The sequence below is a fragment of the Vombatus ursinus genome, unplaced genomic scaffold (assembly GCF_900497805.2).
Source record: "Vombatus ursinus unplaced genomic scaffold, bare-nosed wombat genome assembly UNPS02000749.1, whole genome shotgun sequence".
Lineage (NCBI taxonomy): Eukaryota > Metazoa > Chordata > Mammalia > Diprotodontia > Vombatidae > Vombatus > Vombatus ursinus.
In genome coordinates, this window is record NW_020940527.1 from 14,233,003 (window position 1) to 14,302,095 (window position 69,093).

The 69,093-nt window shown below is 35.6% G+C and overlaps 1 protein-coding gene across 1 annotated transcript; it reads right to left on the reverse strand.

Moving 5' to 3' along the window:
• Nucleotides 1-24,587: 24,587 nt before the first annotated feature.
• Nucleotides 24,588-25,169, reverse strand: LOC114039858 (ubiquitin-conjugating enzyme E2 L3-like). Its single transcript, XM_027857754.1, has 2 exons — nt 25,125-25,169; nt 24,588-24,911 (listed from the first exon to the last, which is right to left on the reverse strand). Exons 1-2 carry the CDS (start codon nt 25,167-25,169, stop codon nt 24,588-24,590), a joined length of 369 nt encoding a protein of 122 aa, XP_027713555.1.
• Between the last annotated feature and the right edge of the window lie 43,924 nt (nt 25,170-69,093).

Below are 69,093 nucleotides of genomic sequence, written 5' to 3' on the forward strand. Positions count from 1 at the left end.
TTGTAGAAGGTTATAGAACCCCCTGAAGAGTTGAGGTATCTTTCACTAATGCTATCAGCTTAAGTCCATCTTCTGGTGTGTTCTCCCCATTTTTAACCATCACTGATTGGGCATTCCAGTTTCATTTAACCAATTAATATTAATTAGGCTTTATTGAGGGATATTTACTTTTAAGATATAGCAAGAACAAAAGTTACAAAATTTTCATCCTCAGTATATTGGGGCATACACTCTCCTGTACAAACTTTGTCCTTAGGTTTAAATGGAAAACAGCTTCTACAGAGCATTAGTCTTACCAAGTTCATTTCCAAATGCAGCATTGCTGATGGATGGATGGATAAGTCTGCACTTCTGCTAGCCTCAGTTGCCACCTTACCCATGCTTGAACAATGGCAAATATGGGGAATGATCCCAGCTCCCAGAAGTCTGAAGTTTACAAGGTGTACGCATCTCCTATACTCCTTTACTTAAAAATGGGGATAATAGACATGACAAAGACAGAAATAGCAGCAGGGCCATAACATCAAATATCTTGAGTACCTTGCTCAAATATCAAAGAACAGTTCCTCAAATTTCTATGTGTATCTGACCTAAATATTGCTATTTTGCTCAGGAAGGGGACCCTCTCTGGGAAGTGTCATTATTCTTTTTAGACAGCAGTACTGAATTCAATAGAAGAATATTAGTTTTTAAGTGGTAGCCTTGCAGAGTAGATGGTGAGTTAGAGCTGGAGCCAGGAGACCTCGGTGTGAATCTTGCCCCAGATACCTACTATGTAACTATGAGCAACTCACTTACCCTCTCAGATCCTCAGTTTTCTTATCTAGAAAAGAGATAACAGCACATGAATAATTTCACTGGACTGTTGCAAGAAATGGGCTTTAAGGGACAGCTACGTGGTGCAGTGGAGAGAGTGCTGGTCCTGGAGTCAGGAAGACTCATCTTCATGAGTCTAAATCTGGCCTTGTTGTGTGAACCTGAGCAAGTCCCTTAATTCTGTTCACCTCAGTTTCCTTCTCTGTGAAATGAGCTTGAGAAGGAAATAGCAAACCACTTTAGTATCTCTATCAAGAAAACCCCAAATGGAGTCACTAAGAGTCAGACACGACTGAAAATGACTGAACAACAAATGCTACATAAATGGCATTTATTATTTTTGTGTAATCAGATGTTGCTCCTGATGCTCTGTCAGTAGGACATTTGTTGTGAATTTTTTTATCCTCTGGTAGTGGAAATGTGTGATTCTGAGCTATCTACTAGATACTTACTCAGCCAGTATCCACAGTGAAGTTTAATGTAAAGACTGATCAGTTTTATGTGTGTGGCCTGGAGATAGGGAACAGAGTGAAATTGATGGGGAGTAAGCTCACTCACCCGGTGTCAAGAATGTGGTCTAATCAAATGACTAATCAGGCGTAGGTGTATAGTCCACAGCCAGGAGACAGAGTGAAACTAACTATTCCAAATGGAGAATTAACTCATGACCTTAGTCTCATTAGCAGTGTACTCAAATCAAGTGACCTAGCAAGGTTCATGCAGTACAAAGAAACCCTTAGTAAATGTACCTTAGCCACTTGGGAGGAATAAAGCTAACCTGCGAAATGAACCACTTTTATTCTTTTTATACAGGTTTTCCAGTTACTATATACTACAGGGAGTGGGGATTGCTTTTTCTACCATCGACAATTATAAAGGCAATTTTACATGGTTCTTAAATAAAACGGCATTTGCACAGAATTTTCCCATGCATTATTTATTTCATTTAATTTTCAGAAAAAAATATTATGAGATGGGAAGGAAAAATGTCATTACCTCTATCTGATAAATGAGGAAACTGAGTTTTCAAGAGATTAAGTTCCCGTCTCAAGGTCACATAGTAAGTGGTAGAGCCTAGATTAGGGACCAGGTCTTCTGCATCTGCCTAATATTCTTTCCAATACACAATGCTGCTTCCTTTTAGTGATCTCTCCTGTTAAGTGAAAGGGTTGGACCAAATAATGTTTGAATGTTTTTCTGGCTATAAAATTCTAAGGTGATGTTATCAATGCTTTATGTGGGGTTTAACTTGCTTACCTCTCATCTAGGCTGGAAATACAGCAGACATTCATAGGCCTGACCCCATTGATGATTAGCATAGAAGTTTTGACCTATTCTGTTTTGGACCTGGGTTGATTCTCTCTTCCTTAACCAATCTGGTTGTTCTGACCCCATCCCCATAATTCTCCTGTCCACTCCCCACCTAAGGGAGAGAGAGAGGAAAAAAAGAGAGAGGGAAAGATAAAGACAGAGACAGAAACAAGAGATTCAGAGACAGAATGATAAAGACAGGAGAGGAGAGAAGAGGAGAAGAGAGGAGAGGCAGAAGGAAAGTAAGCAAGGATAGATAGAGTGTTCCATTTGGAGTTAGGAAGACCCTGATTAAAATCTTATCTCTGATTTCTTCTAGCCATGTGAGCATAATGCCACCTAACTCTGTGTACCTCAGGTACCTCCCTAAGACTCATATATTGTAAGTAGAGGGAGTTTCAACACTAACAATATAATTATTACTAAAAGGAGATAGTGTAAAATAGTCTTGTTATTATAATTATGGAATATTACAACTGGAGAGACTTTAGAGATCTTGGGAAAGTAATGTGGTAAAATGAGTAAGTAATAAATATAGCATCAGGATTTGAGTTCAAATTTTGCTTCTGCTATTTAGGAAAGAAGGAAAGAAACAAGCATTTATTAAATACTTATGTGTCAGGCATTGTGCTATGACTATGTGTTTTATAAATATTTTCTCATTTAATCTCTACAATGACCTCAGAAAGTCGATGTTATTATCTTCCTTACTTTATAGTTAAGGAAACTGGGGAAGCCATAGGTTAAGTTATTTATTCAGTGTCATACCACTAGTAAGTGTCTGAGGCTGGATTTGAACTCAGATCTCCGTGACTCCAGGTCTAGTACTTTAGCCACTGCATCACCTAGCTATTTAATTATTACCTTTGTAACCTCAGAAAAATAAGTCTCTCTGTACTTAAGTTTCCTTATCTGCAAACTAAAGGAGTTGGCCCTGATCATCCTCAAAGGGTTAGGTTCTAAATCTCATCAGCCAGTTCAACATCTTTATTTTGCAGATAATTGAATCCTGGAGAGATGGTATCATTTGATGAAAGTATGACTGTGAGACAATAGCAACATTGAGATTAGAACTCAAGATTCCTGACTCTCAGTCCCAACTGTTTTATGTATATCCTTGAATTACAATGATGATGTTATTGAAAGGGTTGGCAAGGCTTTCAGGAAAAATTTTTGAGGAAAATTCAAAACATTAAAGAAATCATTCAGGAGGGAGGATAATGGAAATGCAATTTTGTGGATTTTCTGAGACTAGAGGTTTCTGAAGTGTCACTAGAAACATAGGAACAGTAATGTTATATTCATCTGAATTTATGGAATAAATTCAAGAAAGAAAAGTATAGTATGGTGAATACTGGAAAATAAACTTAGTTTCAAAACTAAGTTGTATCCCGTACTATTTCTTGTTCATCAACCCTAAACCTTGGGAGTTTGCTAGTTATTGTCAAGCCCATGAAGATATGAGCATAAAAATCATAGATTTAGAAAATGAAGGACCCTAAAAGTTGTCTACTCTAATGCCCTCATTTTAGGTGAGAAAATGTAGGCCAACAAGGTAAAGAGACAATAAATAAGCAGGCATATATATGGATTTTTCTAGGAATACCCCAATATGCCATCAGCCTTCTTGTCATGGTAGGGCTGACTGGAATCCAGAGCCCCTCCCCCCCAGGAATGGGGGCAGCTTTCCCAGTCTGAAGGATCTTCTCCTTGCTATAATGACTGTTGCTGCTATGCTGGTTTCTTTCACTCTTCTCTCACATCCCTGCTGCTGCTTCAACAGGGTTATGGCATAGGAAGAAGAAGTAGGTGTGATTAGTCACATCTGTAGTCAGCCTGTAGTCTGGGGTCATTCCCAGTGCTATTTTAGGCTATCTTCACAGGCCTGTTTCATTGACACTTGGAAGTATCTTGAGATCAGATGGGTTTTCTGTTCCCTTCCTTCCTGCTCCAAAGAGGTTCCTAATCTTCCCCAGGGAATCCAGTCACTTGCTGCAAGGGGAAAATTCTCTGGCCACTTTGTTTTCCATGCTCTCTAGCCATGAATCTCTGGCTGGTAAGAGTTATATTTTAAAAGGCCCCTCAGGTAATCAATTCTTTTTAATTTTTTCTTATTTAATATTTTATTTTTCCCAACTACATGTAAAATAATTCTAACATTCTTTTTTTTTTAATTTTGAATTCCAAATTCTCTACCCCCCTCTCTTCACCCCCCTCATTGCGAAGACAAGCAATTTAACATAGTTTATATGCATGTTGTCATGCAAAACACATTTCCATGTGAGTCATTCTGTGAAAGAAAACATAGACAAAAATACCTCCAAGAAAACTAAAGTAAAGAAAAAGTATCTTTGATCTGCATTCAGGTTCTACCAGTTAATTCTCTGCAGATGGACAGGACCTTTCATCATAAGTCCTAGAGAATTGTGTTAGATCATTGTGTTGCTGAAAATAGCTAAGTTATTCATAGTAGATTATCATACAGTGTTACTGTGTACAATGTTCTCTTGGTTCTGCTCACTTCACTTTGCATCAATTCATGCAAGTCTTTCTATGTTTTTTTCTGAGAGCATCCTGCTCCTCATTTCTTAAAGTACAATAGTATACCATCACAATCATAACACAACTTTTTCAACCATTCCCTGATTGATGGACATCCCCTCAATTTCCAATTCTTTGCCACCAGTAAAAGAGCTACTATAAATATTTTTAAACATATGTCCTTTTCCTTTTTTTTAATCTCTTTGAGCCATAGACCAAGTAGTGATATTGCTTGGTCAAAGGGTATGCATGGTTTTATAATCCTTTGGGCAAAGTTTCAAATTGTTCTCCAGAATGGTTGAATCAGTATATAACTTCACCAATAGTACATTAGTGTTTTAATTTTCCCACATCTCCTCCAACATTTGTCATTTTCTTTTTCTGTCATATTAGCCAATCTGACAGTTGTGAGGTAGTAGCTCAGAGTTGTTTTAATTTTCCTTGCTCTCATCAATAGTGATTTAGAGTATTGTTATATGACTATAGATAGCTTTGATTACTTTGTCAAAAACTGTCCGTTGATATCCTTTGACTATTTATCAATTGAGGAATGGCTTATATTTCTGTAAATTTGGCTCAGTTTTTTATATTGAGAAATGAAGTTTTCATCAGAGAAACTCACTATAAATTTTTTTTTCACAGTAATGATTGACAACTATGTATTTCCCTCCATCCTATTTCCCCTGCTTATCTTACTCTCTTCTTTTACCTTGTCCATTCTCAAAAGTTTTACCTCCCCTGAACTGCCCTCCCTTCTATCAGCTCCCCCCTTTTCTTATCCTTTTCCCTTCCTACTTTCCTGTATAGTAAGATAGATTTCTACACCCAACTGAATGTGTATATTATTCCTTCTTTGAGCCAATTCTGATGAGAATAAGGTTCATGTGTTCCCCTCCCCACTTTCTGCATTTTTCTCTCCACTGTAAAATATCTGTAGGCTTCTTTTATGCCAGACAATCTATCCTTTCTATGTCTCCCTTTCCCCTTCTCCCAGTGCATTTTTCTTTCTCATACCTTAATTTTATTTTTTTAGATAATCATACCATCACATTCAACTCACACCTCTGCTTTCTGTCTATGTATACTCCTTCTAACTACCCTACTAATGGGAAAGTTTTTAGGAGTTATAAATGTAATTTTCCCATGTAGGAATACAAACAGTTTAACCTTATTGAATTACTTATTATATATCTTTCCTGTTTATCAGGTAATCAGTTCTTAAACTCCACCACTGACCATCATGTCAGTGAGGCCAGGAAAGGGTAATCTATTCAGAAAGATGCTTTTATTTTAACTGAAGAAGGTAAAGCTAAAAAGATTGCTTTGTATTTTAGTTTTTATTTTAGCATTTAACATTTTTTTAGTAAATTTAGTATATATTTGATTAAAATGAATCACTTATGAAGTCTGTATTTTTTAGAGTAAGGTTTAGATGTCCATTTTGAAAAATTAGATGTTTTAGTTTACTTAGTTTGATGAATTAGTGTATTCGATAAACATTGCTAAAAAAAGAAATAAAAATCCCCAGTGCACACCCTAATGTAATGGATTCCGTATTCCAGTGGAAGTAACTTGTCAAAGTCAAACAGCAAGTCATTAGAAGAGCTGGGATCAAATTCCCTGATTCCATATCAAATCTCCTTTCTACAGTTGGGTTACACTGGGATATGATGATGAATAGTAACAACAACTGGTGATTAAGGGGTTAACTTTTCCAAGCCTGGCCTACCCTGTCTGCATCTTCATTTATAGAAATCACCTAAGGTGATGGGCTCCATTTGGGTAGAAATTGCTGTAGAAGAATCACAAAGTTGAAAGGAGGTAAGACTTGTGGGACCTAGGACTGGAGCTAGTCCTTTATAACTTCCACTAATTGAACTTCCTGATCTCAGAAAATGACTTAGAACATTAAAGTTTTAGAAGGTCACACTAGTTTCCCAACCTTAAATCACTCAGGGCTTCATTGCAAGAGCAGCTGAAGCTGATTTTCAAATCTATGCAGGTAGCAGAGAGGTGAGAGGCCAAAGAACCACAATTCTACCAGTGGCCATTTCCTCCCCTGGACTGCCTATCAAGTACTTTCTCTGGGAATGGTCTGTTGGTAAACAGCAAACAAAGAATTATAGTTTTCTGATCTGGCTATAACAAAGCAATTTCCAAATTATTCAGAGTCAAGCAAGATTTAATCCGCACTATTTTCTTCAATTGATGAAAACCTTTCTGAAAGGTCAGCCCTAAAAGCAGTACAAGAAAGTTGTTTTTTTTTAATTTTTAACTTTATTTCAACATTATTAAAAAAGTTACCACATGGAATAGAAATGTGAGCACTGATAAGCTCTGGTTACTTCAGACATTTAATATGCAAAGTACATTTTCTTGACACTGTATTTTTACTTTCGTGCATCACAGAGTGTGTATGATTTTCCCCAGTGAGAATGCACTAATTGCTACCATCCTGGCAAACTAAATGACAATTTGTTTTTGCTTTTGTGGGTCATGGCTTGACGTCTATAGGGCAAAGAAAGGGAGGAAGAGTTCATGTGTAAGTGAGTCATTGTACTGGACAGGAATAAGTCTTAGATTAATATTGAATCAGATCTACATTTGAGAGAATAATAACAGCCGAAATTTACATAGTTCTTTGTGGTTTACAAAGACTTTTTCATACATTATTCATTTGTTTCCCATAATATCCCCGGGGAGGAAATATTGCAAGTATTTTTATCTCTCTTTCACAAATGAAGAAACTGAGGCATGGAATAGGAAAGTGACTTGCCCAAGGTCATGAAGCAAGTAAATAGAAGAGTCAAGAATATAACCCAGGTATCTTGATCCAAATTCAGTGTTCCTTCCACTTCACTTCTTCCTCTGTGACTACCCATTTTCTTTTCTTTTTTTTCCTTATTTTTTATGGTAATTTTAATTTATTTTTTTGTTTTCAACATTTACTTCCAGTAAGTAATTCCAAGATTTTGAGTTCCAAATTTTCACCCCATCTCCCCACTCCCCCCACCCCAAGATGGCATGCATTCTAAGTACCCCTTCCCCTAGTCTGCCTTCCCTTCTATCTCTCCCCCCGCTTCTCTTATCCCCTTCCCCTTCTATTTTCCTGTAGGACAGGATGGATTTCTGTACCCCATTTCCTGTATTTCTTATTTCCCAGTTGCATGTGAAAACATTATTTTAAAATGTGTTTTTAAAACTTTGGGTTCCAAATTTTCTCCCTTCCTCCCTCCCCACCCACCCTCACTGATAAAGCAAGCAACTAAATATAGGTTATATATGTGCAGTTATGCAAAACGCTTCCATAGTAGACATGCTGTGAAAAACTAACTCTATTTCCTTTAATCCTATCCCACCCCCCATTTATTCTATTCTTTCTTTTGACCCTGTCCCTCCTCAGAAGTATTTGCTTCTGATTACTCCCTTTCCCAATCTGCCCTCCTCTCTATCATTCCCCTACTCTCTTGTCCCCTTCCCCTCCCCCTATTTTCCTGTAGGGTAAGACAGATTTCCATACCCAATTGAGTGTGTATGTTATTCCCTCCTTAAGTCAAATCCTATGAGAATAAGATTCACTCATTCCCTCTCACCTTCCCAGGTTTTCCCTCCACTGTAAGAGCCTTTTCTTTTCTTTTTGTGAGATAATTTATCCCATTCTACCTCTCCCTTTCTCCTTCTCCTAGTATAATCCTCTCTCACCCCTTAATTTTATTCTCCAGATATGACCCCTTCATTTTCAACTCACCTTGTGCCCTCTATCTATCTATCTATCTATCTATCTATATCTATATATATATGTACATATAATTTTTTCCCCTCCAAATACCCTAATACTGACAAAGGTCTCATGAGTTATAAATACCATCTTTCCATGCAGGAATGTAAACAGTTCAACCTTAATAAGTCTCTTATGATTTTCTCTTTCCTCTTTACCTCTTCATGTTCCACTCGAGTCTTGTATTTGAAAATCAAATTTTCTATTCAACTCTGGTCTTTTCATCAAGAATGCTTGAAACTCCTCTATTTCACTGAATGACCATTGTTTCCTCTGCAGGATTATACTCAGTTTTGCTGAGTAGGTGATTCTTGGTTGTAATCCTATCTCCTTTGCTCTCCGAAATATTATATTCAATGCCCTGTGGTACCTTAATGTGGAAGCAGCTAAATCTTGTGTTATCTTGATTGTGTTTTCACAGTACTTGAATTGTTTCTTTCTGGTTGCTTGTAATATTTTCTCCTTGACCTGTGAACTCTGGAATTTGGCTACAATATTCCTAGGAGTTTTCCTTTGGGGATCTCTTTCAGGAGGAGATTGGCAGATTCTTTCAATTTATATTTTGCCCTCTGGTTCTAAAACATCAGGGTAGTTTTCCTGGATAATTTCTTGAAAGATGATGTCTAGGCTCTTTTTTTTGATCATGGCTTTCAGATAGTCCAATAATTTTAAAATTCTCTCTCCTGGATCTATTTTCCAGGTCAGTTGTTTTTCCAATGAGATATTTCATATTGTTTTCTAATTTTTCATTCTTTTGGATTTGTTTTACAGTGTCTTGATTTCTCATAAAGTCACTAGCTTCCAATTGCTCTATTCTAATTTTTAAGGAAGTATTTTCTTCAGTAAGCTTTTGGACTTCCTTTTCCATTTGGCCAATTTTGCTTTTTAGGTCATTCTTCTCCTCATTGGCTTTTTGGACCTCTTTTGCCATTTGGATTAGGCTATTTTTTAAGGTGTTATTTTCTTCAGTATTTTTTGGGGTCTCCTTTAGCAAGCTGTTGACTTGTTTTTCATGATTTTCTTGCATCACTCTCAGTTTTTCCTCTGCTTCTCTTACTTGCTTCTCAAAATCCCTTTTGAGCTCTTCCAAGGCCTGGGACTGATTCATATTCTTCTTGGAGGCTTTGGATGTAGGAGCTTTGGCTTTGTTGTCTTCTTCTGGTTGTATGTTTTGATCTTCTTTGTCACCACAGTAAGATAATACAGTCTGACTCTTTTTGCTCTGCTTACTCATGATTCTGGCCAATTCCTTGAGTTTTAAATTCTTTGTTAAGGTAAAAGTCTGCTTCCAATGTGAAGAGTGTACTGTCCCAAGCTTTGGGGGTTTGTATAGCTGTTTTCAGAGGTACTTCCAGGGACCTGTAAATTTTCAGTTCTTCCAAGGTGGTATGACAAGGGGCGAAGTGTTTCCTCTCCACAGCCACAACAAGCTTTACCACACCAGTGTTCCTCCTAGCCCCAGGACTGCCCCTCAGAACTGTGACCCATATCCAAGCGGGGCAAAGCAAGAGATTCCTGCCTCAGCACTGGCAAAGAGATCCTTGCATCCCCCTCTGATTAGCCACTGGATTCCCCCTCAGTCTGTGGGCCAGAAGCTCAGGAAACAGTCGCTGCCCCAGGCTGCGCTCCAGACTTGTGGCTGAGACCTAGCTCCTCTCTCACCACAGTCACAGACTTTTCCCACTGACCTTCCACATTGTCTTTGGCATTCCTGGGTTGAGAAGTCTGGAAACCACCACAGCTGCCCCTGATTCAGTCCTCTGAGGCCTGCTCCAGGGTCACTGCTGAACTGCGCTCCTCTCCCTGCCCAGTGCGATATACCTTTCCGACCAACCATCCGGTCTGTCTTTGGCTGTAAATTTGTTTCACTCTGTCTTTTTGTGGGTTCTGTTGCTTTAGAATTTGTTTAGAGTCATTTTTTTTAGGTGTTTGGAGCGCTTTGGGAGAGAGCTCAAAACAGTCACTGCTTTCCCTCTGCCATCTTGGCTCCGCCCCTCTCTGTGACTACCCATTTTCATTGTCTATAGAATAGTTTCATTTTAGCTTTTTTTCCCCTTGGTTGTTATTAAAAAAAAAAACAAAACTTAAAAAGTACAAAACTACCTCTATAGTGAAATAAAGAGGGAAAGGAAAGTATCCATGCTGAGAAATGCTGCAGAAAACAAAAACAAAACAAAACTCCCACATACAAGCAAAACAAAACAAAACAAAAAACCCTCTTTTAGTTACTCTAAGCCTCACATATACCAACTTCCAGGTGTGTTTTAGTTAGTTCCTAAAAAATGCATATCAATAATAATACCACTAAATAACCACTTTCAAATCATTTTGAAAATCAAGTTGCCTTTGTTATATAAATAACCACGGAGTCACTTCCTTGTCTATAGAAGTGCTACACACACACATACACACATGCATATACATATATATATATATATATATATAATTAGGATATATATATACACACATACACATATACATACATACATATATATATATGTATATGGGAGGAGGGTATTCTCATTATTCAATATTCTTTATCCAAGTTCTTAGAGTTATAATGTTTGTTTTGTTTTGGTGTGAGCCTGTGATTTCCTTTTTAAATAGAGATCAACATCTGTTGTGCAACTTATAATCTTAGAGCATTATCTGGACCACTAAGATTAAATGTTTTTTTTAAAGTCACACAAGCCATTAAGAGTCAGGGAGGAGATCTGAATTAATTTTTCCTGCTTCTCAGACTGACTCTCTAACTTATGTGCCATGCTGTCTCCCTGTGAGGTTGCACAGGAAAACAAAAGTTGTCAGAACATGAAATTTTTCACTGATGGTATAACTGCTTGTAAAAATAGTCCCTACTGAAATACTCCTCCCCGTTTAACCATAGCATCTATTCTGTTTATCTCTACCCTTTGGGTCAATGTCTTTGTAGGTCAGACTTTTGCTGATTGTTGTGGGTACTTCAAAGGAGAATAGTCTGAATATCAAATGATTAAATTCTACATCCTTGGGAAAATTAAAGAAACCGTTGAACATTTTCACAATAGCCCTCTTTATGGTTGTGCTGTAGAAGTCAATGTGAGGTGAAGGAAGTCTTATCATACTGTCTTACAATTTTGTTAGGAAAAGATATGCCAAAAATACCATTCACACTTGATTTATTCTTTTTTTCTAAGAATAACTGGCTAGTTATAATTACAGCCTAAGCTTTATTAAGAATGAGATGAAATAAGCTAATTTTTGTATTTTTTAGTTTCATTTTTCAAGATGGAGTTCTAACCAAACCTTTCTTTTTCCACTATTCATTGAAAAAAAAATAGGTCCCTTAAAAAATTGGATTGTCAGTGGCCTTTTTCTGCACCAATTATTCTTAAGAAATGAGGACTATATGAATTAAGATAATAAATTTAGGGTTTGAAGGAAATCTCCTCATTTTATAGATGAGGAAGACCTAGGGAGGCAAAATGAGAGCCAGGAGCAGAATTTGAACCCAATTCTTTCTAACTCCAAATCTGGTGTTCTTTCCACTACTTCCTACATGGACATGATTGTAGTTGTGTAGACAAAGAGAGAGAGGGACAGAGAGAAGAAGGAATGAGAAGAAAAGAGAAGAAAGGAGAGGAGAAGAGAGGAAGAAAGGGAGATAGATGGATAGAATCATGTCAGGTATAACCTAAATTATATCTTCTGAGGTATAGCCTGTACCTTTAAATAATATATATGAAAGAATATACATAGGTGGTATAATATGTATTCATACATATGAAATACATAGCAGAATCAGAGCCTTAACGTTAGAAGACACTTTAAACTCTCTAGATTCTCCTTGAACAAGAACTCTATCTACATTATCCACCAACAAGGAGTCATCCACCCTCTATTTGAAGACTTAGAGTGATGAGAAGCCACTAAGGTTTGTACATCCCACCTTTAAAGAGCTCCAATTGTTAAGCATTTTCCCCTTTGAGGGAAAATTTGGTTTTCTGCAACTTTCACCCATTTCTCTGAGTTTTACCCTCCATTACCAAACAAGTGGAGTTTAATCCATTAAAAATTCTCTATTAGTTTGTACTTATATATAGGTAAAAGGACTGTGCATAACACTCATGTTTATTTCACTGGATTTGATTCAAAATTCTTTTGTTGTTAATGATTATGACAACATGGAATAGTGGGTAGAGAGCTATCCTTGAAGCCAGGAAGACCTGGGTTGAAGTCCTGCATTTGACACATCCCAGCTGTGACTCTGGGCAAATTGCTTAACCTCCACCAATAGCCCCAGGGAATTCTCTAAGACTATAAATTGAAAAGAAGGTCCTGATCTGCTTTGGAAAAGGAATTTCCTCACTTAGGAGTTCTCTTTACTAATGAAATCCAGTTCCTATCTCAATCCTTTCAATGATTAAAAAGGTTGGTAGTTACTTCTTTGCTTGCTCATCATATCAGTGGATATATTTGCAATTTTAGGCAAGTCCTTGGTTAGTAATGCATCTCCCATTTGTACTTTCCTAATAAGGTCCTGTATTAATACTTCATCTGCTCAAGCTTCCCTTCCTAATTTAAATCTTATTTCATCTTCCTCAACTGTCCTTCCTTTCAAACTACCTTGTAATTAGTTACTTTGTGTTTACTCTTTTTATATTTATTCTCTATATATTCCTGTACTTATTTTGTTCCTTACTTGGATGTAATCACTTTGAGGGCAGGAAAATATTCAATTTATGTCAATGAGCTTTTTAATATAATATCTTTGTGGCAATTATCAGGAACTAATTGTACTGGGAAACATTGGGCAAAAGAACTGACATTCATAATCATCATATATCTATAGAATTAATATAGGACAAAAATGAATCCAGTGATTGTATTTCTTGAATTCCAAATCCTGAACCATAGTTTGATTAGAGATATTCCTTTCATAATTTACTTATATTTATTCGGGGGTCATTCTTTTTTAATTTTATTTTTAAATTATGGAATAAAACAAGCATTTCCATAACATAGTACAATTAAAAAAAAGAGGATTGTACATGACACTGCAAATCTACTATGCACATCTTGCTATTTCTTTCAAATATACAACAAAATTATCATTTAAATTTATTTTTGTTCCCTCCCCCTTGCCCAGAAGATGGCTACCATTAGACACAAATAGGTATATGTATGTAAAATTATTCTATACATCTATTTATCAGCCCATTCTCTGGATGCAAATAGTGTCTTTCTTTGTATGTTTTAATAGTTAATTTGGGTATTTATAATACAAAAATATTGACTCAAAATCATTCTTAAAACATTATTGCTGTTACTATATTCAGTCTTCTCCTGCTTCTACTTATTTTGCTCTTCATTGCTTCGTGCAAGTCTTTCCATGGTTTTCTAAAATCATTGAGCTCATTATTTCTTATAAAACGGTAGTATCCATCATAATCATAAGCTACAACTTGTTTAACCATTGCCTAATTGATGGGCATCACTGTAATTTCCATTTCTTTGCCACCATAAATATTGCTGCTATAAATATTTTAGAACATTCTTTTCTTTTTCCCCTAATCATTGTTGTAAATAGACCAAGTAGTGATACTGCTGGGTCTAAGGGTATAAATAGTTTGTTATCTCTTTGGGCATAATTCCATATTGCTCTCCAAAATAGTTGCATCATTTTACAATTCCACCAACAATGAATTAGTGTCCCAATTTTTCCACATCCTTTCCAACATTTGTCACTTTCCTCTTCTATCATTTTAGCCAATCTAGTAGGTGTAAAATGATATCTCAAAGTTGTTTCAATCTGCATTTCTCTAATCAATAATGATTTAGAACATTTTTATATGACTATAAATTGTTTTGATTTCTTCTTTGGAAAGTTGCTTTGACCATTTATCAATTGGGGTATGACTCATATTCTTAGAAGTTTGACAAAATTCCTTATATATTTTAGACTTGAGACTTTTATCTGATAAACTGTCTATAAAATTTTCCCCAAACTTTTTGCTTTCCTTATCTTATCTATATTTGTTTTATTTATACAAAACCTTTTTAATTTAATATAATAAAAATTATCAATTTTATACCTAATTTTGCTCTCTATCTCTTGTTTATTCATAAATTGTTTACCTATCCATATCTGATAAGTAATATGTTACATGTTTTAATTTTCTTGTAAAATATATCTTTATATCTAGGTCATATATCCATTTTGACCTTGTCTTAGTAAATGGTGCGAGCATTTGGTCCATGCCCAGCTTCTGCCATACTGCTTTTTAATTTTTCCAACAATTTTTACCAAATAATTAATTCTTATACCAAAATGTTGTCTTTACACTTGTCAAATACTAGGTTGTTATGATTATTTCCTGCTGTAAATTGTATGTCTACTCTGTTCCATTGATCAACCTTTCTATTTCTTAGACAGTACCAGATAGTTTTGATAATTACTACCTTATAATACAATTTAAGATCTGGTACTAGTAAATCTCTTTAATTTACTTTTTTTTTCATTATTTCCTTTGATATTCTTGAATTTTTGTTTTTCCAAATGAATTTTATTATTATTTTTTCCTTTAAATGGGATGGCATTGAATGGGGTTACTCTTGGTTATTGAGTAGAAACTTACAATGTAGTTGGAGGAGATGGACTACTAAATGAACTTAAATTTCAAGACAGTATAAGAGAACTACTGAGTGTGATAAGAGTTCATACAGTAGGATTTAATGAATGCTTGTTGAGTTACTTGTTGAATGGAATGAAATATATAGGGCTTAAGCCTGAAAAGAAAATAGGATTTGCAGAAGAGAAAAAGGAGCAATAATATAGTTGAATTACATTTTATTAGCTATCTGAATATTTTGTAGTACTTTGGATCTCTTGGTATAAACAATGTATACGGTGCACTTATACCTATTTCATAGGACTTATATACTAAAACTAGGTAAAGTTTCAGGAAAATGTCAAAAGATCTTTGATAATTTTGCAATGCTCAATAAGCTGGGACTTTTGATTTTAATATTTTATTAAATTAAACAAGGACCTATGATTTTGTCAATGTGGATGCCTTGCTTCCCCCAATGCAGATTGTGATTTTTCTAAGATTTGGTGGGTAGTTTTTGAAGGTTCCTATTACCAAAAAAATCATTGTACTATAGCCAGCTGGACAATGAGCGCCCCATCTACCCCCAAAATTAGCTAGACTAGTTCTCGGATTACAGATATACCATTGTTCACTTGGTCCAAATTTGAAGGATTTTCAACTTTCTAGAACTGACTGGAGATTATAGTATACTCCTATGTCTTTCAAGAATTCAGTATCTCCTCCAAGCCACACTGAGGTATTGAGGTATTGGCAAAGTCTTGAGGCACAGAATTTAATTTTACTCTCATAAGGCCCCCTAACTGCCATGTTTTTCAAAATCATTCCTGTTGCTGTGGTGGAACAGAAAGAAGCATCATGACTTTAGAGATTCTTGTGGCAAAACTTGATGGATGCTCAGTGGCATGCTGGCAAATTAGTCAAACAACAAATAAATAAATATTTATCAAGAACATTTATGTGCTAGACACTGTGCTAAATGCTGAGGATACAAAAAAAGGCAAAAAATAGTCTTTGTCCTCAAGGAGCTTACAATCTAATGGGGAAACAGCAAGCAAAGAAATATATACTAAGTAAGCTATATGAAGGATAAATAGGAAATAGTTAGCACAGGGAAGGCACTAGAACTAAGAGGAATTGGGAAAGATTTCCAGTAAAATTTTGCATTTTAGGAAGACAGAGAGATCAGTAGGTGGAGCAGAGGAGGGAGAACATTCCAGATTTGAGGGAAGCCAGAGAAAATGCCCGGTGCTGACAGATATAATGACTTGTCTGTGGAATAGCCAAAAGGCCAATGTCACTGGGTGGAAGAGAACATATTTACAAGTAAAGTGAAAGAATAATGTAAAGGTAGGTGGGGACCACTTTATAAAAGACTGTACATGACAAATGGAGTATCTTATATTTGATCCTGGAGGCAACAGGAGTTTATTGAGTAGGGGGATAACATGATCAGACTTGTACTTTAGGAAAATCACTTTAATGGTTGAATGGAAAATAGACTGGAGTGGAGGGAGACTTGAGGAAGATAGACCTGCCCAGGAGGGTATTGCAGTAGTTCCAGTCATGAGGTGATGAAAGCCTGTACTAGAGTATTGATAGCAGTCAGAAGAGAGAAGAGGCCATATTCCAGAGATGTTGCAAAGGAGCTATCAATAGCCCTGGCAGCCAATTGGATGTGGGGGTTGGGATGGGGTGAGAGAGAGTGAAACATCCAGAATGACTCCTAGGTTTCAAGCCTGAGGGATTAGAAGGATGGTCTTGCACTCTGCAATAAAAAAGAAGGTAGGAGGGGCATGTAGGTTAATGAGAAAGATAATGAATTCAATTTTGGACTTGTTGAGTTTAAGATGCCTACTAGACATCCAGTTTGAGATGTCTGAAAGCCATCACACCTGGCGGCACTACTTTAGCACTTCTCTCAATGACCTCTACACCATGCCACAGGTTTGGGTATCTCCCACCCTCACACTTCAGCTTTCTTTTCACCTTTAGCTTGTATGCTTCCTGAAGGAAGGCATGGCCTTTTTTTTTTTTTTTTTTTTTTTTTTTTTTTTTTTTTTTTTTGTATTTAACTCTATGGGAGCTAATGAGATCACCAAGTGAAAGAGTATAGAGGGATAAGAGAAAAAAGTCCGGGACAGAACTCTGAGGGACATCTACAGTTAGAAGGTATGATCTGGAAGAGGAGTCAGCAGAGGAGGCAGAAAGAGTGGTGAGACAAGTAGGAGGAGAACCAGGGGAGAGTAGTATCCTGCAAATCTACACAGAAGAGAGTATCAAGTAGGAGAGAGTGATCAATAGTACCAAAGGAATTCAAGGAGAATGAAGATTGAAAAAAAGGCCATTGGATTTAGCAACCGAGACATCATTAGTAACTTTGGAGAGAGCAGTTTTGGTGGAATGATAAAGTAAGAAGGCAGATGAAAGTAAGAGGAGGAAAAGTGGAAGCACAGGTTGTAAATTGTCTTTCTAGGAGTTTGGCTATGAAGGGCAGAAGAGATATAAGACAAGAGTTAGTGAAGACAGAGGAATCAAGAGAGGGTTTTTCAGGATGACATGGACATGTTTGTAGGAGGTAGGAAAGAAGTCAATAGATAAGGAGAGACTAAAAATATGACAGAGGGGGCAGTCAGTCAGAGAAGGGATGGAGATGGGATAGCCTTGGTAAGAGGTAAAGCCACTTCATGTGAAATAGAGGTGAAGGAGGAAATAGTGGCAGAACGCATTTGAGGTATAGGAGATGAAGAAGAGGGAAGAACTGGGAGCTCATGGAGAAAGGTCTCAATTTTTTTCCTATAAAATATGGCACAAGATTCTCAGCTAAGAATTTGGGGAGAGGCGGAGCCATGGAAGATTTAGGAAGGATGAAGAAGTTAGAAGAGCTGCTGTGGAGAGTGAGTTAGTGAGTTGATAAGGGAGGCATAGTAGGATTGCCTAACAGCAATGAGGGTCCAGATGAGGTTGTATAACATTAACTTGTAGTAGAGACAGTCAGAACAGTTGTGTGATTTTCTCCACCTTTATTCAGCAGCACATATATAGAAGCGAAGTCATTGAATGGGAATGATCCAAAGTTGAGGCTTGACTGGTTTAATTGGCAATATGATAATGGGGCTAGGAATTCAGGGAAGGAGGGCTGTGTAGAGTTGAATTGTTTTACTGAGTGGTTAAGATAGGAAAAAAAGGAGAAAGTGGTTAGTGCAGGGTAGGTGGTCTAGGAGATAATTGATGGGTCAAGGGATTGGAGGTCACCATGTAGACAATGAGTGGAGTTTCTAAGGGAAGTCAGAGGAAAAGTGGAAAAGCCAATAGATTATGATTGTATAAAGGGAATTCAGAATTTTCAGCAACTGGTTCTTTTAAAAAATGTATGAATGATGTACTTTCAAGTTTAATCTTCATTATTGCTATTTTTTTATTATTTTTTTAAGTCTAGACAATCAACAAAATGATAAATCAAGCTGTGAATGTTCATACTAAGAATTTGAGAATTGACACTTAGGAACCTGTATGAACTGACTCTATCACACCCCCATATGTCATAAATCTTCATTGTTCTTTGTTTTGGAAATACTAAATAAATACTTTAGATTTTCTTCCCTGTTTTCCCTCCTCATACCCACTGTTGCATTACCACTATAGCACTGCAGACATCACTCAGCACATATTAAATACTTGTAGGTTGGCTCAATAGAATCTTATAGACAGAAAACTTGAGAAACTGAAATCCCCTTTACTAGCCTGAGCATTCATTCTATGTGAAAAGAGTAGACCCATATATCAATAGTATCAACAACTTAAATGAAATGGATAAAAATTTACAACAATATAAAATACTCAGATCAACAGTATAAGAAACAGATAAATTAAATAAGTCAAATTTAGTAAAATAAATTGAAATTAATGAATTAATAATGGGGGTGCAGACAACCCAGGATCAAATGAATTTACAGGTGAATTCTCTCATTCAAAAAACAGTTAATTTCAATATTACACAAACATTTTCTGAAATAGGAGAAGAAAGATTTCTACCAAATTCCTTCTATAATGCAAATATAGCTTTGTTACCTTAAACTAGAGAGCTCCAAAAGAGAAAGAAAACTATAAACCAATAAAACAGACCAAAGAAATGGGTGGAAGTTGCAAAGAGGGCGATTTAGGTTTGATATTAGGAGGAAATCTCCTAATAGATGTTTCAAGGTATAATGGGCTCCCTTGAGAAACTGTATTCCCCTTCCTTCAAGAAAAGGCTGGATGACCAGTTTTCAGGTTTGTTATAATGACAATTCCTTTCATGAATAGATTTGACTCTTTGTCCACAGAAATTCCTTCAACCTCTTAACTTCTGTAAAATATTTGTTCAATTTTGCAAAATCATAATATATTCCCCACCTATGTATCTTACAGGAATATTTTGATGACCAGATAAAATTACTTTGGAAACTTAATGCCAAATATATGGCATCATTCTTAGGCTGGCCTAATTAGCCCTATGACTAATCAATGTGAATGAGCTTCCTTGGACTACATAGCCAATAACCCTCCCCTCTCTGCCATTCATTAGGATGTTTCATGTAGTCACAGATTCTTCATCAAGTTTTTCAAAATGAACATTCAAAATGCTACCATTTTAGTTAATATAACATTGTTCTGTTTTTAGTTTAATTTTCATTGTCATATTGTCAACCAGGTGTATAGAAGGTACACAAACAGTGAACCTGGAACTTTTGGGAGGATTTCTAGAAAGAATCTGAGAAGTGCAAAGGAAGAAAAGACTGGAGAAGTAGTGATCTGTGGATGGAATAAAAGCACATCTGTGAGATAACAGATTCCTTAGAGTACCATGGACATTTGACATTTTCGAAGCAGTTAGGTATAGTTTGGGATTTAGCAGTAAACTTTTAAATAAATAAATGCTTGATGTGATGTCTGATGATTCTTGGGGAAAAATACTTCATCTGACCTGAAATATAATTGCTTATTGCATCACAACCAACAAGAGAAAGAAAATGAAAATTGTTACTACTTTCTTATTTAGGGAATTAAGTGATCTAGCCAAAATGAATCTCTAACCATGAAGATACCTTTGTTCTTTACATTCCCATATGCTTCAACAAATAGCCAAAGAAGGACATTCTATTAAAATAAATTGGCCTTTTCATAATGCAAGAATACTACTTTTTATTTGATGTACCGAATCTAAATCCAGGAACTGAGATGATTTTGAAATATTATCAACTAATATTGATTTTACTACTTTAGTTTATTAATTTAGAAGAGAAAAAAATCAACTCATGTGCACCCATCAAATGTGTTCTATAAATCTGCCTGGAAAATCCCAGATTTTATGAGTAGGGGTAAAGATGTTCTTTCCATAGTCACAGACTTATGACAAGCCATTGTGATAAAAGAAAGAGCTTATAGTTTGGAGTAAGAAGACTGGATGGGACCTTAGAGCATAAAGAAGGAAGCATTAATTCTAGAATCTTAGAATTAGGAGGAACCTTTATATTAATGAGTTCCAAACTTTTTGGATCATATATTCTATCATTAAAACATGTTTTTTGATTGTGTACCTCCTGTATATGTATATATGCTTATTCACTGTATATGTGTATATATATATATATATGTATTCATTAATATTATGTACACTTTAAATAAAGATGAAGTAATATTTTAAAAATAATATTTTATTAATGATTCACAAACATTTTAACCTTCACTAAATTATTAATAATTATATTCTTAGTGAGAATAATTTGAATGTGCTTCATTATTTTAATTTCTGGATTTTATATTTTATGATTCAATGATTTAAAGGTCTAATTCTAGGTTCAATTTATTTTGATATGTGGTTTCAATGTCCATCAGAATTTAAAAAGATGTCCCATAATGATAGGCCCAAATGGAAGAAGTTAGTCATTCACTTTACCTTTATTATATTTTCAAAATTATTTTTTATCACCATCCATCAATTATGCAAAGATATTTGTTGTAAATTTTCATCTTTCCTGATGCATATTATATGTTTTAATCAGAAAGTATTTCATTTTTATATTTTTAGCAAATTGTTTAAAAACCACTGGTATTCTTTGGAAGAATTTTTTTAAGTTAGAAAATTCTGTTCTCAAGTTTTATTAAATGTACAGATATAAGGGCTTTAAGTGACATATTCTCACTATAATTTGAAATCAAGAAAGAAGAGAGTAAGTGTCTAGGAGGAGAGGGAGGTCACGAGTGTTAAATTGCAGGGAAATCAAAAAGGGGAAGGACCAGAACATCTGGCAATTAAGAGGTTAACAGTCATTTTGAAGGGAGTAGTTTCAGTTGAGTGAGCTGTCAAGGAAAAGGAGGAGATCAAGAAATTGGGAGACTGGAAGAGTAGTGTTGTGGTTTACAGAAATAAGGAAGCACAGAGGAGGGAGAGGGTTGTTGGGAAATATAAACTCATGAGGTTCCATGAAACTGTATCCATGTCTTTTCAACCTGTGCAATTCATTTTGTCCCACAAGAAATGAAAAGGTGGAATGGGCTTTTATTCAATATCCACTGCCACAGCATAGAGTTTCATTGACTGAGAAACACCAACCACAGTCAGAAGGACTGTGAGGGCAGGAATTAGGTATGCTGGGGGTGACATTGTTTCAATGACACCTGGAGAGATGCTTCAGCGACCCAATTCAGAAATATTTTCAAGGGCTGATGTCTGGCTTAGAAGGGAAGAGATTTGGAGCTTGCATAGTCATTGAGGGTCAGCTGTTAGAGGAGGTAGAAAGAGACAAGTGTTGTACAATAATGAGCAAAGAGGATGGTGTGAATGGACTGGAAACATGTTCTTCCATAATCTTTCAGAGAGAAACTAGGACGCAATTCAATGTCCCATCCTTCATTGGTTACCCCTGGGAATCATACCATGCTTGCCTTGGGGGTATTACATGCAAATATGCTGATCACACATGTCATCCTGAATTCTTTGGGCAAACAAACCAAAACTTTATGCTGAGCTTGATTTGAATTTCAGATATTTTAGGGCTCCCCTTATATTTCTATATTAAAACGGAATAATGGAAAGTGTCACAAAAAGAATTCATATCTTATTATTAGTAACCCAGACTATGTTAGCTGAAATTTTAATTTATATCATAATTTCCCCCATTTTTAATTTTTGAGTATGTTATTTAAAAAAAAAATCATTAGATACTTTCCAATAAACAAAAACACCCTCAAATACTGTGACATTAAAAAAAAGTTAAGTGAAACTACCAATTGCAACTGACAACACATGTAACTTTTTCATTTGCATCTCTTAGGATCACAGCAATAGAGCTAGGCGAGCACTTGGAAATCTTCCAAAGTGAACCTCTCATTTTACAAATAAGGAAATGGAGTCCATAAGACTTTCCTAATGTTACAAAAGTAGTAAGCAGCAGAGATGGAATTCTAACTACAGTCCTCTAATTCTAGCATTCTTTCCGCAATTCTTCAGCTTATCTATTTTTTAAACAAATGGAAAAGAAGTGTGTTTTAACCTCAGTAATCTAGTACTAGCATTGGTCATTACATCAGACCTATATTTATTACCTTTTAGTTAAACCTTCAATTCTATTATTGTTGTTATTTGGCTTATCAGGAGATTTTAGTTTTGTTTGTACAGAAAGATTATTTACCTGGGGCTTTAGAGTTGGCAAACCACTATGCATATATTATCACATGAGTCTCAGCGTCAAAGTAGATGCTACAGCTGTCCTTCATCCATTTATACAGTGGAGTGCAAATTACTTAGTATAAAGTAAAATAATTAAATTTATCGACATGTACAACTTTTTATATCTTTTAAGATTTAACATATTTTTATTTCATTAAATATTTTTCAATTACTTATAATTTTTTAACAATGATCTTCTAAAATTTTGAGTTTCAAATTTTCTGTCTCCCTTTCCCCTTTCCTCTCTCCTAGACAAGGCAAGCAATTTTATCAATTATAAATGTGATGTCATGCAAAACATATTTCCATATTAGTCATCTTGCAAAATAAAACACAGACAAAAAAACAAGAAAAATAAAGTAAAAAACATAAATATCTTTCAATCTATATTCAGATCTCATTAGTTCTCTCCCAGGAAGTGGATAGCATTTTTTGTCATGGGTCCCTTGAAGCTGCCTTGGATTATTGTCTTGATCAAAGTAGTGAAGGCTTTCACAGTTAATCATCCTTAAAATTTTGCTGTTACCATGTATTATAATGTATGATGTTTTTTTCTGTTCTGTTCATTTCACTTTGCATGAGTTCATGTAAGACTTTTCATTTTTCTTCTGAAACCACCCCCCTTTGTCATTTCTTATAGTACAAAAGTATTCCATTTCATTTATATACCACAATTTGTTGAATCATTCCACAACTGATAGACATCCCCTAGATTTCCAATCCTTTGCCACCACAAAAAGAAGTGTTATAAATATTTTTGTACATTTAAGAACTTTTTCTTTGATCTCTTTGAGATACAGATGTAGTAATGATATTACTGAGTCAAAAGGTATGCACAATTTTATAGCCCTTTGGTTATAGTTTCAGATTGCTCTCCAAAATGGATGGTTCAGTTCACAACTCCAGTAGTGCATTAACGTCCCAATTTTTCCACATCCTCTCCAATATTTGTCATTTTTTCTGTCATGTTAGCCAATGTGATAGGTGTGAGGTGAAAATTCAGAGTTGTTTAAATTTGCCTTTCTTTAACCAATAATGATTTAGAGAATTTTTATATGACTAGCAATGACTTTGATTTCTTTTTTTTTTTTTTTGTGGATTTGCTCATTTAATTGACATCATTTTGATAACATCAGACAAATTTACACAACAGCCAGTCTCCTTCCTCATCACTGACTTCACCGTTGGGTTTGACCTCATTTGAGTTTCTTAGATGTTACAAACTCACAACCTATACTCACTAAGCACAGAGCTACAGAGAGGGAAGGCAGTAGAACAGCTGGATGTTAGGCTATTTTCTTTCTGGACTTGGGGTGGAGGGGAAAGGAAGAGGTTGAATGGGAGTTTCCAAGGCATCGTTCTGGGGATAGGGAGTGTGATTAAAATGAACTCAATAAAATAAGATCTACAAAGGGAAAGGGAGGGATCAGTAGTATGCACCACTCACTAACTTTCTGTTTTAAACCTGAAGAGAAACTGAAGATTTGGGATAGATACGGGCAAAGAGAAAAACACATTGTCCTTCAAGGTAGATTGAAACAGTGATTTTTAAAACAAAGAAATCAGAACTAAAACATCCTAAATTTTTAATCCTTTCTTTACAGGTTTACCTAGACCACTTTTGCTTAAGAAAACTGTAGAAAGTTAGTAACTGCCACAAGTTAACACCAGGTGGTGGCCCTTGTCCATTTCCCAAAGAGTCCTGGTTGTGGGGTATTGAAAATTCACTCCTGCAAGTCTCTGCTAGCCCTAGTTAGAATCAATCACAGAAGATTTAGTACATGGGTTGTTTTTCCCCATATTTCTTTGTAAAGTATTCAGCATGCTTACAGAATCTTTTTCACGATTCTTCAGCTAGGTCAGCCTGAAGTGGGTGCTCAGGCTGGGGGTTGCTCATTAGTGCTAGGAGGGACTGGATGACTCTCTCAGTTTTGGTTGCTGCCTTCCAGTTTTCGGCACTAATTACTGACAGACAGACCTGCCCTTTTTCATCCATGTTAGGGTAGTAAATCTTTGTTTTAAAGGAGATCTTAGTTGATTTCAATGGATAATCTGCTGGGAAGTTGATTTCAATTCTGAAGGCTCCCTTATCGCATGATGGGTTTTCATAGACAATAAACCCTTGCCAAGTCAATAAACTAGCTTCATCAACCTGGATGTTACACAAGTTTGTATTTTGGTTTTTTTGTTTTGTTTTTTGTTTGTTTTGTCTTTGTTTTTGTTTTTGTTTTTTTGGCAAGACAATTGGGGTTAAGTAACTTGCCCAGAGTCACACAGATAGTGAACGTTATATGTTTGAGGCTGGATTTGAACTCAGTTGCTCTTGACTCCAGGACTGGTGTTTTATACCCTGTACCACCTAGCTGTCCCTGTTACAGAAGTTTTTCATCCCACACTTGTGGATTTCTTCTAGCTCCTTCATCAGCCTCCTGATGGCCGCCTTCTTGGGTCTAGTCTGATTTCTTTTTCTATAAACTGCCTGTTCATACACTTTGACCATTTATCAATGGGGAAATGGCTCATATTCTTATAAATTTTTCTCAGTTCTCTATATATTTGAGAAATGAGGCCTTTATCAGAGACACTTGCTGTTATTTTTTTTTGTCCCAGTATTCTGGACTTTAGAAGCTTTTCCTTCCAATCTTGGCTACAGTGGTTTTGTTTCTACAAAACCTTTTTAATTTAACATAATCAAAATTATTCATTTTACTTCTCATAATACTCTCATGATTAGTCATAAATTCTTCCCTTATCTGTAGATCTGACAGGCAAATTATTCTATACTCCTTTTATTTGCTCATGATACCACCATTTATATTGAAATCATGTACCCATTTTGACCATATGTTGTTATACCATATGAGATGTTGATGTATGCCTAGCTTTTACCAAACTGCTTTCCAGTTTTCCCAACATTTTTTGTCAAATGTTGAGTTCTTTTCCCCAAAAGCTAGGATCTTCGTGTTTATCAAATACTAGATTACTGTTATCATTTACTACTGTATTTTATAAACCTAATCTATTCCACTAATCCACCTCTCTATTTCTTAGACAGTACTAGATTATTTTGTACTTAATAATATTTTGATTTTTTTTCTGATTACATTTAAAGATAGTTTTCAATATTTATTTTTGTAAGATTTTGAGCTTCAAATTATTCTTCCTTTCTCCTTTCCCTCCCCCTCTCCAAGACAGTAAACAATCTGATATAATTTATACATGTATAATCACATTAAACATGCTTCCACATTAGTCATGTTGTGAAAGAAGAATCAGAACAAAAGAAAAAACCACAAGAAAGAAAAACAAAAAAAAAAGTCAAAATAGTATGCTTTGATCTGCATTCAGATTCCATAGTTCTTTCTCTGGATATAGAAAACATTTTTACCGTGAGTCATTTGGAATTGTCTTGGATCATTGCATTGCCAAGAAGAGCTAAGTCTATCATAGTTAATCGTCATACAATGTTGCTGTTTCTGTGTACAATGTTTTCCTGGTTCTGCTCACTTCACTCAGTATCAGTTAATGTAAGTCTTTGCTGGTTTTTCTGAAATCTGCCTGCTCATCATTTCTACAAGAGCAATAGTACTCAATTACACTCATATACCATAACTTACGCAGTCATTGCCCAGTTGGTAGGCATCCCTTCATTTTCCAATTCTTTATCACCACAAAAGAGCTGATACAAATATTTTTGCAGTACCAGATTATTTTGATGATTATTGTTTTGTAATATATTTTGAAATCTGGAACTGCTAGACCACCTTGCTCCACAATTTTTTTTTTCATTGATTCCCTTGATATTTTTGACATTTTGTTCTTCCAGATGAATTTATTTGTTCTAGTTCATGAAATCATTTTTGGTGTTTGATGTGGCATTGAATAAGTAAATTAATTTAGGCAGAATTGTCTTTTTTATTATGTTGACTTGGTCTACCCATGAGCAATTAATATTTCTTCTTTTATTTAGATTTGACTTTATTTGTGTGAAAAATGTTGTATAATCACATTCATATAGTTCCAGAGTTTGTCTTGGCAGGTAGATTCCCAAGTACTTTTTAATATCTGCAGTTATTTTAATGTGAATACTCTTTCTCCCTCTTCCTACTCAACTTTGTTGATAATATATAGAAATGCTGATGATTTATATGGGTTAATTTTATATCCTGCAACTTTGCTGAATTAATTGTTAACTGTTTCAATTATTTTTTTTAGTTGATTCTCTTAGTATACCATCATATCATCTGCAAAAAGTTGATAGTTTTGTTTTCTTTTTTTTCCAGTGCTCTCTTTTCATTTAATTTATTTTTAGTTTTCAACATTCACTTCCACAAGATTTTTAATTCCAAATTTTCTCCCCACCTCATTCCTCCCCCCACCCCAAGACAGCATGCATTCTGAATACCCCTTCCCCTAATCTGCCTGCCTTTGTTTCCATCCCCGCCCCATTCTCTTATACCTTTCCTCTTCTATTTTCCTGTAGGGCAGGATAAAGTTCTATACTCCATTGCCTGTATATCTTATTTCCCAGTTACATGTGAAAACAATTTTTAACATTTGTTTTTTAAAACTTTGGGTTCCAAATTTTCTCCTTTCTCCCTCCCAACCCACCCACATTGTGAAGGCAAGCAACTCAATACAGGTTATACATGTATAGTTATGCAAAACACTTCCATAGTACTAATGTTGTGAAAAACTAACTATATCTCTCTTCATCCTATCCTGCCCCCACCCACATTTATTCTATTCTCTTTTGACCCTGTCCCTCCTCAGAAATACATGCTTCTGATTACCCCCTCCCCCAATCTTCCCTCCCCTCTATGATCCCCCTGCTCTCTTAACCCCTTTCCCCCTATTTTCCTGTAGGGTAAGATAGATTTTCATACCCAATTGACTGTGTATGATATTCCCTCCTTAAACCAAATCTAATGAGAATAAGATTCACTCACTCCCTCTCATCTTCCCCCCACCTCCCCTCCATGTTAAAAGTCTTTTCTTGTCTGTTATATGTGAAATAATTTACTCCATTCTACCTCTCCCTTTCTCCTTTTCCCAGTATAATCCTCTCACCCCTTAATTTTATTCTCCAGATATCACCCCTTCATCTTCAACTCACCCTGTACCCTCTATCTATCTATCTATCTATCTATCTGTCTATCTATCTATCTATCTATCTATCATCTATCTATCTATATCTATACATATAATTTTTTCCCTCCAACTACCATAATACTGACAAAGGTCTTGTGAGTTACAAATATCATCTTTCCATGTAAGAATGTAAACACTTCAACCTTAGTAAGTCTCTTTTGATTTCTCTTTCCTGTTTACCTCTTCATGCTTTTCTTGGGTCTGGCATTTGAAAGTAAAATTTTCTATTCAGTTCTGGTCTTTTCATCAAGAATGCTTGAAAGTCCTCTATTTCACTGAATGTCTATCTTTTCCCCTGAAGGATTATACTCAGTTTTGCTGAATGGGTGATTCTTGGCTATAATCCTATATCCTTTGACCTTCAGAATATTATATTCCAAGCCCTCTAGTCCCTTAATGTGGAAGCTGCTAAATCCGGTGTTATCCTGACTGTGTTTCCACAATACTTGAATTGTTTATTTCTGGCTTCTTGAAATATTTTCTCCTTGACCCAGGAACTCTGGGATTTGGCTACAATATTACTAGGAGTTTTTCTTTGGGGATCTCTTTCAGGAGGTGATTGGTGGATTCTTTCCATTTCTATTTTACCCTCTTGTTCTAGAATATCAGGGCAGTTTTCCTTGACATTTTATTGGAAGATGATTTCTAGGCTCTTTTTTTTTTTGATTGTGGCTTTCAGATAGTCCAATAATTTTTAAATTATCTCTCCTAGATCTATTTTCTAGATTAATTGTGTTTTTTTCCAATGAGATATTTCACATTGTCTTCTATTTTTTCATTCTTTTGGTTTTGTTTTACAATGTCTTGATTTCTCATAAAGTCACTAGTTTCCATTTGCTACATTCTAATTTTTAAGGAAATATTTTCTTCAGTGAGTTTTTGGACTGCTTTTTCCATCTGGCCAATTCTGATTTTTAAGGCATTCTTCTCTTCATTGGCCTTTTGGACCTCTTTTGTCATTTGGGTTAGGCTATTTTTAAGGTGTTCTTTCCTTCAGTATTTTTTGGGTCTCCTTTAGCAAGCTGCTGACTTGTTTTTTCATGATTTTCTTGCATCACTCTCATTTCTCTTCCCAGTTTTTCCTCTACTTCTCTTACTTGCTTCTCCAAATCCATTTAGAGCTCTTTCATGTCCTAGAACTGATTCATATTTTTCTTGGAGGCTTTGGATGGAGGATCTTGGACTTTGTTGTCTTCTTCTGGTTGTATGTTTTGATCTAATTTGTCACCAAAGAAAGATTCTATGATCGGATTTTTTTTTTTGTGCAGTTTGCTCATGATCCCTGCTGATTACTTGAGTTTTAAACCTTGTTAAAGTAGGGGTCTGCTTCCAGTGTGAAGAATGTATGGTCCCAAGCTACGGGGGTTTTGTGCAGCTGTTTTCAGAGATATTTCTAGGGACCTGTAAGATTTCAGTTCTTCCAAAATGGTATGATCAAGGGCAAAGTATTTACTGCTTTCCTGGCCTGCGCTCTGGTCTGTAAGTGACCACAAGCACTCTTGTCCGCCTTGGAACTGTGAGGAAGATTCCCTCTCAACCACTACTACAAGCTCCACCATTCCAGCACTCCTCTTCACCCCAGGACCACCAACCAGAACTGTGGCCCAGATCCAAGCATGGGCAAAGCAAGAAATTCCTGCCTCAGCATCAGTAAAGAGATCCTTGTAATCCCCCTTTGCTCAGCCACTTGATTCCCTCTTAGTCTGGGGGCTGTGTGTTTCTTGTAAACAACATATTGTAGGATTATAGTTTTCAATCTACTCTGCTATGTTCTTTTTATGGGAGAGTTCATTCCATTCACATTCACATTTATGATTACTAACTGTGTCTTCTCTCCATTCTATTTTCCCCCATTTATATTTTTCTCCCTCCTTTCTCCCTTTCCTTCCTCACCAGTGTTTTGCTTCTGACTACTACCTCTCTCAATCTGCTCTCCCTTCTATCAACTCCTCTCTCTTTTCTTTCCCCTTTCCCCTCCTTCTTCCTGTATGGTAAGATAGATTTGTATACCCAATTGTGTATGTTATTCCCTCTTTGAGCCAAATCCAATAAGAATAAGGTGCAAACAGCGCTCATCTCCCTCCATTCTTTCCCTCTACTGTAATAGATCTTTGCACCTCTTCATGTAATGTAATTTAACCTTTTTTACCTTCTCTTTTCCTCTTTGCCCAATACAATCTTTTTTTCACCCCTTAATTTTTTTTTGTCACATCAAAGTCAACTCATACCCACGCCCCTTTGTTTATATATACCTATCTTCTAAATGTTGTAATAAAGACACAATTCTCAAGAGTTACAAGTATCATCTTCCCATGTAGGGATGTAAATAATTTAACCTTTTTAAATAGCATGTTTTTTTTTTCTTTCCTGTTTACCTTTTTATTATTCTCTTAAGTCATATTTGAAGATCAGATTTTCTTTTCAGCTCTGTTTTTTTTCATCAGGGAAATTTGGAAGTCCCCTATTTCATTAAATATCCATTACCTCTTCTGAAAAATTATTCTCAGTTTTGCTGGATAGTTGATCCTTGGTTATAATCCAAGCTCCTTTGCCTTATAAAATGTCATATTCCAAGCCCTCCAATCCTTTAATGTCGAAACTACTAACTCCTGTATAATCCTGACTTTGGTTCCATGGAATTTAAATTGTTTCTTTCTGACTGCTTGCAGCATTTTCTTCTTGACCTAATAATTCTGGAATTTGGCTATAATATTCTCTGGAGTTTTCTTTTTGAGATCTCTTTCAGGAGGTGGTCAATGGATTCTTTTGATTACTATTTTACCCTCTGGTTCTAGGATATCAGGGCAGTTTTCCTTGATAATGTCTTGAACAATGCTCTCCAGGCTCTTTTTTTTTTTTAACCATGGCTTTCAGGTAGACCAATAATTCTAAAAATGTTTTCTCCTGGCCCTATTTTCCAGGTCAGTTGTTTTTCCAACGAGGTATTTTACATTTTCTTCTATTCCATTTTGCCGATTCTACTTTTTAAGGAGCTCTTCTCTTCAGTGAGTTTTTGTACCTCTCTTTCCATTTGGCCAATTCTACTTTTTAACAAATTGTTTTCTTCAGTGGATTTTTTTTCCATTTGGCCAGTTGTATTTTTTAAGGAATTGTGTTCTACAATCAATGTTAGTCCTTCCTTTTCCAAGCTATTGACTCTTTTTTAAAATTTATTTATATATTTGTGAGACAAGTGGGGTTAAGTGACTTGCCCAGGGTCACACAGCTAGTAACAGTTAAGTGTCTGGTCTGAGACCAGGTCCCCCTGACTCCAGACCTTGTTCTTTATCTACTACACCATCTAGCTGCCCCTATTGACTCTTTTTTGCATACCTCTCATTTCTTTTACCATTTTATTTCAACCTCTTTTATTTGACTTATAAAATCCTTCTTGAGTTCTTCCAAGAAGTCTTTTTGGGCTTGAGGCCAGTTCATATTCCACTTTGAGTGGAATGTAAGTGTATATTGTATGTAGGTATATTGAGAATGTTGTCCTCTTCTGAAGTTGTGTTTTGATCTTCCCTGTCCCAACAGAAAAAGTCTATGGTCAGTGTTCATTTTTGCTTTTTTGCTCATGATGTTTGTCCTATTTCCTGGCTTTTAAATTTGTGCTCTCCTGCTGGAGCACAAGGGATGCTATCTTAAGCTTCTTGTGCTGGAGTCCAGGGTCCTGGTCACTGGCTTTGTGTGCTGGGGCTTCAGGTACTGGCAGCTGGAAACAGTACGGGTCTGGCAGCTTACCTGGTGCTGAGCTGGGGTCCTAGTGGTGGTGTCCAGTGTGTGCTAATGGAAGGAGGAATTTTTCTTCATTTCCCTGGAGCTACAATAAAGCATATGGAGGTCTGCTGCTGGAGCATGCCTGCCCATCAGGGGCTGAACTGAAGCACAGGCAGTCCAGCTGTAGTGTTTTATTTTAAAGTTTTTTTTTCAGCAATATTCATTAGGAAATTGGTCTACAGTCTCCTTTCTCTTTTTTGCCGTCCTTATTTAGGCATCAGCATCATATTGGTGTCATAGAAGTGATTTAGTAGGACTACTTTGCCTATTTTTCCAAATAATTTATATAGTGTTGGGATTAATTGTTGCTTAAGAATTTAGTAGAAATCACTTGCCTTGATGGCTTGTTCAAATTTTATTTTATGATAAGGTTATTTAAGTATTATATTTCCTCTTAATGTTGGCAATTTTCATTTTTGTAAATATTCATCCATTTCATTTAGGTTGTTAGATGTATCGGCATATGATTGGGCAAACCTAATAATTACTTTAATTTCATCTTCATTGTTGGTAAATTCACCCTTTTCATTTTTGTACTTTTAATTTAGTTTTCTTCTTTCATTTCTTAATGAAATCAACCAATGTTTATCTAATTTTTTTATAAAAACAGATTTTAGGCTTATTTATTAGTTCAATGACTTTTTTGCTTTCAATTTTATTAATCTTTCCTTTGATTTTGAAAATTTCCAATTTGGTGTTCAATTTGGGATTTTAATTTGTACTTTTTTCATTTTAAAAATTGAATATCTAATTCATTGATGTGTTCTTTCTTGGTTTTATTGATGTGAACATTTCAAGGTATAAATTTTCCCTTAAGTACTGCTTTTGTTGTATCCCATAAATTTTGGTAAATTGTCTCAGTGTTGTCATTCTATTTAATTAAATTATTAATTTTTTTCTATGATTTATTTGCTGACCCACTCATTCTTTAGAATTAAACCATTTAGTTTCCAATTAACTTTAATCCATGTTTCTATAACTCTTCATTGAATGCTATTTTTAATTTCTTATGTTCTTAAAATGGTGCATTTAATCTTTTTTTTTTTTGCTATTCTGCATTTGGTTGTGATGTTTTTAATGCCCTAATACATCAGTTTTTGTGAAGGTGCCATATGCAGTTGAGAAAAAAACATCATTTTTTTTCTGTTCCCATTCAATTTTCTCCAGAGGTCTATCATATTTAAATTTTCTAAAATTCTATTTATATCCTTAACTTTTTATTTTTTTTAAATTTTGGTTTGATTTATCTAGTTCTGGGAGTGGAAAGTTGAGGACCCACACTAGTCTAGTTTTAATGTTTATTTCATCCTGTAATTCATTTTACTTTTCTTTTAAGAATTTGGTGCATAAGTATAGTATTGATATTACTTAATTGTCTGTGGTGTATTTTAGCAAAATGTAGTTTCCTTGCTTATCCCTTTAAATTAGGGTTTTTTTTGTTTTTGCTTAGTCTGAGATTGTTGATCACTACCCCTGCCTATTTTTTTTTTTACTTCAGATGTAGTATAATAAATTCTGTTCTAATCAATTCTGTGTGTGTTCCTATTTCATGTGTGTTTCTTATAAACAACATATTGTTGGATTCTTGTTTCTAACCAATTCTGATACCTACTTCCATTTTATGGTTGAGTTCATCCCATTCACAGTTATGACCACTAACTCTGCATTTACCTCTGTCACTTTTTCTTCTGTTTATCCTTTTTTCCTCTTTATCTTGTCCTTCCCTTATAGTCTGTTTTGCTTCTGACCACTGCCTCCCTTAATCCACTTTCACTTTTATCACCCCTCTTTCCCTCATCTCCCTCCCCTCCTTCTTCCTTGTTGTGTAAGATAGATTTCCTTTTCCAGTTAAGTATGTATGTATTTGTGTATTTTCCCTCTTTGAACCAATTTAGATGTGAGTGGAGTTCAAGCACTGTCCACCCTCCTCCACTGTAAAAGCTCTTCATTTCCCTCCTCTTTTATATGAGATATTTCCCTGTATTTTTCCTTTCCATTCCCCCTTTTCCAATGGCATCCCTCTTTTTTGCTTCTCCATTTTTATTTACATCATCCCAGCATAATTACCTTACTCCTATGCCGTCTTTCTATGTAGAATTCTTCTAACTGGCCAAATGATGATGAAGTTCTTAGAAGTTACTTGTCTTTTCTTCACATGTAGAAATGTAAATAGCTTAACATTATTGATTCTTTATGATTTTTCTTTTATGTTTACATTTTTATGCTTCTCTCAAGTCTTGTATTTGATAATCAAGTTTTCTATTCAGCTCTAGCATTTTCAACAGGAATGCTTTAAAGTCCTCTACTTCATTAAATATCCATTTTCCATCTGAAAAATTATATTCAGTTTTACTGGGTAGGTGATTGTTGGTTGTAATCCTAGCTTTTTTGCTTTCTGGAATATCATATTCCAAACCCTCTGTTCCTTTAACATGGAACCCCCTAAATCTTATGTGATCCTGAGTATGACCCCATTGTATTTGAATGTTTTCTTTCTGGTTGTTTGAAATATTTTCTCATTGAATTTAGCTATAATATTCTTAGGAATTTCCCTTTTAGTATCTCTCCCAGATGGTGATTGGTGGATCAATTTCTATTTGACTCTCTGGTTCTAGAATATCAGGGCAATTTTCCTTGATAATTTTTAGAACTATTTCTTTGATTCTTGCTTTCATGTAGCCCAATAATTATTAAATTATCTCTCCTTGATCTATTTTCTAGGTCAATTGATTTCTTGATGAGATATTTCACATTTTCTATTTTTTCCATTCTTTTGATTTTTAAAAATTGTTCTTTGATGTCTCATAAAGTCATTAGCCTTCAGTTCTCCAACTATAATTTTAAAGAATTATTTTCATCAGTGAAATTTTGTACCTCTCTTTCCATTTGGTCAATTCTGTGTTTTTTAAAGTATTATTTTCTTTAGCATCTTTTTTCTCTTTTACCAACCTGCTAATTGTCTTTTAATAACTTTCTTCTCATTTTTAACTTATTTTTCACTTTACCATTCTTATTTGAATTTGAAAATAACTTTTTAGCTTTTCTAGAAGTTCTTGTTGGTCTTGTGTCCAATTCCTAAATTTCTTTGAGGCTTTGGCTGCAGCTGTTTTGACTTTATCCTCTTCTGAGTTTGTGTTTTGATCTTTCCTGTAACCACAGTAGATTTTTATTGTCAGGTTTTTTTTTTTCCTATTGTTGGCTTATTTTTCTAATCTATGTATTGATTTTGAAACTTTACATGAAAGTAGAATTTTGCTTCTGGTGTATAAGGAAGGGGCACTGGCTCATCCTTCAGGCTTTTCTTTAACTGCTGTTTTCAAAGATAATTCTTGGGCTTGGAAATTTTTTGATGCTTCCAAGATAGTATTATCTTAAAAGAGATATGGCCACTTTTCTCTGATCCCTTGGGATTACAATTGATACTGTTCCCCTGGGTCCCTGATCCCTAGTGACTTGAAGTGATACTGTTTCTCATATCCCTGATCCTCTGTCAGCAAAAGTGATAATGCCCTTCAGGGATTCAGATCTCTCTTGACAAAAATTCTGCTCTCTACCTTTTACTATGACCCAGAAATGGAGATAGGCAATAAAATTGTGAAAGAGAGTGTGGTGTTGCATTCAATGCTAGCATAGGAATCCCGTGTAATTTCTTTCTGAGCATTTGCAAGATCTCTTTACTGTTTCTGGCTTATAAGCTGCCAAGGTTGCTGTTCTTGTCCTACCGGTGATATTTTATCCATGTCATCTTTGGGTCAGCAGATCTCTCTTTCCCACTGCCTAAATTGGAAGAATGTTTTGTTCTGAGCTTTTGTTGTCTCTGCCACTCCAGAATTTGTAATTTGATTTGAGGTGTTATTTTAAAGTTGTTTGGAGGGGAATGTTGAAAGAGCACAACTGAGTGCTTTCTATACGCTGCCATCTTAGCTCTGCCCCCAGAAGTTTAAATTTTTACATCTTAAAAAAGCTTAATATGTAGTACGTCCCCCTTTGCTGTAGTGATTTATTTTATATGATTTGGCATTAAGTTCATATGACTGACCTATATTCTTTGATTTTTCATCATGAAACCAAAATTTTAGCACATTGAGTATTAAGTGTATTTTTGATAGTTTTTTTTTACCAAGTCTAACCTTGATTATATTTCATAGATTTCAATAGGATTTAAATCAGGCAAGTTTCCAGACCACTGAAGCATGTTTATCTTCATATCTTGGATAATGTTCTTAACCTTTGGTGACATGTAACAAGATAAAACAGCGTATTGCAGTATTCCATCTTCATTTGAGAATTTCTGTACTTCTAGAACAATTTTACTTTTTAGTATATCAATCAATTTATTGGTCTTTGTCATTCCCTCAGCGATGAGAATTTCTCTAAGCTCAAAGGGCATTAAAAAAAAAGACTTGCAAATTTTATTTTGAAGTGGATATTTTACAGTCTAATGAAAATGTCCATATCTTATAGGCTCAGGTGGGCTTCTTCTGACTATGGTTTTAGTATAGTTTTGAATAATGAAAAAGTGAGTTTCATCAATAAAAATTACCATTATCCAATTCTCAGTACTATAATTGGTATTGTTTTGCCCATGATGAGAATTTTATAGCTATGTTTAGCGGTAATTTTTAATACTTTTCTCAAATTTTTTTCAACTTCATGAAACTTACATTACAGTATACACTAATCAGTAACAACCTTTTCCAGCTACTAGTTCAATCATAAACTTGCTGCTTTTTTACTGCAGATTAATTATCCAGTTTTGCCGTAATAGTTTGTCAGGGCTTTTAAAAAAAGTGACTGTATTTTTCCTTTGGGTTTCAATATAACTGATCCAGTTTCACTGTGGACTTAAACAACCTTTGAAATGTTAAACTTCCCTATACCAATAGCTTCTGTACTATCTCTAATAGTCATTGCAGTATGCTCTTGATTTTGCCTGTTTCATTAGATCACTATTGATTCTGTAATACCATCTAGCTGCCCCCCACAATTTTTTTTTAAAGTGAGAGACAGTTGAAACACATATCTGTGGCAGGAAATATAGCAACCATTTACAGAGAAAAGACTCAAAATGGGGAAATAATTTCAATACAGTTTCATCTCATCCAGGTTAGACATCTGAGCCAGCCTAGTGTCAGTAGAAGCCCACACACAGGGTTTTTACTGTCAAAAAATGAAATCATATTAAAATTATTGCTCATTTCAAATAATTTTTGCATTCCTGTAAATAAGAAAGTGACTTGTCTTGGTCACATAACTACTAAGTTCCCGAAGCAAGAACTGAGCTCAGGTCCAAGCCAGCACTGTATCTACTAACCCTGCAGCCTTTTAGGGTGTGGGTATTTCCAAACTGGATGCAAAAGAATTGCTATGCAAATTAGAAGATAACAAATGTGAGTAAACTTCCACAACTCAGTTGAATGTTTTAAGAGCCAGTCAATTTATTAGACCATGAGATCATAGAACTTCCTAGCTCCTAGAAAAATGTAAAGGCTTTTCAGATTAGTGTTTGCTGCTCTGGACCTTGGAGAGAAATTGAAATTATGTATGTGGATGATTTATTCCATGTTAGTGTATTTAGAACATATGAACCAATAAAATGTCAATTCAAATTGCTTATGAATGTTTACTGGGCTTATAAAACCTGTTACTGTAATTGTAATTTTGTTTGTGCTATAAATTTTTTTAAAGGCGAGCCCAGATAGTTTATTAATGGGCAGCAATTCTCATAACACAACTGCCAAAAGTTTATGATTCCAGAAAGAATGAGACTGGAAAAGTTTTGCAAATGAGCTACCTAATTAGGTTTCTTTGTCTTTGTGAGGGAGGAGTGCTGCAGAGGGGAAAGAGTACAAGAGGGAAATGAAAACTGACCTAGAAATACTGACAGTAACTAAAACATCTGGTGGAAAATTGAACTTCTACTGCCACACTTGATGGGCAGGAGGATTTGAAGAGGTGGCCTCATCCAACTGGCACTGTTAGAAATAGCTAAAATCAAAAGGAGATGGAGACATGTCTGAATAACTATCTTGTCTTTTTAATTAATGTTTTCACTCACAACCATTCATCCTGTAACCTAACTTGACCTACAGTGAATGGTAACATTTGTATTTTCTACAGAAAAAGAATGTAATGGTTTAAAAATTTAGTGCTGAAAAGGCCCCTAGGAGAATAGCTGGTCCAACCCCTTTCATTTTATAGACAAGGAAACTGAATTTTGGCAAGATTAAATGATTTGCTCGTCATAACCAGTGGTAAGTGGCAGAGTAAGGATTTGAACCTAAATCTTTTTAGCTATGGTTTCATTTACTCATAATCCAAATCTATACTATGAATTAAAAGACTGTACAAATACCTTCAGTCTCCAGAAACTATTTCCAGAACTGACATTTTTTTTTTTATACACTGGGCATTTTTCTCATTTAAAAAGGCTTTTTGACTGTCACCTCTTTCCCCAAAGTATTTGGATAATAGTTTCAGTGAATCAAATAGTGTATTTTGATTTGATTTCTTTGTCGCAAAAAAAAAAAAATTCCCTAGAAACCCACAGAGTTTGTTTTGTTTTGTTTCAACCAAATAAAATCAATTCACTGAAACAAGTATTTACAAATAAATTTACCTTGACTGTGAAAGAAATTATTTGAGACAGGATTTATTATCATTTTATTGCCATTTAAAAGAATCCAAGATTAACTTATCTATTTAATTGAATTCAAGCTCTATCTAATGCATTTGGGGAACTGAGTGTTTTCCTAAACATATTTCTGTGATGTCAGTTGCTTTGTTTTGTAAGAAGGAGGAAAAAGAAGATGAAGTAGAAAGAATTTTGAATTAGCTTCCATGATACTTAAGGAAGGAGGTGCCAGGAGACAGGTTCAGGTTTCAGTTCTGCCATTAACTAGTTGTGTGATCATGGATAAGTCACTGCCCTTCTTTGAAACTCATTTTCCTCATCTGTAAAAGGAGGTAAGTTGTTCAATTAAATAATTTCTGAGGTCTATTCTAGCTCTAAGAATCTCTGATTAGTATAGGCAAAACTATCCAGTTAGGTAGTTAAGGAATGGGTCATAGATTTTTTTTTTTGAGATGGGGGTAGTTAGATCTGGAATCTCTATAACCTAGACTGACTGAGGTAAAAAATAAATCAGAATTAAAAAAATACTCCAGATACTGTGGTATACTACACTCTATGCCCCAATTCTGAGCATTTTCATTGGCTGTCTCACTTGCCTAGAATTCTCTCAATCCTCTTCTCCATTTCCTGGCTTCCAAATCTTCCTTTAAGTCCCATTTAAAACCTCATCTTCTGCAATAAGTCTTTTTTTATAAATGCAAGTGCACTTCTGCTAAGATTATCTCTAGTTTATCCTGCCTATACCTTGTTTGTACATAGCTGTTTGCATGTTGTCTACCACTTTAGATAGTAAACTCCTTGAGAATAGGTATTGTTGGTTATTTTTTTCCTTTTTTTTTACCCTTTGTATCCCCAGAATTTAGCACAGTACCTGGCACATAGTAGGCACTTAATAAATGCTTGTACTTTGATTTAATGACACTAGGCCTGAAATGTAATGGGTACGTCAGACCTGACTTGAGGAGCAGACCATGGGGTGTAGTGAAGAGAATACTGGAGCTGGTGTCTGAAGATTCCTGAGTCCACATTTTGCCTTTGATGCTTACTAATTGTATAAACTCTGAGGAGTCAATTAAGTCCTTCCATTTTCATTTATCTCATCTGTCAATGGGGATAATTACAGTTAACATTTTCAGCTTACAACACTATTGTGAGGAAAGTGCTTTGAAAAACAGCACTATGAAAATGTGAGTTAATCTTGTTCTCTTTTTTGATGGATTTCAGAAAGAAATAGTCAAGAAACTAATCTCTATCTTGCTATTCTTCTTTTACAATCAAAGTTCTATCGACTGTTATAATTTCACTCTCTACTGAGGTAATATGAGGAAAGAAATTTGCAAAACTAAAGCACTCTAGGAATCTGGGTTCAATCATAATAACTGTAGTATGTCTGGGAAACTAGAAAGTTCAATAGCTATTACTGCTATTATTACTGTTTACTTCATGGCTTCTATGAGGAAGGCCGCATGTTATCTGAAAACGACATTTGAGTTTAATTCAGGGTGAAATAACAATGTGTCCTGGGATTCCAGTAACATCTTGCAACTAAGGGAATGAAAGACTCAGGGAAGTACTGGGGAAGGTTTCTTTGGATTCTTAAATCACTTGGAATAATTTATTATGTGGCATTTTTCTCTCCAAACAACCACAGGTTTGGATATTTGTTCTCTTTGAAATGGACTCTGATCACACCCCAGTGGAAGATAAAATCTTAACATCTCTTTTCTCATTCCCCCCCTGCAATACAATTAACAGATGGCTAATTTTGGCAAATATCCTTAACTTTGAATTGCAAATGATAGCAACCCAAGATTCAAGAGCTCATCTGCAGGAGTCAAACCCTTATGTGCAAAGTAGATAGCTGAATGAAATTACAGTGGCAGTTTTTAAAGAATTGGCCAACAGATTTTTTTGGAGGGGGTGCTGTTAGAGAACTATACATTTCTAAATGAGAGATTTCATTCAAATTGGCTAGAGCTAACCTAAATTGATTTGTGTGGAAGAGCTGGAACTGCTCATTCATCTTAATAAGCCCGTCTAAACACTTTAGCAAGGGAGATACCAAGCAAGAGAAAGGGAGGAACATCATCTCACAGAATAAAAGATGGAGGCCAATCTACACAGCCCAGAAGCTTAATGGGTATTTCAGTGGTTTACTTTTCCTTACCTAAGGGAGGCTAAACTGGGAATATCAAATGAATTGGCTAGGGTAAATTATGGCATTATTGAAGAGTAAAAGGGCCTTGGTTCCTGCCAGTTTGTAGTAGTGGTGGTGGTTATGGCAACAACAATAATAATAACTAGCATTTACATAGTATCTGCTTTATGCCAGGCACTGTGCTAAGCATTTTACAGCTATTATTTCATTCAATTTTCTCAATAACCCTGGGAGGCAGGTGCTATTAATATCCCCATTTTGCAGTTGAAAAAAAAAAATTGAGGCAAACAGATTAAGTAACTTACCCAAGATCACAGTTAGTAAGTGTCTGAAACTAGATTTGGTCTAGGCTTAGTGCTCTGTCCATTGTGCCACGTAGGTGCCTAAGAATGGCTTTGTAACAATACACTAAAAACTTTGCCATTCTGAGTCTCTCCTCTTATCTAACCCACTTTGTGTCTTCTCTTTGATTGTATGAGCCTTTTCTCTTCTTTTTCTGGAATGACTGCCTCATAAGATTGTTATGAGTCTGAGATAAGATAGTGTAGGAAAAGTGTTTTGGAGATTTTCAGTCCCTATATAAATGTCAGTTTTCTTCCCTCATTAGAATTTAAGATTCTTGAAGACAAAGGGTGGTTTCATTTTTGCTTTGTGTCAACAGTGCCCAGAACAACACCTGATGAGTACAACTCTTCACGAACCCATGAACCATACTGTACTGTCCATGGGACTTTTTTGGCAGAAATACTGCAGTGATTTGTCATTTCTTTCTCCATGGTATTAAAGCAAACAGAAGTTAAATGACTTGTCCAGGGTCACACTGCTAGTAAGCATCTGAGGCCAGATTTGAACACAGGTCTTCTGAATCCAGGTCCAGTGCTCTATCAACTAAGCCACCTACTTGTCTCCTGACAGACATAGTAGGTACTTGATAATATTTGTTGAAATGAACTGAGTTTCTTTGGATCTGAGGGTTACTTAACTCAAAGTAGCATTCCTGCCTGTAAGAAGGAAACCATATTACTGGGTCAGGCTTAACCAAATAGAAGTCACACATGAAAGATCAGGTGTTGATAATTGCAGTAAACTTCTCTAAAGACAGTAACTAGTTGAGTGAGATATCACGTGCAGGTTTCTTCTGTTGTGTGTATGGGGGGGATGAGAGAGAGTGAGAAAGAGAGGAAGAAAAGAGGAGAGGAGAGGAAAGTGCATTGGAGAAGGGTAATGAATTGAGATTAGGACTGTCTGCAAAAATATTGGTTATACTGCCTTAACAAATCCAATTAAAACTCAGACCAAAAGTGGGACTACTTTTTTCAGAATATAATCAATCTCAATATGATGATATTTTTATTTTATTAATCTGTCTTTTGTTTCTTTTCCTTTACTGATTGGGTTCTCCAGACTAATGCTCCATTTAATTCTCTTGCTTTTTTAATGCCATTCTTCCTGTGTAATTATGTCTCCCACTTTTTACCTTGTCTTTACTTCCATACTTTTACCTATGCTTTCCTCTTCCTTTATATACATTAACAAGTCAGATAGAAAGGAAAAACACGTCCCTTAAATAGCAAAGTATGAGACTCTGAATGTATCAATCAATCAGCAAGCATTTATTAATCATGTACCATGTGCCTAGAACTGTCCTATGCACTGGAATAAAAAAAAAGATAAAGAATGAAACAATCTTCTCTTTCACAGTATTTACATCTTAATATAGAATATAGCATTGCATATATAAATATGTATAGAATAAATGTGAAGAGAATAAATTCAATTAAATACAAAGGTGGTTAGAGGTGGAGGGCTCTAGGAGTTCGGGAATCAGGAAAGGCTTCATTTAGAAGTAAATCTAATGTATTTCTGTATGTCTCCTGCAATGCAATCATGGGCTTCATTTTTGATATTTAAGGACTAGTCTATTATCATTTTATTGTCAATTTAAAAGAACAAACACTTCAGTGGTATTTGAATTTTTATGTTCATTTTGGAAGAGGAATCTTTCAAACTCATTAGCAGTTATGATTCCTTCTGAGGTTTATTAAGCTCATCTTTTTTTTTTTTTGGTTGGGAGCAAGTTTTCTTATATTTCCATGAAATGCTACAGTTTTTATCCTTTATCCTCAGCTTACAATTAGATGAAGATCCAGAAAGGTTAGGTAATCATGATACTTCCCAGATTGGCTACCAGGGGGATGCATGGTATCCAATAATATCATTTTTAGTCTCAAGCTGGTTGGAGGTATTGCTATTTAAATTGTCCTATTATTCTCTCTCTCTCTCTGTCTCTCCTTTTTTTTCTCTCTCTCTTTCTCTCTCTGTCTATCTCTCTCTCTGTCTCTCTGTCTCTCTCTTTCTCTCTCTCTCTCTCTCTCTCTCGCTCGCTCTGTGTGTGTGTGTGTCTCTCTCTCTCACTCTCTCTCTGATTTCCTTGGTGTAAGGAGCTCACAGTAAAAAATTTCCTCTGCCAAAGCAGAACAGCACCTGCTTTGACCTGCTTCTGGACAAAATGTCCAGAATATCAAAGGACCTAATGAAAAGAAATGCAGGAGAAGGTGGCCTAGCCATTCCAGATCTTAAATTGTATTATAAAGCAGCAATCATCAAAACTGCTTGGTACTGGCTAAGAAATAGAGTGGTGGATCAGTGGAATAGGTTAAGTATGAGAGATACAGTAGTCAATGACTATAGTAATCTATTATTTGATAAACCCAAAGACCCCAGCTTCTGGGATAAGAACTCATTCTTTGACAAAAACTGCTGGGAAAAAAGGAAAAGAGTATGGCAGAAACTAGGCATAGATCAAAATCTCACACCATATACCAATATAAAATCAAAATGGGTTCATGATTTAGATATAAAGGCTGATACTGTAAGCAAACTGGGAGAGCAAGGAATAGTTTACCTGTCAGATTTATGGAGAACAGAAGAATTCATGACCAGAGGATAAAGCAAAATGGATAACTTTGATTACATTAAATTGAAAAGTTTTTGCACAAAGCAATGCAACCAGGATTAGAAGAAAAGTAGAAAATTGGGAAAGAATTTTTACAACCAGTGTCTCTGATAAGGGCCTCATTTCTAAAATATAAAGAGAATTAAGTCAAATTTAAAAGAATAGAAGTCATTCCCCGATAAGTGCTCAAATGATATGAACAGGCAGTTCTCAGATGAAGAAATTATAGTCATATGAAAAGTGCTCTAAATCACTGTTGATTAGAGAAATGCAAATCAAAACAACTCTGAGGTACCACATCACACCTATCAGATTGACCAAGATGACTATACAAGAGAATGATAAGTGTTGGAGAAGATGTGGGAAAATTGGAACACTAATGCATTGTTGGTGGAATTGGGAAATGATCCAACCATTTTGGAAAGCCATTTGGAACTATGCCCAGAGGGCTATAAAAATGTACATACCCTTTGACTCAGCAATAGCACTTCTAGGGCTATATCCCAAAGAGATAATACAAATGGGAAAAGGACCCACATATACAAAAATATTTATAGCAGCTCTTTTTGTGATGGCAAAGAATTGGAAACTGAGAGGATGCCCATCAACTGGGGAACGGCTGAACAAACTGTGGTATATGAATGTAATGGAATACTATTGTGCTATAAGAAATGATGAACAGGGGGCAGCTAGGTGGCGCAGTGGATAGAGCACCGGCCCTGGAGTCAGGAGGACCTCAGTTCAAATACAGTCTCAGACCAGCACTTGACACTTACTAGCTGTGTGACCCTGGGCAAGTCACTTAACCCCAATTGCCTAAAAAAAAAAAAAAAGAAATTATGAACAGGCTGACTTCAGAAAAACCTGGAAAGAGTTGTATGGTCTGATGCAGAGTGACATGAGCAGAGCCAGGAGAACATTGTGCACAATAACAGCCACATTGTGCAATGACTAATATTGATAAACTTAACCCTTCTCAGCAACACAAGTATCTAAGACGTCTTGAAGGGCCTCGTGATGGAAAATGCTATCCACAAAGAAGAAAGAACTTCGGAGTTTGAATGTAGATTGAAGCATATTATTTGCTATTTTTTTTTCTTCCATTGTGTTTTGTTTCCTCTTTCTGGTGGTTCCTCCTATTGATTCTAATTCTTACTTACAACATCACCAATGTGAAAATATGTTTAATAGCAATGTATGTGTATAGCTTATACAGATTGCATGCTGTCTAGGGGAGGGAGGTGGGGAGGGAGAGGGAGAAAAATTTAAAACTCAACAGCTTATGGAAGTGATTGTTGATAATTCAAAATAAATTAATAAAAAATTCAAAACAAAACAAAACAAAAACAAAAACCAATCAACCAACCAAAAAAAAAGTGATTTTCCAAAAAAAAGAAAAGAAAAGAAAAGAAAATGGCCAGTTGAAAATTAGAATTGGGCAAGGTGAAGCCAGTGAAGCCATAAGAGACCAAGAAATAACAAAACAAAATATATATATATATATATATATATTTATTCTATATTTCAACTTCCCTTTGTTGAATGTAACTTTTATTGTCTTATGATTAAAAAATATATTTACTATTTCTGCCTTTTTACATTTGATTTTGAGGTTTTTATGCCCTAATACATAGTTTTTTTGTGTAGGTGCCATGTTTTACACAGAAAAAAGATATATTTCTTTCTGTTCCCATTCAATTTTCTATCTGTCATATCAAGGTCCATTATATTTAACTTTTCTAATATTCTATTTACCTCCTTAGTTTCTTGTTTATTTTTTTTGGTCGGATTTATTGAGTTTGGAGAGGGGACAGTTGAGGTCCCCCACTAGTATTGTTTTCCTGTCTATTTATTCCTGTAATCACTTACCTTCTCCTTTAAGAATTTGGATGCTATACCACTTGGTGCATATATATTTAGTATATTGATAGTACTTCATTGTTTAGGGTACCTTTTAGCAACATGTAATTTCCTTCCTTATCTCTTTTACTTAGATCCATTTTTGCTTTTACTTTGTCTGAAATCAAGATTGCTACCCACTTTTTTTTTTGTCCTACCTCACCTGAAGCATAATAGGTTCTACTCCAGCCCCTTACATTTACTTTGTGTGTCTCTTTGCTTCCCATGTTTCTTGTAAACAACATATTGTAGGATTCTGGTTTTTGATCCATTCTGTTATCTGCTTCCATTTTATGGGAGAGTTCATTCCATTCACCTTCACAGTTATGATTATTAACTCTGTTTTTCCATCCTATTCCTCCTCCTTTTTGTCCTCTCTCTCCTTTCACCCTTTTCCTCCTCACAAGTGTTGTGCTTCTATCAACTACCCCCCTGATCTGCCATCCCTTCTCTCAGTTCTTTACCCTCTTGACTGATCTCCTATTTCCCTGCCAGGTAAGATAGATTTCTATATGCAACTGATTGTATATATTATTCCCTCTTTGAGCCAATACTGATGAGAATGTTTGAAATGATGCTCATCACCCACCCTCCCATCTTTCCCTTCTCTGTAATAGATCTTTAGTGCCTCTTCATGTGAAATAGTTTATTCCATTCTACCTCTCTTTTCCTTCTGCCCACATTGTAATCCTTTCTTTCATCCCATAAATTGTTTATGTCATTCCCTCAAACTCACCTTATACCCATACCCTCTAAGCACGTATATTCCTTCTAGCTGTACTCTTAGTGTTTCAGTTTTTTAAGAATTGTAAGTACCATCTTCTCATGTAGGGATGTAAATAGTTTAGTCCTATTGAATCTCTTATGTTTTCTTTTCCCTTTTTACCTGTTTATGCTTTTCTTGAGTCTTGATATTGGAGGTCAAATTTTTGGTTTAGTTCTGGTCTTCTTATGAAAGCTCAAAATCTTTCTATTTTGTTGAATGACCATTTTTCTCTTGATATATTATGCTTAATTTTGCTGGGTAAGAGATTCTTGGTTATAATCCTAGCTTCTTTGCCTTTCAGAATATCATGTTCCATGACTGATCTTTTAATCTTGCAGCTTCCAAGTTCTGTGTAATGCTGATTGTGACTCCCTGGTACTTGAATTGTTTGTTTCTGGCCACTTGTAATATTTTTCCCTGACCTGATAGTTCTGAAATTTGGCTTTAATGTTACTTGAAGTTTTTATTCTGGGATCTCTTTCCTAAAGTAATTGATTGATTCTTCCAATGCTTATTTTGCCTTCTGGTTCTAGGACATCAGGGCAGTTTTCATTCATAATTTCTTGAAAGATGCTGTCCAGGTCCTCCTTTTGATTATTACTTGCAGGTAGTCCAATGATTTTGATATTGTCTCTTCTGGATCTATTTTCCAGGTTGGCTGTCTTTTTTTTTTTCCCATGAGGTATTTTACATTTTCTTCCATTTTTCCCATTCTTTTGATTTTGTTTGATTCTTGATATCTCATAAAGTCATTAGCTTCTACTTGCCCAATTCTCAATTTTAAAGTGTTGCTTCCTTTAATTAACTTTTGTACTTTCTTTTTCATTTGGCCAATTGTACTCTTTAAGGAGTTGCTTTCTTCAGTGGATTTTTGTATCTCCTTTTCCATGAGGTCAATTCTACTTTTTAAGCAGTTTTCCAAGCTATTGACTTTTTTTTTTTCATAATTCTCCTGTATCACTTTCATTTATTTTCTAAATTTTTCTTCTGCCTCTCTTACATGATTTTTAAGCTCTTTTTTGAGCTCTTTCATGAGTTGTTTCTTAGTGAGACCTCTTCCTGTTTTACTCAGGATTTTTCCCATAGGTGTTTTGATATTGTTGTTCTCTTGTGAGTTTGTATCTTGGTCTTCCCTGTCACCATAATAACTTCCCATGGTCAGATTCTTTTTTTTTTCTTTTTGCTCATCTTTTTTTTTGGGGGGGGGGGCTTCTTCCTTTCTTTTAAATTTGAGCTCTTCTCCTAGGGTGGAAAGGGCTCTGTCTTAGGTTTCTTGTGCCAGTGGTTGTAGGCCCTGGCTGTTTGCCTAGTACTGTACTGATACTCTCCTGAGGCCTACAGGGGACCCTCGTGAATGATGTGTTGAGGGGGTGTTGCAGGATGGCTGGTGCTGCTGGAGGACATAGGAGTGTGGCAGCTTGCCTGGTGCTGAGCTGGGCTCCTAGTGGGGGTAGCTGCTGTGTGCTGAGGTCCAGTGGGATTTTTCTGTGTTTCCTTGGGTCTACACAGAAGTCTGTAAAGTTCTGGTCACCAGATGGTGCCTGTTTGCCCTGCTTGTCCAGGACTGTGCTGAAGCACATGGTGGTCTCACCTACTTTCTCAATTTTCTGGAGGATGCCTGTTTGCCTGGGGCTACATTGAAGCAAATAGAGGTTCTTGGAGCTAGAGTCTGCAGGTTCCCCTGGCTATGCTATGGCACATAGGGGTCCTGGTTTTGGCATTTGCTGGTCCACCACACTGGGGCTCAGGATCTCCTATTGGTTTGCTGAGGTAGGTCTTGCTGCTTGTTTGCTGATATGCTTCCTGTTCTGGACTATATTCCCCTTTTACCTTAGTGAAACAGACTTTTCTGGTTGATCCTCTGAGTATCCTAGGCTAAAAGAAAATTTCACTCCAACTTTCCACTAGCTCCACTGTTCCAGGATTTGTTCTGGGGCAATATTTTAGGGTTGTTTGGAAATGATATGAGAGAGCTACAGTAATTTACTGCTTGCTCCACCATCTTGGCTCCCAGAACTGGAATATATGACTCCTAATAGCCTTCTGTCTCTGGTTACTGTTAGTTCATTAAGATTTTAGGGCTAGAAATTGTAACTGGAAGTTCTGAGTGTTGAACTCAGGTCTTCAGGCTCCAAGGCAATGTTGACCCTCACCTATTTTAGGAGTTTTAATTGAATGTTAAATTGTATTATATATCTTTGATCAAATTAAGATTTCATATATTCATTTTCATATGCGTGTGTGTGTGTGTGTGTGTATCTCTTCTTGGATAATTGCCTTGTCATGGTAAAGGCGCTTGTGTAGCTCAATAAAACTATGAACTAATCCATGCAGGATAACCCAAGTCATTGTAGAAAGTTCTGTCAAAAGGGGATACACTAGAAAAGGAAATGACAAAGCACTCCAGTATATTTGCCATGAAAATCCCATGAACAGTATTAAAATGATAAAATATATGATACCAGAATATGAGTACTTCAGGTAAGATTTGTCCAACATGTTACTAGGGAATAACAGAGGACAACTACAAGTAGCTCCAGTACTAGTGAAGGGACTGGGCCAAATCCAAAAGGAAACTCAGCTGCAGATGTGTCTGGTGGTGAAAGGAAAGTTCAATGTTGTAAACAATAATACTGCACATGAACCTGGAATGTAAGATCTATAAACCAAGATAAGTTGGATGTGGTCAAACAGGAGATGGAGATGATGAGGTACCAAGAATATATAGCATAACTATACAAGAAAGATATTTTAACATCATTGTTAACCACAATGGTGTAGTTGCTGAACTAGAGACAGACATTCTGGAGAATGAAGTCAAGTTGATCTTAGTAAATATTGCTAAGAATAAGGCTAGTGGAGATGATAGAATTCCTGCTGAGCTATTTAAAATCCTAAAAGATGATACTGTTAACGTGCTGCACTCAATATGCCAGCAAATTTGGAAGACTCAACAGTGACCACTGGATTGGAAAAGATCAGTTTACATCTCAGTCCTAAAGAAGGGCAATGCCAAAGAATGTTCAAATTACTGAACAATTGTGTTCATTTCACATGCCATCAAGGATAGGTTTAAGGTTCTGCAAGTAAGGCTTCAGCAATATGGGAACCATGAATTACTAGAAGAGCAGGCTGGTTTTCAATGAGCAGAGGAAGTAGCACCAAATTGGTCACATTCTCTGGATTATGGAGAAAGCAAGGGAGTTTCAGAAAGCATCGACTTCTGTTTCATTGACTACACAAAAGCCTTTGACTGTGTGGATCACAACAAAATGTGGCAAGTCCTCAAAGAGATGGAAGTACCAGATTATTTCAGAGTTAGAACCAAAGATGAAACAACTGAGAAGGAACTGATTGATTTAAGATTGGAAAGGGAGTACAAAAAGGCTATATATTGTCATCTTATTTATTTAACTTACATGCAGAGTGCAATATGTGAAGTGCCAGGCTGGACAATTAAAAGCTGAAATTAATGTTTCCAGGAGAAATATCAGCAACTACAGATATGTAGACAATACCACTCTGATGGCAGAAAGTGAAGAAGAGTTAAGGAGACTCTTGAAGAGGATAAAAGAGGAAAGTGCAAAATCTGGCTTGAAGCTTTACATAAAAAAACCCTAAGATCTTGGCAACTGGTTCCATAACTTCCTAGCAAATAGAGGAAGAAGAAATGGAAGCAGTGTCAGATTTTATATTCTTGGGATCAAAAATCATTGCAGATGATGATTGCAGCTATGAAATTACAAGACACTTGCTCCTTGGAAGGAAAACCATGGCAAATCTGGCCAGCATACTAAAAAACAGAGGTAGCACCTTGCCAACAAAGATCCATATAATCAAAGCTATGGTTTTTCCAATCATAATATGGCTGTGAGAGCTGGACTATAAGGAAAGCTGAGGGCTGCAATTTTGAACTACTTCAAATTGTAGTGCTAGAGAAGATTTTTGAGAGTTCTTAGGACAGCAAGGAGATCAGATTAGTCAATACTTAAATTAATTAAGACTATTCACTGAAGGTCAAATACTGAAGCTGAAGAAGCTTATGGCTACATAATGAGAAGACAGGACTCATGGGAAAAGCCTCTGATGTTGGGAAAGATTGAAGGCAAAAGAAAAAAGGGGACAACAAAGGATGAGACAAATAGTGTCATGAAAGCAACGGATATGATCTTGGACAAACTTTGGGAGATAGTGGAGGATAAAAGGGGCTAGCATGCTGTCTATAGGGTCGTAAAGAGATGGATATGACTGAACAACTGAAAAAGAACAACATAATCTAGCTAGCTAGCTAGCTATCTGTCTATCTATCTCTATATCTCTATATGTATAGAGAGAGAAGAAAAGAGAGATGTATATAGATAGAGGAGATATAGACATAACTATATCTATGGATAGATATAGATTAAATAATCCCATATTTCAACTCAACTGCTATCTGTATCATGAAATTTTTATCTTCTTCCCTATTAAAAATAACAACAGCTATAATTTACTTCATATTCATTCATAACATATTACTTCAATGTTTGCAAAGCACTTTACATTTACTATTTAATTTTATCCTCACAATAACCCTGTGAAATAGGTACTTCCTCCTACTTACTCCTCTCCCATTTACAAAAAAGATAACTGAGGCTGAGAAAAGTTAAATGACTCATCCAGGGTTAGACGACTAATAAGTGTCTGAGATAGGATTTAAACTAAGGTCTTTCTGACTCCAAGTCCAACACCAAGCTACTTTGCCACCTAGCTACTGGTTGCTAACAAGTTTTTCCTCTCAGACTTCAGACTTTGTTTTATGTCTTTCTAATGTATTCTTATGTATCATCCCATTTATGTATGTTTTTTCCTCTACTAGACTATATGCTCCTTAAGGCTAGGGACTTTTTAACTTAAATACTTTATACCTCTTCCCCCACACATCCTACACAGGATCTCCAACACAGTAGGCAATTGACCAACATTGGTTGAATTGGAATGAATATTAGGTGCTTACATTATTGAAATAACGCAGTTTCCATTTGAATAAGGTTAGACTTAGAGATGGAAAATTATTTCGACATTCTCCCACTAAGACCTAGCATCTATATATCACTTTAAGGTTTACAAAGCACATTTTATAAATATTATCTCATCTGATCCTCACAGCAACCTGAGGAAGTAGGTACTATTATCATTGGGCAGCCAATTAGCCCAGTAGGTAAAGAAGCTGGCCTGTAGTTAGGAAGATCAGAGTTCAAATCTGGTCACAGTACTTATTATCTGTGTAGGTCTGCAAGTCACTTAACCCTCTTTGCCTCTTATCTGTAAAATGATCTGGAGAAGGAAATGCCAAGAAAACCCCAAATGAGCTCACAAAGAGTCAGACACTCAAAATGACTTAATAACAACAAGGGAAGGCTTCCTGTAAAAGATGGGATTTTAGCTGGGACTTAAAAGAAGCTAGAAAGATCAGTAGGTAAAGCTGAGAAGGGAGAACATTCCAGGTATGGTGAATAGCTGGAGAAATTATCCAGAACTGAGAGATGGGATGTCTTGTTTGAGGAAAAGCTAGGAGGCCAGTATTATTGGATCAAAGAATACATTTTGGGGAGTAAGTTGTAAGAATGAAGTCAAGGATTTTTTTCTTTGGCCTTTCTTTGTATCCCCAGTATTTAACACAGTGTCTGACACATAGTCAGACTTTAATAATTACTTGTTGACTAGACTACTATATTTCCAAAATCTCATCATTCCCTTTTGTGAAACATCAATATACTATTTTGGGAGAATGTACTTTGGTAGTAATAGGGGTATTGTATGAGTTTGTTGAGAGGTATGTATTTGTGTGTTGTATGAGTTTGTGTATATGCATTGTGTGTGTGTGGCTCATTTTTAAAAAGCTTGATATTGCAGGGAAAAAATGTTTTTGAGTTAGAAATATGAGTCCTGTTTCTGACATTTACTATTTGTTTAACTATAGGCAAATTACTTAAACTATCTTAGCCTTCCTTCTTATTTGTAAAATGGGAATAATAATAAACTACTTAAATCATAGGAGTATTTGGAGAAAATGCTTACTAAAAGTATGGTACTATATTTAAAAAGAAAATAAAACAAAAATCACATATGTTTTCTCCCTCAGCACCTAGAAGAGAACTCTGTATGCTATATAATCCTAATAGATCTGTTGAATTAGATGGCACAAAGTAATCATATAATAATTGTTAAATCGCTTTGTGAGAATATATGGATACAGAAAATGAGGCATAAATTCAGGGAAAAACTAGTGATCTGGGTTAACCAGTCAACCAACAAACATTTATTTAGAGCACACTATATGCCAGGCACTGTGCTAAGTGCTAGGAACATGAAGATATATTAAAAATATTACATTTTAATTAAGGAAAACATGTGCTTATGTAATAAGTATACATATAATCTATACATGGTGATATTGAGGTAGATAGAACACTAGCAGGTAGGGGGAATTAGGAAAGTTTTCATGTAGCAGGTAGTATTTGAGCTGAATCTTGAAAGAACCCAGAAATTCTAAGAGGCAGAGTTGAGGCTGGAATATATTCCAGGCATGGGGTATACCCAGTTCAAAGGAATAAAGATGGAGGGAGTGTCATGTGTGAGGAATAGTAAGAAGGCCAAGTTGGTTGGACCATGGAATTCATGGAGGATAGTAATGTGTAATGAATCTGGAAAGGTAAGATGGAGTCAAATTGTGAATGTCTTCAAATGCCACAGAAGAGTTTCTATTGGATCTTATAGTAACAGGAGGCCACTGGTAGAGGAAAGGGATATGTGTGATCAGAGGAAATGCTGCTTTACCAATATCTGTCCGGCTGCCAAGTAGGGGATGGATTACAGTGAGGAAAGATTTGAAGTGGGGAAACCAATTAGAACGCTATAGCAACAGTCCAGGGGATGGGTCCCAAACTAGGGTCTAGTCAGTGGAGAGAAGGGGGTAAGTATGAGAAGTTCAGTAGGAGTGTAGCATATGGAAAGAAAAGTACTGTGAAATAATGTTGGGGACAAAGATGAGAGCCAGATTGTGAGCATTCAACTTGCCTTCCTCTTAATCTAAAATGCCCATGTTTGCTGCAGAACAGGAACAGAAGCATCACTAAGTAAAGGTGACGACTCTCTCTTGCTTGATTTTTCCCATTGTGGAGCCATTCCCTAAGTTACTGATACACTGGGTATGATGGGGAAGAGACATTAAAGTCAGTGAGATCATAAGATCATAGATTCACAACTGGTTCATTTGTCTAACACCTTCATTTTAGAAATGAAACTATACATAGACAGAAAATAAGCAACTTCTGTAATAATATTAATTCACATTTATGCAGCATTCTGATCCCTGAAAAGTGCTTGTTAAGAAATTGCATTTGATCTTCACAACAACACTGTGAAGTATATACTATTACCACCACTATTTTATAGATGATGAAACTGAGTCTGAGTGCCATCACGTTTTGCTATAAGAACTTCAAATTGTCAGGGGTCACAGCAGCTATTTTGAGGCAGGATTTGAACTCAGGTCTTCTTCACTACAAGTCTAGGATTGTATTCCCCATGATTCACTGTGAGCTGTGAAGAGATCTTTGAGTTTTTTGTATGAATTCAGTGTTATTCTTGTTTGTCCTTCATTCTTGAAGAGGAAAGTGATGTCATTACTTGCAAGTGAATTGGATTTAAGTGTGGGGGGGTGGCTGTTCAAAGTCACCACCCTCACTTTCTCCTCCAGAATCATCTGGGTAGGGTGGCAAGACATAGATCAGGATGACTGGAGATGGCCCGCATGAGTTCAGTGTACCTTCATCATCAATTCTCCCTTTTATACCTATGCAACTGGAAAAGAAATGCTATGTACCATCAGAGGTGAAAAATATCTAGAAAAGTAAGGCTAGAAGGTCTGTTTCTAATGATAGAAAAGATGTGGAAAAGAGCTTCAAAGTTAGCATTTTCATGCATTGGTTTATATTTGAAGGCTCTTCATTCTGTTTTGCATGCAGTCTGCAAGTCAGTTTTAATACAGGCTGGGTTGCTGCAAACATGTCATTTCACAGTCAAAAGGGAGGGTTTTGATAGTTATGGTAGAATATCTTTCTTTCCTCACTAAATTTCAAGGAGCTTATGTCTGCTAGAGCTTTCCAGATTAATCATTTAATGAAGCTTTTCCAAATGGTGGCAAAATATAGTCTGTTCAGCTGTATGACAGTACTCTCTCTCCCTTATCTCCCCTGGGAATGAAAGGATGGCATAATTACCTGTCTCTGAAACAGTTGGTTGGCTATGCAATTAGATGGATTTCTTAGATTATCTGTAACAGGTCTGACAGTGGAGGCAAGCTCACCAAGGAGTTCTGGACATGCCAAAGAAGGGGCCTTCTGGCTTCTCCATCATTAACTCAGTGGGGAGGGGCTCAAGGGAATCCCTCCATTACCGCTCACCTGCCATCTACTTCTGACTTAATGACATCACAAAAAAGGGACTGCGGAATTCAGGAGACTCCTTGGTGCTGCAGATATACTCAGCTACAAACTGAGTGATTGAATCCATGGTCCAGAGAAACCTCAGTAAAATAAAGTTTGAAGGGCTTGTGAGAAGGAAAAAAATATAAAAATAACCCAACACTCTTAATGAACTTATATGAAGTAGCCTCTAGATTCAAGTTTGGAAGACTTGTTATCTATAAAAAAGAGAATGATAATAATTGCTGTTCAGTCATGTAGATGTGTCCAACTCTATAAGACCCTGTGACTTTGTCCGTGGAGTTTTCTTGGTAAAAATGCTGGAGTAGTTTCCCATTTCCTTCTCCAATGCCAAACCAGTGCTTGCCTAAAATACTATTTTATGCAGAACTCACAAAGCAAGTGCTCACATGGTGGTCAGAAAAAAAAAAAAGTGATACAAAGACATGCTCAAGGTCTCTCTTAACAACTTTGGAATTGATGGGAAACACTGGTATAGGACTGTCCAGCATGGTGTTCTCTCATCAGAGAAGGTTCTGTGCTCTATGAGCAAAACAGAATTGAGGTAGCTCAAAAGAAGGGTGAGATTCACAAATTTAGACATCCACCCCAATTGTTCACACAGACTACCTGTGCCCAATCTGTGGTATTCTGAGCATCCTGAGGTTGTATTTATCTGATCAGTCACAGTTGGACACACTGTAACTTGACTCTAACACAGTGGTGCCATTTTGGTCTTCTTCAAGAACAAAAGAAAACAACCAACTTTCTCCGAAATTACCAATGATCGTTCAATTGTCAAATTCAATGGCCTTTCTCAGTCATCGTTTTTGGTCTTTCTGCAGCCTTTGACACAATCTCACTCTCTTCTTAATGCTCTCTTCTCTCCAGAGAGGTCTCTCTGTTTCTCCTTTCTTTTTGATCAATTTTTTTTTCTCAGTATCCTTTGTCACATATTTATCAGTATCACTCCTGTTAACCATGGGTTAAACATGAGTAGCCCACAAATGTCTGTCCTTAGTAGTCTTCTCTTTTGCCTTTATGGTATTTTAGTTGATTCCTTCATCAGCTCCTATGAATTCAATTATCAACTCTATTTTGATGATTTTCAGATCTACTTACCCGGCTCAACCTCTCTGCTAATCTTCAGTGTTGTATTTCCATTTGTCAATTGTACACCATGAACTGGATGTCATGCACATTTTAAACTCAACCCATCAAAAACTGAACTCATTATATTTTTCCTAAAACCCTCCTCTTTTCCTAAATTACCTATTACTGTTCAGGTAGCATTATCCTCCCTGTCACCCATGCTCACAACATAGGGATCACCACCTCATATACTCAATCAGTTGCCAAGTCCTAACACTTCTACCTCTTTAATGTCTTTTATACATGCCCTCTTCTCTTCTCTGACACTTTAGTCACAAAAGTGCATGCCCTTATCACCTTGTGCCTAGACTATTGCAACAACCTGCTGACTTATCTCACTTCCTCAAGTTCCTCTCCAATCTAGTTTGTCCTTGACTCATCTGTCTGATTCTCTTAAAGCCAGTTCTGACCATGACATACTCCCATTCAAAAACTCAATTGGCTCTGTATTAGGTCTAGGATCAAATATAAAATCATTTGTTTGGATTTTAAAGCCCTTCATTCCCTGACACTTTCCTATCTTTCCAGTCTTATGCTAATTATCCTCTATATGTTCTGAGATTTAGTGATATTGTCGTCACACGTTACATTTTATTTCCAAACTTTTCATATTTTCACTGGCTATTTCCTATGACTACAACTCTCTCTCCACTTATCTTTTCCCCCTGAATTACCAAACTTCCTTCAAGTTTCTGCTAAAGTCTCACCTTCTACAAGAAACCTTTCCCAGCCTCCTTAATCTTAGTGTATTCATTTGAGACCATTCTTAATTTATCCTGTATACATCTTGTTTGAACATAGTCATTTCTTGTTGCCTCCTATTTGATAGCAGGGACTTTTTTTTGTCTTTCTTTGTGCCCCAGAACTTAGCACACTGCTATGTTTGTCAAATGACTGATTATGCCAAATTTTTGATTTATATTTGTTTTTGAAAGTAATAGGGAGCCATTGTAGTTTACTGAACAGAAGAGTAATATGGTATGATCTACAATTTAGAAAATTCACTTTGGCAGCTATTAAAAAGATGGATTGGAGTGGACAGATAAAAATGAGGAAGTTAAACAGTTTAGAAGGCAATTCACATAAGAAGGTGGTGAGGATTTATCTTAGAGTGGTGATTGTGTGAATGAAGATAAGGAGACATATTTGAAAGATGATATGAAGGTAGAAAAAGACACAATTTAGTGGCTGATTGGTTGTATGGTGTAACTGAGTGTGAGGCACAGAAGATGACTCTGAAATTATGATCCTGACAGATAAGGAGGAGAATGGTACATTCAATAGTAATAGGGAAGTCTGGAAGAGAGGAAAGTTTGGAGAGGCAGATGATAAGTACTATGTTTGATATATAGAGATTCAGCTGGCTATGGGACATCAATTCAAAAGCTCAGTGGGCAGTTGGAGATGTAGGATTAGAGCTCAAAAGAGAAAACAGTTTGATATATAAATCAGAAAATCACATGCATAAAAGCAATAACTCAAGCCACAGGAACTGATGGTGTCATTAAAGGAGAGAACATAGAAAGAGAAGAGGGCTCAGAGAAGAACTTTGTGGCTCTGACCAGAATTCTATTGCTTCCTAGTTTTACTTGATTTACATTTTGTAGTCAATGTGCATTCTTTCAGCTCTGCTTTTTCCCCCCCCTTTTTTATTACTTCATATTTTGCTGATTTATTTGTATTTATCATGTCTGCTAAAATATTACCATTTTTATTCATATACTTGTTCATCATTTGGGGGGACATATCTTATTTCTAGTATTTTATTCCCCCTACTTTCTATCTCCTCTACAATCTCCTCACCAATCACATTGCCATCCATTGTCAGATACAATATATTTATCTAGAAATCTAGATATACCTATCTTTTACTAAGAGTATGTCTAAAAATCTTGAGAGCAATTTTAGGCTTTAATTACTTCAGAAATATAAATGTTATATGGCTTCATAATTTTCAAATGAAAATTAATTTTAGGTGGATTTATTTCTGAGAATTTCAAATAAAATTTTAATTTAACAAGATGGGGAACTCTATCATTATGTATTGAATTGCAACAGTTTCTGGACGACAAAATTTCAGACCAGTGGATTAGTAGAGGAAGGTCTCTTGCTTAGCCACTGTGGTCACCTCATGTATCCACTAAACTTTCTCTTTGGATGTAATATCAAAATTGCTATATCAAAACCTCATTCTTTGGATGATTTTAAATCCATGATAATAAATACAATCCTTTCCATAACTCAACAGCAGCTTGTGAAGTTTGTACAAAGTTCAAAAATTGACTAGAATTATATATAGCGTAAGACAGTGATTATATTGTATTTAATAAGAAACACCAATATTTCAGAAAAACAGTCTTTCAAATATTGTTATAAATTTGAAGCATCTATACACCCAACGTTATTAGCACTTAAAACTTGCACTAATGTTTTTGAGATACTATGTGTGTGTCTTAATTGTATCAGTAGCCATTTTGTTAATGTTTTATTTATGTGCTTTGTACATAGTAAGCACTTGATGCTTTTCATTCATTCATTGTATCGATTTGTATCAATATGCCTTTATGGTATTGGTATGTACCTTTCCTTCTCTGATTTATCTCATCCTGGTTTGCATTTTAGGAATATAGTTGTCTTATGGAAGTGTAGCATACCTTCCTTCTCTACAAAAAAAAAAAAAAAAACAACTCATATTTATAGGAAATATCTCTTCTTAAAAATGTTAACTAATTCATAGATACATTTATACAGGGTATGCCAAAGGCTTAGTAAGTTTTAAATTATTAAATCTAATATACTCTGCATTGTCCAGGAATTCACCCACTATCTTTGGTTGTTCATCTGTGTCTTACTAAACATCCCTTTTTGAGTTGCAGTTGTTGAGTTTTAATTTTATAGTTTTTTTTTTAAATAAATCTGGGTACATAAGAAAGAGTGTAGTTCATAGATTTCATCTATTCTTGACTCCTCCATCTTTGTTGAATATCATCACTTGTGCTAATTACAAGAAATACTAAATCTCTTTCTTTCAAACTCATTGATTAATGTACTTGTTTTTAAAGCACATATGATGGAGCTTGTCTTTCTCCTCTGGAAATGATGCTTAAGTGTCAACTCATAAGGGATACTAATATTTATCTCTTCTTTCAAAATACAAGTTTTGTATCATCACCTAGTCCTTGCAAGTAATTAGGTGGGCACATTAAATACAGTGCTTGATTCAAAATCAGGAAAATTCAAGTTCTAATAACTTCAGTTCTAATACTTCAAGTTCTAGTAATTTATTAACTGCATGACCAAGAGCAAGTCACTTAAATCTTGGCTAAGTCACTTTCCTCAACTGTAAAATATGGTTGCTATTAGCACCTACCTCCCAAAGTGGTAATGATAATAAAATAAAATATTTATAAAGCACTTTGCAAAGCTTAAAGTGCTATGTATTTTAACATCATCATTATTAATCATCATTATTAATATCAACATTAACCTTGTTAACTTTATTTTATTTTTTTTATTCTATTTCCATTTCAAAGACATTACCAAGGTTTATCTCGTTAGTGCTCTTATATATAAATTCTGATAAAATTTCATTTTCCCTTTATAAAGGGAAATTATGGTAAGATTTGCATGAAATATTCTTGAATGCAAATCATTTTCTTTGGTTTCTGATGTGAGCTTTGTTTTTTCTTTCCTATTGTATTTTTGGAAAACCACTTGAATGGAGTCTCTTGACATGTGATTTGTCTGTTCTTGACCCCTTAGATTATTTACTCTTTGACTTGAGAATTCTGGAGTGTGTCAACCACATTTCTGGATGAGTAAAGCTCAGTTCCTCTGAGGAAAAAGTTCCTCTCTAGCATTACTATTGTTATTAGTTGTTTCAATTGTGTCTGATTCTTTATGACTCCATTTGGAGTTTTCTTGGCAAAGACACTGGAGTAGTCTGCCATTTCCTCCTTTAGCATATTTTTACAGATGAGGAAATGAGGCAAACAGAGTTAAGTGACTTGCCTAGGGTTACACAGTTAGTATGTGTCTAAGGCCAGATTTGAACTCAGGAAGATGAGTTTTCCTGATTCCAGGCCCAACACCACCTAGCTGTCCCAGTGCTCTATCTACTGCACCACCTAGCTGCCCCCATTACCTGGGGCCTATCTTGCTGTACTCTCCCCTCTTACTTCCAATATTTTTGTGCAAATTTTATCTTATAATATCTTGCAATATCATAGCTACTTTTTGTTTCATCATATTGTCTGGCAAGACAATACTTCTTATATTATCACTTTGCATTTTGTTTTCCAGTTCAGTTTTATTTGGGAAGGAACAGATGGTGGCAAAAAGAGTTCTCTTTGTAATCAGAGACCTGGGTTTGATTTAATCACCCTATCCTCAGTTTCTTAATTCATCAAAAAGGTGTTGGACTAGATGATTTCCAAGTTATTTTCCAGAAAGCTAGTGTACTCTGGTTTGTGTGCACACTGTGCTCTCACATTTGCTCTCATTCTCAGTCTCTGTCTTTCTCTATGTATTTATATATAAATCAACACATAAATTCTGCAATTGAATATAATTTGATTCTTTCAGTTTTCTCTTTTGTCTTTCCTCTAACAACTTCTTGTTTAATTCAGTCTCAACTCCTTCATTCTCCATCCCCCCCACCTGAATCTAGTGTCTAGTTAAACTTTACCAGCTTGTGTTCTAAGCAATTGATTATCCTCTTCAGTTTTTCATTAAAAAAATCTTAATTCGACTCTTTATATCATCCTTCATAATTTTTAAATTAGAGATTCCAGTCCCTCATGGAGTTTTTGTAGTCATTCCATTCTCCTTATGGTATTCAGGTTGCAGTTGCCTAATTATTATGTCCTGGAGATTTCTTCTGGCATGCTTTTATCCTATGCTATTTCTTAATACCATTAGAAGCTTTACTATTTTTGCATATTCATTCCTTCTCTTCCCTGCCTTTTTTTGGTAGAGATTTCCTTTTGATGACTTTTTTTTGGTTAATTGTTCTTTTATTTTATTTGGTGGATTTTTATTTGTTTTGAAGTTAGGGGAAGGAGACTGAGCTGAACTGACTGACCTCTTAGCTATTTTGCCTGAAGACTTGGCTTACTCTTCATATCTCTAATGAAAGCCTGTTGTTACTTAGGAGATATGATCTAGGATACCTAGATGACAGCAGCTGATGGAGAAATGGAAGCCAGGAAGACCCAAATTCAAATTTCACCTCAGACACTTACTACCTGGATGAATCAAGGGCAAATAATTCATTTTCTGTCTGACTCAGTTTCAACTATAAAATTAGGGTGATAGTGGCTCTACTTCCTAGTGTTGCTATGAGGCTCAAATGAGATAATATTTGTAAAGCACTTTTACAGTAGTTTGGATATGAAGGGTGAGAGACAGTGAAGAATTCAGCATAACTACTAGGTTGCAATCATGAGGAACTGAGAGGATGATGTTGCCCTCTACAATAATTGGGAAATTAAGAGGTGGGAGAGTTCAGCAGGAAAGATAATGAGTTCATTTTGGGACATGCTGAGTGTAAGGTGTCTAGGAGATATCCAGTTCTATATGTCCAATAGACAGTTGGAGATGTGAGACTGGAGGTCATCAAAGGGATTAGGGCTGTATAACTAGATCTGAGAATCATCAGCATAGAAGTGATAATTGAATCCATGGGAGCTAATGAAATTATCAAGTAAAATAGTATAAAGGAAAAAGAGAAAAAGGACAAGGTCAGAGTCTTGTGGGACACTCGTGGTAATAACAGTGTGTAGTATAGAAATGAGAGCCATTTGACCCTATCTGCATACCCCTCACACTTTTTTTGGTAATTTTTAAATTTTAAACTTAAATACAAAATGAAAAAAAACATTGTAATGTATACAGCAGACCATAAGAGAAGATTCGATATAAAACAATAAATTTCCATTTCAAGAAAACCTATATAATAAATACCACATGTTGTTTTCAAAGCTGCCCAGCTTTTCTTTGCTTCCTTGTTGGTTTTCTTTTGTTCTCTACTGTGTACTTTTACTTTATATTTTCCCTTCATTCCCCCCACCATAAAGAAGGCTACAATTAAGCATGGAAATTATATATATACATATATATGTATATATACATATATGTATATATACATATATATGTATACATACATACACACACATATATACATATACATATATACATATACGTATATATACATATATACACACATACATACACATGTATACATACACTATATATACATAAATACACATACATACAAATACATGGAAATCTATAAACATACACATATACGCACATTTGCACTTCTACACCTATCTGTAAGACTGTACTATGTTTATTTCCACCTGTCATCTGTTTAAACCATTCCCGCCCCACTACTAGCTTCTTCTGTATCAATTATTCCTTTTATGCCTCATTTGTGTGAAGTAATTATTCCTTTTAATCTCTCCCTACAGTTTTATTTTTTTAAGTCACCCTACCATACTCAGCTTGGCCTAAGCTTTTCTTTCAAACTACCCAAATAATGATTACAATAATAAGAGTATTGCTAATATTTTCACATATACAAAGTAAACAATTTCACCTGAGTCCCTTATAATTGATCTTCAATGTTTACCTTATATTTCTCTTAGATATTACATGTAAAATTTTCTCAAGTTCTCAAGTTTTTATCACAAAAACCTGAAAGTATTTCAGTTCATTAAATGCCCATTTTTTTATTCAAAATTATACTTTGCTGGGTAAGTTACCCTTTGTAGTAGCTGCAATGTCTTGTGTAATCCTTATTATAGCTCCATTATATTTGTTTTTTCACTTATTGCTTCCAATGTTCTCTCCTTAACCAGGGAGCTTTGAAACTTGGCTATGATATTTCTGTAAGAGTTTCTCCTGGTATCTCTTTCAGGAAGTGATCAGTGGATTTTTTTTCTATTTTTGCTTTTCCTTCTTGTTCTAGAACTTGAAGGTAATTTTACTTAATAATTTCTTGTAATATTGTATCAAGATTCTTTTTTTTTGTCTTAATTTTCAGGTAGTCTAGCTATTCTTATATTATTTCTCCTCAATCTGTTCCCCAGGTCAGTTGTTTTTCTGGTGTGATATTTCATTTTCTCTTCTTTTTTTTGTTCTTTTGGTTTTGTTTTATGATTTCTTGGTGTCTTAGAACATCATTAGCTACCCTTTGCCCAATTCTAGTTTTCAAGGAATTATTATCTTCCTTACATTTTTGATTCTCTATTTCAAGTTGGTTGACTTTGTTTTCATAATTTTCTTGATTTTCTTGGATTGATCTTATTTTCTTCTATTTTTTCTTCAATCTCTCTTATTTGATTTTTAAAGTCTTTTTTAAGTTTTTATGTTTTGGACCATTTGATGTTTCTCACTGAAAAAAAAAAGAGTGGCTTTCTTAGCTCCATTATATTCCTCTGAATAGAAACCCAGATGTTCTCTACTCCTATAATAACTGTCTTTGGTTGGGTTCTTTCTCCTTTGCTTACTTATTTTTATTTTTTTTTGTTTTATTTGGTTTTTAACAACTAGTAGTGTAATCAGGTGTTAGTCTTGAGGTATGAAGAATGATGCCCCAAATCTCAGATCCTTCTAACTGCTAATTTCTGAAGCCTGTCTGAGGGCCCAACCTTGGGCTCTCCTCTGCACTATTAAGCCATGGCTAGGGCCCCCAGTCAGACTGTTCCACATATTATCTTGCTCCCTGGAGTCCCTCCCATGGATGTAAACTACAGCTGTCCTCTCTGCCCTGGAACTGAAACCAGGGACTCTGCTCTCCTGCAAGTGCACACAACCAACAGGGTCCCCACCCCTTACTACTGTACTCACCAGGTGTGTGCTAGCTCCTCCTCACAGCAACAATCCCAGGATGCGTCTGGTCAGCATAGTTGTGCTTGGTGTCCCTAGACAGTGGGAGGCCCCTAAATCTTTTCCTAACCAGCCATCAGACCCCCATACTCTCTGCAAAATGAAACTTTCTAAAGAGGAGGCTGCCTCTCAACCCAGATGCTACAGGGCTTGTTGTTTGTTGATTCTGCAGAGTAAGCCTGGAGGTATTTCCACTTTAATCAGGACCAACCTCTATCCCTGGAGGTTGTATCTTTCCTGGGTTCTTCTCAAATTGTCTTAGGAGGAAAACTGCTTTACCCCATGTTTATTTCTGCTGCTCTGAGGTTATGTTCTGTCTTTTTTTGGGGGAAGCAATTTGGAGAGTCAAAAGTTTCCTGACTTACTCTGCCATCTTCCCAGAATACTGTCCTCTCTCATGCTTTGAAGAACTCTACAGAGTAGAATGGAGACAGGTGAAACTGATATTTGTACTGTGCTGAATATCCAGCTTCCCAGTTCCTCTAGAGAAATTCTTCTTCCATTTTCTGGGTTCTTCACCTACTTCAAAGAGCTATATCCTAGATGAAGTAGAAAGCAATTTGGAAAGCTTCCTAGAAACAGGCATAGAGTGACTTATCTATCTATCCCAAGGTCGAATTTTTCAGACTCAGCTGCATGAAAAAGGAGATCAGAAAAGCTGAGCTCTGAGGGTATAAATCCCCTACAATGGAGTTGCAGATAAGTTGTGACCTATTTCATGCTTAAGTCTGAAGTTCAATAGTGAGAACTTCATTAAAATTTAATGGAATTCATCCCATTTTTTGTGTCTGTGCACGTGCATGTGTTTGTGTGTTTTAACAATATTGGCAGAGCCAAGATGGCAGAGTAAAAGCAGTGACTTGCTTGAGCTCTCCCCCAAACTCCTCCAAATACCTGTAAAAAATGGCTCTAAAAAACTCTAAAGCAGCAGAACCCACAAAAAGACAGAATGAAACAAATTTCCAGCCCAAGACAACCTGGATGGTTGATCAGAAAGGTATATCATGCCAGACTGGCAAAAAAGGTCCAAAAAGTCAATGTGGAGAAGAATGCCCTAAAAAGCAAAATTGGTCAAATGAAAAAGGAAGTCCAAAAGCTTACCGAAGAAAATGCTTCCTTAAAAATTAGAATGGAGCAATTGGAAACTAGCAACTTTATGAGAAATCAAGACACTGTAAAACAAATTCAAAAGAATGAAAAAATAGAAAATAATGTGAAATATCTTATTCAAAAAACAAGTGGCCTGGAAAATAGATCTAGGAGAATTTAAAAATTATTGGAATATCTGAAAGCCTTGATCAAAAAAAGACCTTAGACATCATCTTTCAAGAAATTATCAAGGAAAATTGACCTGATATTTTAGAACCAGGGGGCAAAATAGAAATGGGAAGAATACACTGATCACCTCCTGAAAGAGATCCTCAAAGGAAAACTCCTAGGAATATTTTAACCAAATTCCAGAGTTCCCAGGTCAAGGAGAAAATATTACAAGGAGCCAGAAAGGAACAATTCAAGTATTGTGGAAACACAATCAGGATGACACAAGATTTAGCAGCTTCAATATTAAGGGAACACAGGGCTTAGAATATAATATTCCGGAGGGCCAAGGAGATAGGATTACAACCAAGAATCACCTACTCAGCAAAACTGAGGATAATTCTTCAGAGGAAAAATGAACATTCAGTGAAATAGAGGACTTTCAAGCATTCTTGATGAAAAGACCAGAACTGAATAGAAAATTTGACTTTCAGATACAAGACTCTAGAGAAACATGAAGAGGTAAACAGGGAAGAGAAATCATAAGAGACTTATTAAGGTTGAACTATTTACATTCTGCATGGAAAGATGCTATTTGTAACTCTTGAGTCCTTTGTCAGTATTAGAGTAGTTGGAGGGAAAAATATATGTATTTGTAGATAGATAGATAGATAGATAGAGGGCACAGAGTGAGTTGAAGATGAAGGGCTGATATCTGGAGAATAAAATTAAGGGGTGAGAGAGGATTATACTGGGAGAAGAAAAAAGGGAGAGGTAGAATGGGGTAAATCATCTCACATAAAATAGCCAAGAAAAGGCTGTTACAGTGAAGGAGAATGGGGGAAGGTAAGAGGGAATGAGTGAATCTTAATCTCATCAGATTTGGTTTAAGGAGAGAATGATATACACTCTCAATTGGGTATGGGAATATATGTTACCCTATAGAAAATGGGGGGTGAAGGGGACAAGAAAGCAGGAGGGTGATAGAGGGGAGGGTAGATTGGGGACGGGGGTAATAAGAAGCAAACACTTCTAAGGAGGGACAGAGTAAAAAGAGAGAATAGAATAAATGGGGGTGGGATAGGATGAAGGGAAATATACTTGGTTTTTCACAACATGATTACTATAGAAGTGTCTTGCATGACTACACATGTATAACCTGTATCTAATTGCTTGCCTTCTCAATGAGGATGGGTGGGGAGGGAGGAAGGGAGAAAATTTGGAACCTGAAATTTTAAAAACAAAAGTTAAAAAAAATTGTTTTCACATGCAACTGGGAAATAAGATATACAGGGAATGGGGTATAGAAATCTATCCTGCCCTACAGGAAAATTGAAGGGGAAAGGGATAAGAAGGGGGGGAGAGATAGAAGGGAAGACAGACTAGGGGAAGGGGTACTCAGAATGCATGCCATCTTGGGGTGGGGGGAGTGACGAGTTGGGGAGAAAATTTGGAACTGAAACTCTTGTGGAAATGAATGTTTAAAAGTAAAAATAAATTAATTTTTTAAAAAAAGAATATTGGTAATAGAGTGGGATAAAACTTTGTACATTAGATTTGGTTACTGGATGATAATTAGGGACTTGAGTGAAAATTGAAGTTTTGCTGTTTATTGAATCTTTGTTTTTCAGTTTCCCCATCTAGGATGGTATTAGACTAGGCGAGGGATTCTTAATTTTTTCTTGCGTCATAGGCCTCCCTGCCACTCTGTTGAAACCTATTGATCCCTTCTCAGAATAATATGTTTAAATGAATAAACATAATAATATGTTTAGATGTATTAGATACATAGGATTATAAAAATATAGTGAATACCATTATAAAATGTGAAAAACATAACAAAATACAAACAAACAAAACAAAATATGGCTACCAAGTTCAAAACCCTGGACTAGATTATCTTTCATGTAACTTCTAACTCTAAACCCAATACCCTAGAGTCTTATGAATTCCAATGAATGAATGTTTTGTTTCTAAATTTTTTATCACATTTATATGGTATTCATAGTTTTTAATTTTTGCCTTAATAGACAGATTGTGTTGGAGGGACGTTACATTTCAAATATATTTTGAAGATCATAGTGTCATTAAGTGGCATTTCAGTTAGATGAAATTAAGAAAGACAAATTACAAATCTCCTCATTAGTGGCTAAGGGGAGGGGAATAAACTTCATAAACTATAAATTACATTAGTGAAGCTCTTGAAAATAGAAAGGTGATAATTTTAAATTCCAAGGAAATATTTCAGAAACATGAGAATAATCCAATCTCAGATAAGGAAAAAAAAATATTAGCTATAAAGGAACTACTAGAGATAAAATTTTGGGCTCTGATGGATTTATAAGAGGTCTTTATCCAAGTTTCAAAGAACAATTAGTACAAATCCTACACAAATTATTCTCCAATATTAAGAAGGAAAACAGTTTACCAGGCTCTTTTTATGAGACAAATACAATTTTAAGACCTAAACTAAAGAAGAATAAAACAAAGAAGGAGAACTATAGACTAATAATGTTAATGATATCTATTAAAATTTTAAAATAAAATCTTATCAAATAGACTATTAGAATTCCTTCAATAAATCACTCATTATGACCAAATTGGATTTATACCAAGGATGCAAGGATAGTTCAGCATTAGAAAAAAGCAATAACATGATTTATAATATTAAAAGCAAAACAAAACAAAACAAAAATCATAAATCATATGATTACATAGATATATAAAAGAAAAACTTTGGCAAATCGCACCACTCATTTGTGATAAAAACCATAGTAAAAAAAAAAAAGCCAAACAAACAATAAACCCTGTAGACCTATATAGCTGGGCAACTACTCCTGCAAATGCAACAGACACATCTGTTATAGAACCAGAAAAAGAAAGAGTTCTTGTCAACAAAGTCCTTAACATAGTAAAATAATTTTCCATCAGAAACCAATAGGATTTTGTCAGTATAAATATTATAGAAAGGGCATTAGCATATGCTTTGCTGCTGGAGCCTAACAACAAAGGACATTTTTATGACTTGCAGCTAAAATCCTTCTGTATGTTGTCCTTCCATGAAACTGTAAATTCTTTGAGAGCAGGGATTGAATTGTCTTACTTTTCTATTTGTACCCGTAGCACTTAGCACAGTGCTTTGTGCATTGCAACTAGTTAATAGATACTTCACTATAGACAAAGAGGAACGTTATTTTTTATCAAGGTGGGCTGGAGTGGACCAGATGCCTTGGGTGGAGAAACTAGTGATCTGGGCTACTGAAATGTATCAGAAAATTCAGGGACTGGGTTACTTTATTTTTTTATATCTTTTTTTTAAATGGTAATTTTTATTTATTTTTTGTTTTCAACATTTACTTCCACAAGATTTTGACTTCCAAATTTTCACCCCATCTCACCCCTCCCCCACCCCAACATGGCATGCAATCTGAATACCCCTTCCCTTAGTCTGCCTTCCCTTCTATCACCCCATCCTTTCCCTTATCCTCCTCACCTTCAATTGTCCTGTAAGGCAGGATGAGATTTCTGTACCCCATTTCCTGTATTTCTTATTTCCCAGTTGCATGTGAAAACATTTTTTTAAATATCTGTTTTTAAAACTTTGGGTTTCAAATTTTCTCCTTTCCTCCCTCTCCACCCACCCTCATTGATAAGGCAAACAACTAAATATAGGTTATATATGTGCAGTTATGCAAAACATTTCCATAGTAGACATGCTTTGAAAAACTAACTCTAATTCCCTTAATCCTATCTCAACCGCCATTTATTCTGTTCTTTGCTTTGACCCTGTCCCTCCTCAGAAGTACTTGCTTCTGATTGCCCCTTTTCCCAATCTACCCTACTCTCTATCATCCCCCTACTCTCTTGTCCCCTTCCCCCCCCCCATTTTCCTGTAGGGTAAGATAGGTTTCCATACCTAATTGAGTGTATATGTTATTTCTTCCTTAAGTCAAATTCTATGAGAATAAGATTCACTCATTTCCTCTCACCTTCCCCGGTTTCCCCCCCACTGTAAGAGCCTTTTCTTTTCTTTTCTTTTCTTTTCTTTTCTTTTCTTTTCTTTTCTTTTCGTGAGATAATTTACCCCATTCTACCTCTCCCTTTCTCCTTCTCCTAGTATAATCCTCTCTCACCCCTTAATTTTATTCTCCAGATATGACCCCTTCATTCTCAACTCACCTTGTGCCCTCTATCTATCTATCTATCTATCTATCTATCTATCTATCTATCTATCT

Coding starts and splice junctions, on each gene's coding strand:
- LOC114039858 (XM_027857754.1), bottom strand. CDS start 25,169: ATGAAGGAGCTAGAAGAAATCCACAAGTGTGGGATGAAAAACTTC. Junction 24,912..25,124: donor AGTGTGGGATGAAAAACTTC/TGTAACAGGGAC, acceptor AATACAAACTTG/TGTAACATCCAGGTTGATGA.